Genomic DNA, 71,508 nt, shown 5'->3' on the forward strand with positions numbered 1-71,508 from the left:
TGCTAAATGTGAGTAATGCTATGTGTATCCAGCTTGTAGTAACAAAACCCACCAAACCAATACTCCAAAAACCCTGAAAACCTTCAGGCCCTAAAAACATTACACCAAAAAAAACCCCAAAAAGCCAAAACCAAACCAAATAAAAATAAAAATAAAAAAAAAACCAAAAAAAACAAAACCCAAACAAACAGACCAAAAAAAACCCAAACAACACAAACAAACAAAAAAAACCCACCAAAAAACCCCCACCCAAAAAAAACCAAAAAAAAACCAAAAAAACGAACCATCAACCAAACAACTAAAAAATCCAGAAACAACAACAAAGAACAAACAAAAAAACCAATCAACAGAACAAATAAAACAAAAGAACCAAACAAAACCACCCGCAAACCGTCATTATTGGGACCTTGTGCTAATTGCAGTGAATTAAGTACAAGTTGTTGCTGAGAGGGACACAGGCGTTTCGACACTCCTTGGAGAGGTGACAAATGCGGCAACCTGTTTCATTTCTGTGTTAATTGAGCAATCCCTCCTTTGCCATCATCGAGGCAATTCCTGTCTGCTCTTGCAACAGTGTGTGCTGCTTCTCCTTCCGTGCCTGCTGCTAGTGGTAGGGCTGGCACATGTCTGTCCCAAGGATCAGTGACGGAAACCAGGGGCTCTTACACCTCTGGTGCTCACTCTCGTAGGTGTTGAATGAACACCAACCAGAGTGCAATGACCCAGAATGAATGATCCAGTGCCTGTTTCTGGGTCTGTGCACAGCTCCATGCTTATATATCCCCTCTGTTGTCTGTCTAGGTTTTTCCATGGTCAGCCTGTATTTTGGCAGTTTCATTTGATTCTTGCAGTCTGAAACAAAAGGTTCATACATCAAAGGGGGATCCCACCCCCGGCTGAGGAGTTATGGCCATACATGGTATTTAGATTTATAAACCGACTAAAACTGTTGCTATTTTAAGAAGATGCTTCCAGAAGTCTGGCTCTGGTCCTCTGGAGCTAGATCTAAATAATAGTTTTTAAATGTTCCACAGTGGTGACTCTATCACCCTCCAGCAGATTATCTGTGTGGCAGAAACAAGGGCTCCAAACAAAGGCAATGGCATTGCACCATTTTATGTTAGTCCTAAACACTCAATAAAAATTAAAAAGCTAACATCTCTTAAATAACAAGAAAAAGGGATTTGGTTTGGCGAGAAAAATGGGCGTTATTAGCCTTGTAGTCTTTTGTGCTTTTGGAAGTCACATTTCAGCCTTTGCTCTGCAACCACAAATGCTATTGATATGTTTTTAAAAGAAAATTGAATTAGTTTTATTTTAAATAACAGCTCCAATAACTTGTAGCTCCCATAAAGCAGAAAGGACACCAGAGAAGTTAAAAATGCTCCCAAGTGCAATGTGCTTTTGATTTACATCTGGTTCTAAGTCTTAAACTTTCACTTTCCATTTTCCTTGCCCAAACCTTGTCAAATAATCTCTCTACAGCTCATTACTAAATAGCCAGTTAATTAGCATGTCTTGATTGTTTTCTGCCACTGCTCTGGTAGCAGCAAGGAGTTATTTCCTCGCTGACCTGCTTTTAGTGCTCCACTCAGGAAGCTGTGTCATGAAGATGTGTAAGTGTCACCACACTGACGCCACAGCTGTTCACAACGACATCCCCCAGTGAATCAAAAGGGAAAGGCAAATTTCAATACGTGTATCCTGGGGTGCAGCAGTGACTGATATGGAAAGTATTGAGAAGTGGCATAATGAGCAGTGTGAGTAGGAGTGCTGGGTGTAAGTAGGGCTTCACTAAAAAGAAGCCTTGTGCTGTCTGACAATTTTTTGAGTAAGCCTTAAATCGACAGAGGGAGAACAAAGACTGCACCTCCACTTTTTGCGCTGGCTTATGTGAACAGCAAATCAAACAAGCAGGAAGCATCAGGTTTCTATTTTTAAACCAAATGTTCCTTTTTGGTTTTGTGGAGAACGATGTGTGAGCAGTGAAGGGTGCACCTTTCTACAGTGTGTGTGATGATGGGGACTGGATGTGAGTCCCTGCTCCTGTTGGCTGGAAGCAAGGGAATGTGCACAGGTACTGCAGTGTGTATTGACGCTGTTGTACACCACAATGACACTGACTCTGACTTCAGAAGGCTGAAAATAATTCCTTTATTTTTGGGATATGTCTCCCTTATATACTTTTTTACACAGACCAATTTGATTGGTGACAAGAAGACAAACCTCTTCAATAACATTGGTCAGACCAGAGGGACATCAAGAAGAAGTCCCTCCTAGGGAAAAGAACATAAACATAGGTACAGTTACAAAAACACTTCTCTTGTTTACAGAAAATTCCCTGGGAAAAGAAATTCAGAAAACCAAAACATCTCAGGCACGAACCAGGGATAGACTATATAACCCCTCCATGCTTGGGGGAATGTGAAGGTGAAGTGTGAGCACTTGTTAACCACCCTGGTGTGGGTCTCAGCACAAGAGGTTATCAGAACCCACCTGGCAGGTCAGGCTCCTGGAGCAGTGCAAACAGCTCCTGTGGGAACGGTACCTGCAGGTTAACACCATGTGCCTACAACTGTGTGACAGCTCTGAGTCACTCCTTTCTCTCAACCACATAAGTAGGTGGAAGTGATGGACAGCTTTGCCACCAAGCCCTGCCATGTGTTCTCACACCAGCCCAACACTGATACTTGTGACGCTGTCTGGAAGGAGATGCAGGAGCCTGCTCCTTTTCTGTGCTAGGAATGCCAGAGCTGGCATCCTGCTGGCGGTGAGGATATGTGGGTGTGAGGGTAGCATTGCAACACCCTAAATATAGATGGGAAGTCCCCAGCTACACTGCTGTTGGACTGCGTTCCAGTCTCTGACAATGGTGCATGGTTTTCTGACTGCACTTTTGCAGTGTAGTGCTGGGTTTGCTTCTTTCTAAAGTTCCTTGTGCTGTGCTCTTCAAGCCCTGCATGTGCTAGCACCATTGTCATAATATAGAAACACATCCCTAATATAAAGCTGGGTGAGTAATTTCATATTGGGGTGCATGTCCTTGTCTCTGATGTTAAATAAGCTTGTCCTGGACTCCTGCAGTGATAATTCTGAAAGAACTTTTAATCACACTGGTTTATTTTACCCTTTGTGGATGGCTGCATTTTTTCCCCTTCCGTAGCTGCTGAATTCAGTAACTGGCACTACCAGCTGTGTGGGCTTATGAGAGTGTACAGGAGGGAGAGAGAAAATATGAAGCTCCTGTGTCCTCAGCAAAAGTCTTAAGAAGATTTACAGCTTTGCTTTAACTTGTTCCTAGATCCACATGTCAACTCATCCCTGTAACTCTTAGGGGGGCTCTGCACAGTGGCACAAATCTCTGCCCTTGTCTTCCTCAGCATACCTGAAGGGAGCAAAGACAAGATGATCCCTTTCTCTTTGTGCTGTGGCAGCACAGCACTGCTTGGAGATTTGTTGCAAGCAGGTCATCAGCTCTAGTAATCACTCAGCCTAATTCATTGGGGTGTTGTTGTTTGGTTTTTGGTTTTTCTATTTTTTGTTTGTTTGTTTTGTTTTGTTTTGTGTTTTTTAGGAGGGGTTTTTTGTGCCTTTTTTTTTTTTTTTTAATCTACCCAGTCATATCTTAAAGCTGTTCATACTTACGATCTCTGGATGATCCAGAGTGCAATTACAGAGTGTGCAAGGATGTGTTCCCTCTTGTTTGTTTTAGATCTGCCTCCCAGCAGATGCAGTTGAGTGCCAGACACTTCCCGTATTGTGTGAAGCAGGGAGGGTTTGTTTTGTTGATTTTTTTTTTAAACTCCTATGCACTATTTGGAAAATTATGAACAGGCACCTCTGTCACCGTTTTTTCTTGGCTTTAAATATTAAACCCTGTCAAAACTGGCTGTTGGGGAACAAAGTGTGAAATCCCTTTTGAAGACAGACCCTCTGCCAGCTCCCAGAGCAGCATGAAGATGAATGTGGGTCTGATTGCACAATCTGGGGCTTTCTGCTTATTGTCCTGTTCCCATGGGCTTTTCTGTGGGAAACAAGTCTCTGAAAGGGAAAGTTGTCCACTGTGGTAATGGGATTTCTCTTAAGTGCTGGCTGCTGAAGACAGCGGGACCATAGGGAAGATAAAATTGCTTTTGAAAGCTATTCTGATGTCGCCTGGGGATTTCGTATGTCTTTCTATTTTCCACCTCCTCACAGTAATGTATGGCAATAAAATAAGATCTAGTGTTAGGCAGTTGCTTTGGAGTTAGTTCAGGTTTGTCCAAGATTTAAAGTGATTCCTGAATGTTTGTGTTCCTGGAACCTTACTCCTCATGAAAGTTCATTTTAGCTTAATGTATTTCCCTGAATAAGCTAAACTAAGTAAAGAAACAACAGCTGGGTACCAGCACCTGAATATTTCTATCCTGGGCTGAGTATTCTGGCTTATTGTATTCCACATTAACTATTCCAGCAAGTTCTCAGATGAAAAAAAAATGTTTAATGGAACTGTGGAAAAAATTAAACCCTTTTTTTTCTCCAGTAAATCAAGACATCACTGTAACCTCATTGAATTGCTTCATATTTTCCCAGACTAAGGGACTGAGAGGATACTTTGGATAGAAAATTCTGTTATGCTGATGTTTATAAATGCCAGTCTTCATACCAACCATCTCTTTTTAGCAAAATCCTATACTCTGTTTCAGAGGCGTCGTTTTAGTTTGAGAAGCAAGAAAGATACAGCAATAACTTCTCTTTTTGTGCAACAAAAGTGTGCCAGCCTTGTAGGGCAGAGCCAAGTTAAAGCCAGGATGTATTTTCTTATTTTTTAGTATGTGTCCCCAAAATGAGGTTTCTCATCTCCATTTCCCACATGTCCACACAGATGAGCAGGCACCTGGGAAGCTGAAAGATCTTCATGTCACTCACCTTTTCCCCAGACTATAATTATGAAACACAGTCACCAATTTCAGGCACAACTTCTCAGAAATACCTTTCTGGAGGCAATCCCACAAGTCTGCAGAGCTGGAAAGCTGATGTTGGCCAGAAACAGCAGGTTGGGTAGAGAGAAAAGCTTTTTGATAATCTGGGGCTACTCCAGGACAGGAGGAAAGGTGCCTCTGCTGCTGCAGCTGCTCCATCACCACACCACACTAGCTGTGAAAATGTGTCAAGCTCTTCTCCAAGAGGTGAAGTTTTAAGTGACAACTTTGACTGCAGTTTGTACATATGCCTAATAAACTCAAAATTAATGGCCCAGAACCTAGTACAACAGTTGGGCTTAATGTTGCAGAAAAAACTCCCTCCCTTTTATGCCCAGGAAGCAGTGTAATGCTTCCTTTCCTAAAACAATGTTGGTTAGTCTTGAATATTAAAGGATTGTAAGCATAAGGGTATGGTACACATTTACATTGGCTTGGTTTCCTATACCCTTTGTTGAGCCTTTCCTAACATCCAGTATTGCATTGCTTCAATATTTTTTGTCTTTACAGCTTTAGTTTAAAAAAAATAAATAAATAACTCCCTCTTCAATGTGTTCAGCTGCATTCTTACAAAATCCCTATACAGATGCTCAGATGGAGCAATGAGAAAGGATGAAATTAATGCTTCTGTGTCTGATTACTTGATTTGCATTTCAGGTTTTTCTGAAAGGCTAAACATAAGAAGAATCTCTATTTATTCAAAAGAGTTGATATCTTATATATGTTTTATTTTAATATTAATGAACACTTGTATTTTAAACATGGTCTTTACAGATTGTAGCTCCTCTCCAAGCAGTAGCTGATAGGTAGATGTATATGGTCAGTCATTGAAGTGAATGTAATAATTTCCCCTGGCACCAGTCCTAGCTATTAATTAATAACTTGGATTTATTACATAACACCAGTCAGAAAGAAAAATACTTTTAACCGCCTCCAGAGTGCTCTGGTATCTTGTAATGTAACTCACTGTGCTTTATTTTGGGTCTAAATCAAGAGTTCTCCCTTGTTAACCTTTTGTGTCAGAGACCTTTAACAAGGGCATGTAGTGACAAGGGAAAATGGCTTTGAACTGAAAGAGAATAGGTTTAGATAAGATATTGCTGTGAGGGTGGTAAGGCCCTGGCACAGGATGCCCAGAGAAACTGTGGCTGCCCCTGGATCCCTGGAAGTGTCCAAGGCCGGGTTGGATGGGGCTTGGAGCAACCTGGGATAGTGGAAGGTGTCCCTGCCCTGGGCGGGGGCCGGGAACGAGGTGATCCTTAAGGCCCCAACCCAAACCATTCTATGATTTTATGACAAATGAAGGGAATTTTTGAACCTGAGACTTTCCAGCAGAGCTGTAGGTCTTGGAGCTCTTGATCCTCACCCTGGAAAAACGCAAGTGGGCATTACTGCAGCTGTGATGTGACTGAAGTGATGTTGGCTGAGTTTCCAACACCAGTTTCAGACAAAACTGGGCTTCTTGTGAAAGGTTAATGGAAAATGTAAATGCTGCCTGCATGAGGAATCTATTTTGGAAAACACCAGATGCTCCCCTAGGGAGGAAAGTGGCAGCTGCTGAGGTTAATGGAAAGAAGGTTGTGCTGCAGCTCAAGATGTGCCCATTAGCAACTGCCGTCATTTGGTGATACGGAAAAGTTACATTTCAAAGACATTTCAAACCAGAAACCTGGCTCCAAGGTCATCTCACAGTTATTTTCTGTCTGTCAGATCCTGCTCTTGGTGACCAAGGTCAGATTGGGTTCTTTCTTCATAAAAGGATGACAGAGGGAAAAAGATTTCTGATATTGATGACTTAATTTACTCCTGCCAAGGGGAAGATGTGGGTGAAAAGGATTCCCTGAGTTTTGTAATACTGCAGCTACAGAAGTCAATAGAAACAGTAAATAGAAATGGTAGCTGGGGAAGATTGCAAGAGTAGAAATCATTATCATCAGTCTTCAGGCTCTGGGAAAGGGAAACAACCTGCTACATCACCTTATCCCAGTCTTTTGGCATTCCTGAAACTGCATCAGGGATCAATCACAGCGCTGTCATGTTTTATCCCCATTCTCAAGTAATGCATCCCAGTCTCTTTGGGAAAGACTAAAGCAGGAAATAAAGGGTTAGTTAGGAACACATGTGTTGTAAATAAAATTTCCTTGAAACTTGAGCAAATTTAGGTGCAAGTTGAAGGTATTAAAGCAAGAGCAGTTAATGTCCTTGCTTTAATCAGAGCTGTTTGGCCGCAGTCAAAATGTAACCGGTAACTGCAGTCAATAATAACATCAGCTTCAGCTGCTGCTGCTGAACTGTGCCTGCTGCCAGTAAACCTCTCTTTGTATTACGGGTAGTGCCTGAGAGAGGCAGAATATTTATAAACTCCACAGGAAGAAAGATACAGCAACACAGTAAGTTAGAACTAACCCTCATCTCAAATATACCGGATCCTTGAGTAAATCAGTATGATACTAGCTAGTTTGGAAGGTATCACTGCTCAGTGAAAGCAGGAAAAAAGCTAGATATTTTAATCACTTAGAATGTTTTCCTGGTAGCAGATTTGTGGTCAGATATTTTCCTTATAAAAATCAATACACTGTAGGCAGTGTATCCTATTCCATAACAGCATGAGTTTTACTTGTTCTGGAAACTGTGCTTGTCATCAGAAAGCCACTAAATAAATGAAGATGTACTGCTGGAAGATATGAATTTGCATCAGTGCTTTTCCAGATCTGTTTGGAAGCCAGGTAGGCTGCTTTTGGAAAAGGATGGTGATGCTCTGAGCAGCTTTGTCCATTGACACTTTTGCCCATTTGCATTACACCAGTGACTCAGATCGGGTCCCTTTACAAATGTACTAAAATTATTTCCAGGCCATAATTGAACTTTGTACCTCCCAACCTGACTGTTAAGCATCAGTAGGTGCTCAGGTGATCTGTATCATGAAATTATTTATTGGTTGTTAAACCAGCCAACCCTTCTCTTTCTTAATGAATGACCCTAGCTGCCCCTTCCCTGTTTGGACATAAACACATTCACAGCTTTGCTGGTGATATCCTCCATTTCAGCTGCTCCCATGGTCTGTAAATATCTCCTAAGGTGCTACCCTGTTACCAGTCTGTCTGGGTTAGCAAGGAGGAAGGGACCATTTCCAGATGGATGGCGTTCCTTGTGAAGATGCATCACAGCAAGGTAGAGGTGGAGTCTAAGGGAAAAGTATGATTAAGGGGTGACGAGGGACTTGAACCTCAACATCAGTCAGCCACATCTTCCTGTATCTCAGTCCATGTCTCATCAGGGTGTCCCTCTCTTCCCTGTCACCCTTGTTTAGAGTCTGGGTGGCTGCAGGCCAAGTTGGATCAGTGATCTGATTCTGTGGAAAACAAATCCACTAAAAAAAGAAGTTTTCTGCCTGACCAGCTTGCTCATCCAGCTCCACAGCAGCTGCATAGCAGCTAAATCAGATGCAAGAGCAGTGGTGGACAGGCAGGGAGCAGGAGAATGTGACAGTGTGACTGTCCCACTTCTTGGGAAAGCAGCTGCTCTTGGTGCGTCAGACCACAGTGTAACACAAGGGACACATCATTCGTTTGTGTGAGCAGAATTCCCTGAATCCATGCAGCTAGCAACACCCAATGGAAAGCTCATTGAAGAATGCTGACGCTGTCCCAGCACAGGCATATCCTGTGCCCTGTCAACGTGGTGGGACTGAGGCGTATGTGACCAAGAAGCTGTCACCCAGCTGGTGATGTCACTCCAGGTCCTTTGATACACATGTTAGCAGCATGTTGAAATTTTAAAAAGCTGCCCCAATGTGGCTGATTTTGGTAAACTGCTATTAAAATGACCTTGTGTTTTCATTTGTGGTTATGTCAATTCTGCAAGTGACTTGTTCCCAGAAAAAGCAAAAACAGGCACAAGCTATGCTTTGTTGTCAGCAAAGCAGCAAGGTAGCTGCATTATTTCTACCCTTGGGGAGTGCAAGCTCCCCTTGATCTGAAGGGGAGAATATTTCCTATCTGCTGGCAATCTGCTGTCAGCTACACCCACACTTCCTTAGTGACAGTTCTTCCACACTCTGTTATCTGTGGCAGTGAGGCCCCATGCAAACCCTGCAGCTGATATGTTCTTTGCTTGTAAATAGTACTTTGTTCCCCTCATGTTTGTTTGTTTCTGGTGGCATCGATTCCTGGTCCTCCCATTGTCACCAGCAGCACCTGTCTGAGACCAGCTGTCCCCACTGGGCAGCTGCAGCGCAATGCTCCACCATCCTGAGCTTACTCAGAGGAGCTGCTGCTGTCTTTGGTCATTATTTCCGAATTTGTTGCCTTGTTAATGACTGCCATCATCGTTAGTCACTTACTGTTTCCTAGTGGAAAACATGTTCCACAGGAACCCCTCTCCGAGTCCGTGCTGCCTTGGACATGTAATTCTGCCTGTTCATGTGGGAAAAGGGGATGACTCCCGTCCTGAGCCTGACCCTGAAACCTTCACTCACTGGTAATTCAAGGGGGTGAAGCAAATGCTTGGCAGGTTGTTCCCCTCACTAGTGGCCAGCCATCCTCTGCAACGTCCTGTTTTGACCGCGTTGCCAGTCACGTGGCTGGCTTGGCAGGAATGTTCTGTCTTTCCTAGGGAAGCCACTTCCCGTGCCAGGGGTGCTTCTTTTCAATCCCAGTGCTCCTGTAATTAGGCTAGGCTACTGGGCTGGAGTCATACTCCTGTTCTAAAAGCGTACCAGGGGCTGCTGCAGGGGTGTTTCAGAGAGACTCACAGTCCTCTGGGGTTTCTAGATGCTATCTTTAGGAGCTGGTTATTACAACCTGGTTATGGGTATAATCCCTGCTTTGCCATTTCAGTTATACTGCATTGACTGAGATTTTCTGGATGCCCTAGATTGGTATAATTGACCCGCATAAATCTGAGGATCTGTATTTAATATTTCCTAATATATCATTCTAGCTCACATGTACATCCCTTAACTAACAATCAGTGATTTGGTTTTCCTATCTCTATCACAGAGTGAGGCTGTAGGGATGAACCAGGGATGTCCATCCTTTTGGTCAGAGGAGGCTGGAGAAGGACTCTGGTTATCCCAGGATGCAGCACTGGTGGTCAATGCTGAACTGGTTTTCTCTCTGCAGACTCTTAACTCTGCACAGGGCAAGAGTTCTGCACTGTGCTGGGGTTATTTGGCACAGATCCAACACTGTTCTCAAACCCATGATGAACACCGTAAAAACAGACTTTGCTCAAGTAGGCTTTATGTAATAATTAGTCTGGGTTAAATACAGCAGGCATGTTGCAGGACAGGTGCATTAGCCAGGATGTGGGCTGCAAATCATGTAGTTGCTGCTTGCGGCTCCTTTTGATACTAGACGTTGTCATTAGTTTGTTGCCCTGATAAATGTTTGGTTTTCTCACAGGAATGAAATTACTGAAAGAGATTAACTGTGGTGCCCAATAGAGGTGATAAAGAAACATATTTCTTCCTGTTCCAGCCATGAAAAGGGAAGGCAGGTGAAATCCCCTTTCAGGAGGTCCTCCCAAAATCAGCAACCTTGATTTAAAAAAAAAAAAAAAAAAAAAAAAAAAAAAAAAAAAAAAAAAAAAAAGAGAGAGAGATTTGGTAAAGTTCTTGCATGTGAGGTATAGGTACCTTCTCCAAAAGTTACAGGGCAGGAGCGGACCAAGAGACCTTTCAATGTGCAAAGGCTGCTTGTTCTAGAGCACAGTGGGGTTTATACCACTGTGATATTTTTGTTTTTATAAGGAAACATACAAAAGGAGAAATTGTTTACAAGTGTGTTTGTATTTCAGAACATCACACTTCAGAAAAATTGTGGGCTCCCATATTTCCTCAAGACAGCTACCCAACCCGTTCTTATAGCCTTCTGCACAGCACCTTGTGTTTCCCTTCAAAAAAAAAAATGAAGCCAGGAGTCTTTATCTGGGAGTAGTCTGTGTATTTGCAGTAGTGACCTACGCATTCACACAGGCATTAGCCTGTTGGAACATGTGTAATCTCCACAGCATCACAGAGCTGCAGCCAGTGGAATCGTGTAGCTGTGTCACTCTACCCTGACCTACGCAGAGCTCTGTGACTCTGCTCCTGAAGTCATGGCTGATTGCTCCCTCAGCTCCCAACTCTGACCCATTTACGCTGCACATTTATCTGGCCTTTTCATCTTGAAGGGCTGCTGCTGCTGAGCAAGCCGACCTCTCCTTTTGAAAACAGAAGGATCCTGCTCCTAAAGCCAGCAGCCTGTAGGGGGGACAAGGGACAAAAATGACATCTAGGTGTGCCGATGGCACTGAAGGCAGGTGAAGAGTGCTGTCCTGCCCAGCAGGCACTCCTCCCCGTGCGCCAACGCCTGAACCCAGCCCAACGCAGGTATCAGGGACAACAAACAGCAGGAACCAAACACAGGAGACAGCTCAGCTCTACCAACAACTGTGCTCAGGCTGCGCAGGTGCCAGGCAGGACAGCCACACTTGGCACAGAATCTCCCTGACTCAGTACAGACCCTGCTGAGAGCGGCGAGTCCTCCAAGATCTACACACGGCACAGCTGCGACGGCCCCGGGACCCTGGGGACAACTCTCCCCCAGTGTCCCTTCACCTCCCAGGCTCGGCCCCACCAGCTCTGGTTGGTCCCAGCGAGCCTGTTAATCCCATTGGCCTTTAAAAGCAATAGTCAAATCAAGAGGGCGCCAGCACAGTCCCTCTGCCTTGCTCCTGGTATTTCCATTTCCCTTGGACACCCCTAAAGGCAAAGGGGCACACCAGCTCATTAAACTGCCCACTCTGCTCCCGAATGTCTTTTCCATATTGAACAGCTGACTTCCCAAGCCCTGTAAGTATCATAATGGTACCATGTCCCCTGGAAGTCCAAAGGCAGGCTCCCATCCAAAAAGCCATTGAGCTGTTCTCTAGTCTAAATCTGTAACATAGAAATGCAGTTTATTCCATGAGATCCCCAGTGGGAAAACTGGCTGGGGAACATAAGTACTAATTTATGTCAATTAGATTGTCTTGAACGGAATATTTAATATTTTTAATGGAACATTTTTTCAATTGCTGCTCAAGGGTACTTTGTAGCTGTTGGAAACTCTGATCTAAATTATTATTTTAATGAAAGATTACTAAAGGACTCACATTTGAAACTCCTAACTAGGCTAACAGGAAAACAATCCCCTAAGTTGGCCAGCCCTCGTTTCCCAGTCAGGGCACTCAGGGTAATGCCAATTAGCACAGCCACAGAACTCAATAAGGCAAATTGTTGAGGGTGCTCACCACAAACCCACCATAAAGATGGGCTCATACAGACAGCGCAGGATCCTTCAGAAAAGGACATCTCCATATTTGTGTCAGGGCCCTGAAGGTGCTGATGGGTTTAACTGCCCTGACCAGTCCCTTCTGTACCCCCCACCTGCTGCCCACTGGAGGGGGCTCCATTTAAGCTCAGCCTTGGGATACCTCTGTTTGGCCCTGAATGTTGCTGTAGGTGCAGCCTCCCATACAGTTCTTGCTCCCAGATGGATCAACACCCTACCCTGCAGGTAGGTCTGTCGCCAGCCCTGTTTCTGGCCTGTCGCCAGCCCTGTTTCTGGCCTGTCTCTGGGGTGCACCTTGCGTTGATGTTGAAGCCTTGCTCCTCCTTGGCACATGTTGGCTGTACCACCTGAAGGAAGTTGAATTTGGGATGCTGTCCCAGCTTCTGACCAGTTTTTTCCTTGTTAAGTAAGTTAAATCTGGACCAAACAACGCCCCCCCCCCAAAAAAAAAAAAAAAAAACCAAAAAAAAACCAACCCCATGAAGATCCTAAAACTATTTCTAAAGGTCATGTTCCTTCTCTATTCAAGTTGCCAAATCACAGTCTCACCCAAGAAACCCTTCCACACACATACATGCATGCCTATACAGGCCTTTAAACCATCATTAGTGTCCCCTTTTCCAAAGGGAGAGCTGCAATTTCAAGTGAAGAAGCAGATTGATTTTTTATATAGTCTGGTCTTATCTTTCAGCCACAATACACAAATCCATGGAGCAAGATCCCTGCACTGCCATTTGTTTACTGCATGGCATGGCTTTCCCATTCTCCTGGAGTGGTGAATCATCCTTGCTGCCAAACTGGCCCTGCTCTCAGAGGCCCTCTCTAGTCTTTGCGCCACAGAGCATTTGATGAGGGTCAGCAGCCTTGGTGTTGTGCTTTAGAAGGTTAATTTACACATGGCCTCTTGGCAGCATGGAGGACTCTCCTTCAGCTTGCCTTGTGCTGTGGTGTCAGGGCAAGCCCTTCAAAACCCAAACTGTTGCTGGATGCAGTCAGTTGAAACTCCTGACCTAGTTTCTCAAAATCATGTGGTTGGCTTAAAAAATTAGATTTAGTGGGTTTTATTTTTTTTAATTATTGTGTAGTCTTTGCATCAAGTTCTTGTTTGAGGAATCGCTAGAGATACTCCAGTTGCAATTTTGAGTTTCTTTTCATTGTCATAAAGGTGAGAGGTGTATTTTTCTGTGGTACACAAGTAGGAAAATCGTTTGCCTCTAGCAGCTAAGGAAAACACCAACTATTGTGACACTGTGGTTTAAAAACAGTGATATGTGGATAGTTAGAAGTTGCTGTTATTCTGGGTTTGCTGGGGTGTTTCAGCAATTCCAGATCCTCAGACTTATGTGCAGTTATGAGGTGTGTTAGGACGGCATGGGCTGGCACTGATTTGCTTGGGATCAGTCTGGGCTCACTGTGGGGTGCCCAGATGGGCAGATGCCCACTTCTCACTCTTCAGCTTTCTGCAGCATGTCTGTTCCCTGTCAATGCTAGGTTTGTTTATGCATTTGTCCAGGTTCTGTGCTCCTTTGCAGCTATTCACTGAGATTCTTCTTATTTTTCCACCAGGGCAGCTCCAGCCCGTATCCCAAATAGTGAATGTGGGCAGGAGCAGTTTTATAACCTGATGGACACTAAGAAAGGGACAGTGCTCTGGCCAGCTGCTGAGCAGCACCCACACCTTGGCCTGCAGGTCCCAGTTCTGTCACCCTCCCTTTGCTGTTCCCATGCCAGTCCCATCCCTGGCATCATGGTGTATTTGGCTGTGGGCAGCCTGGTGGGACTGGGAGTGTGTGAATGTGGACTGGCTGTGGGGGACGGAGCAGTTTATTATTTGTTGCCATTGGATACTGATACTAGAGTACCAATTTTAACTGCAGCTATAAGGCTGCCAGAGGTACAGAACCTGCATCTCTTAAAACAATCGTTGGGGTTTTATTTCCACAGGAAATGTTCATAGCAATATCTCGGGTTGCAGCATTCTCAATGTACCTGTAGTACCTGGTTTTCTAGTGAAGCTTCCTCCTAGGAGTTGGGAAAACAGATTAAAAATGGAAAAGCAGCAATTGGAAGGAACGTTGTGTGTTGGATTTTAATAAAAACACGGTCCTTTCCTTTTTCCTCTTTCCTTCCCTCCCCTTTCCCCTTTCCCCTTTCCTTTCCTTCACCAGGTTGTTTTGCTGCACCCCTTGGTCTTGGAGCCAGGCCTCTATGTGCTGCAGACAGACTGTGCCAGGGACTCAGCATGGCTTGGTTGCTTTGCCAGCCCAGTGGCTCACTCTGCGGCAGCTGCAGAGCTGCCTGCATGGCCTTCTTAATGCTCAATACTCATGAGTCAGATTTTAAAAATACTTCAGGGCAGCCTTAGGTAGGGATGCCAGGCCTAACAGCTCCACTTAATTTCCTCTACATACTGTGCTACAAGTAGTTCAGGCACCTGCTGAAACTAGAAATGTTTCTTTCTTTAAAACCAGACACCAGCAGTGGTTAATTACCACATCTGAAATTGGCACAGTTGAATCTTCATGGAATTATTCCTGCCCCAGACCTGAACCTTTAATAGGCATAGTTCTGGCTATTTTTATTATTTTGTTATGTTACAAAAGCAATTATCAGCCCAAATCTGTTTTCCCTTGTTAGTAAAAAACCTCTGTTGCAGGAAATTATTGGGATGAGTTTTTCTTGTGCTTTGTTTATGTGGACTTAACTCGTAAGCAAACGTAGCTGTATGAGAGCCAGCTCTTATGGGCCCAGCCACTGATGGCAAGGCGGGGGCAGTACCAAATTAATTTCTGTGCACAGAGCCAGTATAATAGACATGTATCTGTGGGTATGTATGTATTCACTCCACTGTACATAGAATCCTCATGTAATCATAAACCACTTTGGGTTTGAAGAAGCCCTAAAGATGATTTGGTTCCAGCCCCCCTGCCATGGGCAGGGAACCTCCCACCAGACCAGGCTGCTCAAAGGCCTGTCCAACCTGGCCTTGAAGAGTTCCAGGGATGGGGCAGCCACAGCTTCTCTGGGCTACCTGGTCCAGTGCCTCTCCACCCTCACAGCAAAGCACTTCCTCCTAATACCTAATCTAATCTGACCTACTCTGTTTGAATCCATTCCCCTTTTTCCTGTCACTCCATGCTCTTGTGAAAAGTCACTCTCCATCTTTCCTGAGGCTCCTCTCCTGCAATACATATATACAGACCTGAAGGAGTTGCTTTTGAACAGCTTTTGTATGTGCAATCAAAGTAGAAAATACCGTAGTTAGAATTTTCTCAATGCTTGGAAAAGTGGAGTGTTATAGAAGTGACTGCTGTGGATATACATGAAATAAGTAATTGAAGTTGTGAACTGAGCATTGGAGTGAAAATAGCTGGAGCCAGGACCTAAGCAGACCTGAAATGCAGATGCCACAAAACTAACTAGAGAATGGTTTGGGAAAAAACCAGTACATGGAATAACAAGAACCAGTAACTGAGCAACTGTCACCTAGCTGGGAGCCAAATAGTTTATTGTGCTATTGCTTCTCCTGACTTTGCACAGGTTTTGTGATGTTAAAGTCCTCTTAAACTTTTCTGAAGCAGAGGTTCTGAAGCAGGAGCAAGTGCAGTACTATGGGTGCCTGTGCTCCCAATGGCATCCTGTGAGCTATAGCAGCACTGCTGCTCTGTTTGATCTGGCATCATGGGTAGCTGAATGTGTGCCTTTCATGTCTTAGAGACTGGCTTCAAAGACTCGTTGGGACAGAGGATGCAGTTGAACATGTCTCCCTGTTAAATTTTCAAGCTCAGAAGGTTTTTATTCTGTTGATAAAACCTAAAGAGAAAACTCACTTCATAGATTAAGGACTAACTGCTTTAAAACTAGCCCTATTAAGATCTCAACCAGGACCCACAGGGTCCCCATACTCTGGAGTCCAGTGCCAGACAGTATCTGTGTGTGCACTACAAATTAGGTGACAAAAGAAGCTCTGTATCAAAATAGTTTATTAAAAACAATAAAACTTCACTGAAGCTTCCTGTCTTCAAGACAGACTTATGACATTGCAGCATTCAACACAATCATAATCCACATATAAATATAATACTATACAGCTCGTGTTCACCTTGGCAAAGTTCTGCCCTCAGTCTGGCCCCACACAGCCCTGCTGACACAACCCAGCCCTGCATACTTTAGCTGCAGAACCTGTTCCTCTGGGAACAGAGTTATCCTATCCCTTCCTCCCCTCACAGTGCTGTTACTGTGAGGAGGTTGCACAGAAACCCAGCACACCTCTTGGCAGCTCCAGGCAGTAACAAAACCGGTGTGAGCACACTGAGCCTGACAACAGCAACACTGGGGGATGTTTAGGAAAAATAAATAGGCAACCAATTACTCAAGTTCCCAGCAGTGCCCAAGCGCAGAGAGCAGCTTCTGTCCACAAGAAGGAAGCTCTGTCTGGACCGGCTGCATCTGTCCTTGGCTGTGACAGAAGGGCTCCTGCACAGCCACCTCTTGCTGCAGCCCTGGCAAAGAAGGGCAGTGCCAGCAGTGCTGGCTGGCACGCTTCTGCCATCTCCCCTGAGCACCCTCCAGCAGCATCACCGGGGGCCATCAGCTCTGCATGAAGCCAGTATTTGTCCTTGCACCATGGCAAACAGAGTGCTCAGTGCCCCAGCCTTTTGGGTCAGGATGCTGCTCACGAGCTGTGGCTTGGCTTCCTCACCAGCCCAGAGGTTGCTTCTCCCTCCTCTCCATCACTCATGTGCCCTGGGTTGCTCTGCTGATAGGTGTCTTCTTGCACAGTTCCTGGTAGAATTCCGATTCCAAGAACCGCGGGTAGGAGTTATTCTCCATTAAGCTGTAAACCCTCTTTTGTGCAGCACTGAAACAGGTATGGGTGGCTTCCTGGATGTTCTGCGCGATCATGTTCTTGGTCTGGAAGTCTATGTTTATCTGAAATACAGAAAGAGGGACATTACTCCTGAGAACAGAATTCAAGTGTAATACACAGTAAGTACAACTTCTGAAGAGGCGAAAAGGGCAAGACCCCATTATGACAGGGTCAAATTACTGGAGAATTTTCTTTAAGAATATTCTTCTTTTGCACAAAACCAAAACTAATTCAGATATATCTTTTCTCAGTTAAATTGGAAATTCTCTGCAACACTGCTTGTGCCATTTTCCAGCGTGGTGAAAAGGCAGTTGTATTTGGACCCAGACATTAACAGTGAGGTTATGTACAATGCAGTTCAACATCTGTATCTTGAGTTCAAAGAAATAACAGCTGTAAGAACTCAGACTAGGGCATTTATATTTAAGCCGCTTTTCTTTACCTCTTTGGGAGCCTCCTTTTCAATGAAGTCATTGTAGATTTTCTTTGCTTTAGATGTCAGCTTTTGGGGTGATTTTGTTTTCTTGAAGTCCTCACAGGCCAACCAGAACTCAATGTTCTCTTCACAAAACTCAGACTTCAAAAAAGCTCGGAAAGCAGCAAGACCATCTAAGGAAAAAAAAAGTACTCACCATCAATTAACTATTTCAGGAATCTTGATTATACCTATTGGTCACATCAGTTTCTACCAGAATGTTTTGCTGTAGGTCTATTTTTTTCAGCGATACCATGGCAATAAAAATATTCCATAATTAATGTTTGCAAGCAAGTTAATGCTTTAACAGCTTGGCAGGTTTCACTTTGCGTTTGCCATTTCTTAGGGACACACAAAAAATGAAACCATTTCTATGGTTATGTTTCCTCCTGTGATGCTTGAGAATACATTAAAAAAAAAAACTATTTCTCTTTAGATAAGCTCTCCTCTGTTAACCTTTAGACTGCAGTAAATATGACTGCTACAGTTCTCTGGAATATTCTTTCAATGGAAAGAATGACTCAAGCTCAAAGAGCAAACAGTAGTATTATTTCTTAGTCTTTTCGCTTTGCAAATGAATGTTGCTTCTTGTAGAGCTACAGTAAAACCCCAAGATCACTGAACCTGTGTTTCAGAATCCTTCCCACATTACTAGAAAGCATTTGCTTTGGTTATGCAGTGAGCTCAGGGAATAAATGCCTTTTTCCCATTTGGCAAAGCCAAGCTGACAGGTATGATTTTAGCTACAGGGATTTCACCAAAAAAAAAATCTACTGAGGTATTCTGTTTTATTATTAGTTTACATTAAAAAACAAACAAACAGAAAAAACAACAACAAAAAACCAAACCAAAACACTTCCATGTATTTTGGCTATAAATTGTTAAAAGTATTTAACTGGCAAGATCAGAATCAAAGCTCTTTACTTGAGAGGTTCAGTGCTGACATGGACAGAAGGAAACTCTTAGAGACATATAAGCTTCTCCATCCCTTTGCTCCCAAATGTCACTTTTTGAAGAAAAACTTACACTTGTTAGCAAGAAGTTCATCAAAGGCTTCTGACCACAGCTGGGCTTCTTCTGGGGAAGGTCTGCAGAAAGAGGGAGAACATCAGACTACACTGCTCAAGCTTTACTGCTTTTGAAGAACACTCGGGTTATTTAAAGTCTCTTTCTCATAACTTACCTGAAGTAGTTGCAGTGCTTCCCTGTCTTCTTACATTTCCTTTTGTTAGAATTGGAAGAGTTCTGCAGGAAGTAGCTCAGTCTTGTTTTCCAGTCTTTAATGCTGGAAGAAAGAAGAAGGAGATTGCTCGTAAAAAATGACAGCTCGCAGAGCTTTAGACAGCAGCGCCTTCCCTGAGGCGGCTCCTGCAGCGGGAGTCACACGCAGCCCCTGAAGGCAAGGAAAACACTTCCCCTCCCTGCGGGCGGGGGGACTCACATCGTTCTCTTCATCCTGCCCTTGTCGGCCTCCTCCGGCTCGCTGCGGCGGCGGCCGCCCCGCTCCATGCGCCCGCCGTGCCGCACCGCCAGGATCACGGCGCTCTGCATCCCCAGCGACCCGCTGTGCTCCGCCCGCCCCGCGCCCGCTCTTATGGCCCCGCGGCGAGGTGGGGCCGGGCCGGGCCGGGCCGGGCCGGGCTGAGGGCGGCACCGAGCCAGCCACGCCTGCCTGTCATTCGCAGCGTAGCGAGCTTCGCCTTCGCCGCGCGTCGTGTCTGTTTTCCGCCTTTATTTCGTTTTTTTCTTATTCCCCCTCTTCTTGGAAATCTTTCGGCGTGTCACACCGCCAAAGGGCTGGCTGTCCTTTCCGTCAGTTTAAAAGCATACCCTGCTCTTCTGGAGCTGTTTGTTTTAAGGTTATTCAGATTTTTGAGTGTGGCCAGTACGTGAAAAAGGAAGGGCTGAGCCATATTTCTTCAAAAAATGAAGTAGCTGTAAGTTTGAGCGTAAAGTGCTTTTGATGTCGCCCTCCTGCTAACCCAGGCTGCGGATCCCCTTCCATCCCGTGTCTGCTCAGGGTTGCGCTCTGGGCAGCGTTGCCCCCTACCAGTGAATTGTGTAAATTACTCCCAGCACTGGAAAGGGAACTTGCAGCGCTTCACTCGAGCACTCGGCTTGTTGAAAAGGCCGTGTGGTCCTTCTCGGCAGAGTCCAGCTGGAGCGTATCATGTCCAGACAGTTTGGATTTAGGAACCATGTGAGTTTCTCTTCACCCTCTCTCTGCTTTTCTCCTCTTTTCTTCAGAAAAAGAGTCTTCCTCTCCACAGTACCTTGAGCCTGTCTTTCCTGCCACAAAAAGCAGTGTCCAGAGAGGCTGACTCCCAAAATGCCATCTGACTTCAACACAATCACATAGCATAAACGTCTGGTCCTTTTAGATAATCACTGTGTCCTTACAACCTCTGCTTGCTGAACAAGCTGCATGAAAGCATTTTGCTTTAGATGAGATGTCTGGGGAAAGGAATGCCATTTAATTTCTGACAGCATTTAAACAACTTTTCGGTGCTTCTGGTTGTACTTTGCGGTGTATATTGATCTGATAGAAAAATGAAGTTCAGTTCTATAAATTTTACCAAATCACTTTAAATATTTTTTGCAACAGGTAGCTCTTGGTCCTGTATATGGTACATACATAAAGGGAAATTATTGTGAGAGTGGTTACTATGGGAGAAAGTATGGAAAGAGTAAGGCTCTAAGTGCAGTAAATCATCAGTTCCAGAAACTCTGTGGGGTGAAGTTGCCAAAGCAAAGAGCAGCGCAGGCAGTGCCAGGATGATGGATGGATGTGTGCTGACTGCCTTCTAGTGCTTCCATCGTCACTGGTGGGGAGAGCCAGCGCCAGGCAAGCTGTGAGCGCGCTGGGGCTGCGGGACAGCCTGTGACACACGGGAACACTGCCCACACGTGCAGGCCTGGCACAGGCAGGCTTGGAATGACACAGGGCAACTCAGCCTTGGCCTTCCCCACACTGCAGCCTCTGCAAAGGATCAAATGATCTACAAAGGAGAACAGCATGTTCTCCCTGCCACCCGACTTGCAGATTTTCCCGGTTCGGATGCTGGTTTCGAGTTTCTTTCACCTGATTCTCAAAGCTGAATGGGGGAAAATGTGCCAGCTATTGGGAAGTGGGAAATTTCAGAGTCTAGCAAGCTACAGTAAGGATTGGTTAAGCAATTATATTTTGGAGCTTACCCATAGAACACCAGAGATCCTGCAGATGTTTAAAGCCTGACAAAATGTTTTCTTGTTGGTCCTAGAGGAGGATTGCAAGGGTAGAGCTGGGATATTCCCAGCGTCTGCCAAGTTGTAAAGTTGGCAGTAGTCAGCATATGGAAAGTTGCAGCATGAATCATGTATTTATCTGATACTTTCCATTTCAAACTTTTAATTTCTTCTTTCAGAAACCCATAAAATGGAAGTACTAGTTAAGGAAGGCAGTTATAACACGCATATCTTTCAAGGGTGAAAAAAACAGGTGAAAAATTACGCTGAATATAGAATTGTGAGATTAGATAACCTTATAAAAATTCTTATTGTAGTATTTGGTTTAAAAAATATTTAGATTAAAATTGAAGTTTGTTGGCTGCATTAGGTATATTTTGGTTTATATATTTATTGCACTTTTAAAACATGGATATTGCTGTTTTTTCCAGTAAAACAGACACTTTACAAAATACTTTCTTGCTTCACCATGGTGTGTTTTCTGGCTGGGACAGTTACCTTTGCAGGATGTCAGTTACACATCTGCATGATAAAACATGTTTTCCATTTATGTTCAAGGGCCAAGAAAAAGCATCTGACCTCCCACAATGTCACCGGTGTGCTGTGTGAGGACCCTGTCAGGGCTGGGATGGAAGGGAAGGGGGCTGGCCAAGTTATCCCCTTGAGAACTTCCCCAGATTCTGTGGGCATGAAGTGGCCCTTGGTGGCTGCACTGCCTGAAAGAGTGTTGGGGCTCACTGAGCAGTTTTAAAGGCACCAAACCCAAGCATTACTTCATTTTATCAATTTCTGTTATTTTAAAGGAAGATGGCAAAGTGACTCAGGTGGTTAGCTCGCCTTTCTGAAAGGGGATCTGTTTCACACCAGTGGTGTCATACCAACTGGACAAAGGAGATTTGGCATCTCAGCCTTTTCCCGTGCTGTGTCTTGCAACAGTGCATTGAAATTTCCAGGAGAACTAGGAATTAGGGTTGTTAAGAAAAGCCCTGGGTTGCAAGTGCAGCCCAAGTTCAGGTGTGTTAGCACAGCACAATGTGGGGTGCTGCTGGAAAATCAATGTCTCCAAGCTGTGGCTCCTTTCATTGGGAACGGGGCTGAGTGGCTCCAAGCAGTGCCCAGGGGAGCACTGCATATCTGCCTGTGGGTGTGCTGACCTCTGCCCTTTGGAAAGAGGGAAGGTCTTGGTAGCTGAGGACAAACGCAAACATAGTGCTCAAGTTTTCCTTTATGTCCTCCTTAAGGCTTCCATCTATTTCTGTCCCACTAATCTCATTGGCAAGGGGCAAGGCCGAGGGAAAGTGGTGGGAGGAGAGAGCCTGGAGCCCAAACTTTGCTATTGAAGTCGGTGACAGATTTGCCATCGCCTGCAGCAAAATCTGATGTCAGACATTTAATGGCACAAGCGCTGACTCTGGAGATCACACGTCATTTTTCAGAGCTTTTCTTGAGAATATTTTGTTCTTTTTCTGCTTTTATAATTCCTATGGGCACCAGGGATGGCTGGATGTACAGGGGACTGTAAGAGAGGCAATAAACATCCTGGGGAAAGATTAGGATTTTTCCATCTCGGTTACGTTCTATGTCGCAATAGCTATGCTGATCACTTGAAGTAGCGAGTTGTTCTCACTAAATGATACTTAAATTCGTGTCTGCACTTTGTGAAATGCCAACCCTTGTTTCTTTCTTTTACTTGGCTGATAGGACACAGGAAAAGTGATCCAGAGTTTATAGCTGAGTTTCATAAAGCCAGGAGGACAGAACTGCTTTTGCATAGTAATTCAGACTGTGAATGGGGATTGTTTGAGGGATGTCTTATTGAACACTCAGCTATGACTAGCTGAAAAATCATATTCAAAAGAAGGAACAAGATGTTGAGCCATGTCTTTTTGTTTTTTAATGCAAATTGCAAATGACACAGATGAACTTTCCTGTATTTTTTGTTGTTCTTGAATGTACAGCTGTACAATCCTGTGCTGTGCTGTGAGATGATTCATGTAAGCATCAGAACAGGAGATCAGCAAAGCACACCACACCGTGACCCTCTGTTCTTACCTCCCTTTCAGGCTGTGTCTTCTCTGAAGTGCAGGTACTGATCAGTACAGAGGAGCAGAGAGGTTCCCAGGTATAGTGCCAGCAAAGGCTTTGTTCTGTGCATTGCTGAATAACAGCAGCCAAGTCCAGGCTGTGTGGTAGGGCACTATTTTCTAAATGAATATTATGGTTATGAATAATAAAATTGCCAGTCTTTCTCTTTTTTTTTTAATAAGTGAAGAAGTTCACTCAAACCCTTGTCTAATACTGAGACTGCTGAAGTCATGTTATTGCATTGTCTGACTCTGGCCCTGCCGTCTGTGCCTGACAGGCTGTTGTACTTCCTCCAGTATTATTTTCCAGTCATAAAGCTCAAAACGTGCAAATCACCAAAAGCCATTTCAGGATCTAAATTTAGCACTACTATGGATTAACACTAACCTGGACCAATTATGTGCTCAGTCTTTCCTAAATAAAAATAAAATATATCTCATTATGAATGGATCTTGTTCCACTTAAACAGCAAAACCCTCTGAGTAATGTACAAACTAGACAGAGTTCTCTGAGAACTTATCAGTTTCATCCCTTAGCCACCTTGTTTTGCATAAACACTGACATTAGTTTATAAAAGTTCTAAAAATAGACCTGAAATTTGTCAGCTGGACCAGCTGGGACTGTGTATCTACATACAGGGTTGCTGTTGTGTGGATATGTATGTCTTTATTTTAGTGATGCTGTGAAAAGAATATGAATTTAGGCATTGAGCCTAAATTGTGATTCCCCGTCTGACCCTGGACATTTGGAAATGTTGGTTTTGAAGGAGACACTAGACAGCAGCAGGCAGGAATTGGCACAGCAGGTTCCCTGGGAAGCAGGGATGGGTGTCCTGCTCATGTCAGATCTGCTTTATCCCTTCTGCAAAAAAAGCTGAAAGGAGACCTGTTAATATAGTCTGCATTCTAAAGGACAGGACATTCTCAAATTCCTTATGCCTTTTGTCAAAACAGAAAGCAAACAGCTTAGCAAGAAGCAGGGTGTTTTTAACAATGAAGTTTTCTTAGCAGATGCAAGCTGTTACACCATCTCAGGTGAAGAGAGACGATCAATCTTGTTTGAGGTTAGCCACGTGATGTAGAACACTGACTCCATGTCCTGTTCCATTTGCAGCCTATTTTACACAACCCCCCCTCCCCCTGCCGCCCCAAAGAGTGTATTTGTTAACCTGGGTGTGCAGAGGGACATTAAACAATCAGATATGTTTGTTAAATCTGGATGTGGGGCACCATTTTTATCATATTATCTGCATGTAACACAGTACACAGCCCTTCTGATGGCTCTTTAATCCATGCTAATGAAAGTCTCTGCAAATACCTGAATGGTGTTAGTCAGACATTGATTCAGAAAGTCTCTGTGGCTTCGGGAATCACTTCCTTTTACAGCTAGAGATCAGAGTATAGGAGTACAACCATTTGTGCCCCACCTTAAAAGTTCAAATTAAAATAAGCATTGAAAATAAAAAGTAAAAACAAGTACTTTATTTGAAATGAGATTAAATTTCTTTCTTATTTTGCAACAGGCAAAAAAAGGTTTAAAAAGCCCACTTCTTGGGACACCCTGATCTTCATGCTGGGTAGAACTAGCAGAGGTTTAGTTACACTTTTTTAGTGGAAAACAAAAACATTAGCAAACTGTCAAATTTGTCAGGGGAAATTTTTCATTTCTTTCAAATTATTTCAGGGTGATATTTTCTTTTTATCACTTTCAGTGTTGCAGCTTAGGCTTTTTGGTGAAGAGTAGAAAGGTAATGAATGTCTTTGAGATGTGATAAAGGCTGCATGGTAATGGAGAGGAAGCATCATCTGAGCAAATCTGCTTATCAGTCAGGAGACATCTCGGGAAGGGTGACCTTACACCCTTTCTAGTCATCATACTGACAAAAACTGCTTCAAAATTTGTAGGTTAAACTCTCTTTAATTAGAAAAGGCTGGAATGAGGGTTCCCTGTACAAGGTTATTAATCCCACAGTGGTACCCTGGGCTACTTCCAGAGTGAAGACTGGGAGAGAAAGAAAGAACAGGGTGAAATTTGTTCTCGTCAAAATGTGGAAATTCCTTCCTGGCTGCTTGAAGAGTACACTGGGGAGGTCAGACCAGGGTGTCTTTGAGGCGGTCTGGGAGACAGACATAGCCAAGTACCTTGACAGATTAGTAATTCTCTTAATGACAAATGTTGCGAAATAATGTTCCAATCCTCCGAGTACTGTAGGCAGGTACATGGTTCCCCTAGAACACTTTTTTAATTAGTTCAGCATTCAGTAAGGCCTTCAGAGCAGAGCAAATCATAAGTGACTTTAGGTGAATCATTCCATGTGGAAAATACAGGTCCAAACCTTAAAAAATATATGGAGAGAATGATAACATCATTCTTGTGTCTGAATGAATGTTAGGTAAAATTCCCCAGAAATTAGTAAAACTCTCCTTGCTGATATTGCAGTGCTAGATGTTGTCAGAACACTTACTGTCACAAACAGCAAACAGCAGTGACAGGTAATTTTGCATCAAAGAAACATTTTCTGGGCTGCTCGCAGTGCTAGGAAGTGTCAGTGCAGGACTGTACATTACTACAGGTTCCACTCAGAATTTTGAGAGGCTGCAAATAACTCATTGACTATTCTGGAAAACTCCTTTTTAAAGGGACTGTAGTCAGTACCACACTGTGCTACAGCCTCCAGTTAGGATCTGTGATGATATCTCCACATTAGGCACTTGGTATTTCTTAAGGATGCTCTTCAAGGATCGCTTGATGCATCATTGAGAAATGAGAGCAAGAAACCTGAATTAACAAAAGAAACAACAAAAATTTACCATTTTTTCACTGGATATAACTACTAAAATGTACCAAATAGATAATTTAAAGGAAGAAAAGGAAATCTTGCCAGTTGTTAGAGGATGGGGCAGGTTAATTGGAGGTGACAGAGGGGAGAGTTGAACATGTCTGTTCAGCACTTCTCTTCTGGCAAGTTCATCTTTTCCAAGATGAACTACTGCAGAGGGGGCGGTGCTCCATGATGTTGGTTGTGATTTCACCTGCTCCTTCCAGGAAGCTTCTCTTAACTCCTTTTAAAATGAAACCAACTGTGTGGCAGTTTGTAAACAGACACTTCAAAACAGGATCCTTCAATACTTTTTCTGATGTGTGTTGCTCTGAGGGGTGACATGTGAGCTGCAGTTCAAGTTCTGGAACAGTGAACTTATTTCAGATTTAACTTTAAACTGGTGTTTAGTTGCTATGGATTTTATTATTTTTTAAATCAAGTTGTTTACCTAATGTCTTTGCTTTAAGTAAGTTTGTTTTTCTGGTAGTTTTCCAACAGAAACAGTTATTTGAAGACTGGGACAAAATTCCTGGCAAGTTTATAACTGAGGAAGAAAGCAGCGGACAAGAGGGCTCAATCAGCTCTCTGGGATATATGTGAACATATTAGGAATCATAGGATGCCTAGGTAAATTGCAAGGGGTAATGAAAAGAAGAACAAAAATTATCTGGAGGAAATTACCTTCTGCTGTGTCCTGTACGAATATCCACTGAATAACTAATGCCCACTGTATTGATTATGTTCTGCTTGCTTTGCCTACACGAGAAGTGAGGACAATTTTTTCTGTGTATTATGGAATTATTCCTGCTTTGCATGTGTATTTTCTTTTTTTTCTTTACTCCAATCCATGCACAGTAAGCAGCAAAGAGAGATTTGGAACTGGACACAGATTAAGCACAGGGAAAGCTGCTTGAAGCTAGAGGGTATTTTTTCATCTATGGTTTCTCTGCAAGTAAATGGAGAGTAAAGAAGGATGTGGTGAGATTCTCTGCTGTGCTTTCGGGTTTGCAGCAGGTGTTACATAACTGCCCTGTGTGCATCATACAGGCATGGTACTTGGAATAATATTTACTAAATCTTCTGTCTGCCAGTATTATTTAATTTGCTTCTATTAAAACAAATTGAAACAAGAGATTGTTACAACTCAAAATGAGCTACTTTTCTTTGCCAGTTGGCATTTACATTTATAATGCATTACTAGCCAGCTCATTTTCTTTTTTGGTTTTAAGTACAGCTGAGAAATCAACAGGTCTCTATTACACTACATCCCCATTTTTTTCTCTCCCTCATGGGAGGAAATCTAGTAAGGGCTGGGTTTTGTTTGTCTGTCTGCTTGCTTTTTAAATTTCTGAGTGAAGAATCAACATGTATTTATAATGTTATTGCAGCAAGTTCTTTCTAAACTGGGGAAAATGGATCAGGAAAGAATAGGTAGATGCAGACCTGCAGCATGTCTGCTGTAGTTTGGGCTAGCTGTCTTGTCAATGGAGCTGGGCTACCATGATGGCTGTAGTGGTGAAAAGCGGTATTTCTCAGCTGTGACACACATGGTGGTGTGGCTTTCCAGCAGCATCTGACCTGGCCAGCTGGCACCTCTGGCAAAATAGCTGTTATGGCTGGACCGCCTCTGAGCAGAGCTGCCCTCAGAAGCGGGCAGGTTGTTCCATGTTCTCCATGAACCTCCACTTTCCCTGGCATGACTGAAAATCTACATTGCAAATGTGTACTCAAGCACAGCTGCGGCCAGAGAGGGAAGAGGTTGTACAGAGGGGTGAGAAAGGAGCGTTTGCTGCCATGGGTCTGTGCTGCCCGCTGTTTACCTGCTCCTGCACCCGGCCCAGGAGCACCTTTTGTGTGGAACAGCCCAGTGCCAATGTCCCGCACAGCTGGACTGAGTCCCAGCAGCCCTGGCTCCACCCCTCTCTTGGTCACAGCTGGCTGTCACCCTGCAAGGGCTGTGTCACTGTCTGAGGGCAGAGCTGGGCAATGCCAGACCTGCAAGGCTGGGAGCTCCCTTGGGACGCTGTCCCCTTCCCAGACACGTGTGCACTCACTGCTTCTCTTCTGTAGAGAAATACGTCTGTGGCTCCTTTCTTCCCAGCAAGAGCTTTGAAGTGGTGCTGGCAGCTGGAAAGTGCCTTCTGAATAATGAGGCTGAATGTTTCCCTCTCTGTATTTTTATTTTTATTATTTTACTTTTCATGTTTTCTCTCCACTCTTGAGAACTGTGTGTTCTGTGCTGCTCTGATTGTAATTTTTTTTTTCAAACAGTGAAATAGCAATACTGGCCCAATGTATTAAGCTTTTAAAAGCAGCCATTTATTACCATTCACAATTGATCAAGTTTAAGGACACAATTATTTATAAATATTTACCTAAAGGGTAATGAGACAAGAAACCAAGAATGTTTTCCCCAATCCCCTATACTGACCTGATCATGTATTATCATTTAGCAGATTTACAGTGATTTCCCAGCTCTGTGAGCTCTCCATACAGAGGTAAGAAAGCTGCCAATGAGCAGCTCGAAGATTTCCTTTCAGCTTTTAAATATACTGGGGAAAATTGAAAGGTATGAAGCATTCTGAAAATTTCTGGGTGCCTGTATTGGTTATTCTAACCTGTGCTGTAGGTTTATCCTCACCTGCTTTGCTCTGCATAAGCTGCATGTAGCTGAAAGTGTGATCTGAGGACTGGATCAGTAAGATTAAATAGTAACTGAGGTTTAATTGCATTAACAAATTATATGCTGTTTAGCAAGAGTATAAAAAGTAGATAATGTAAATGCCAGCAGACATTCTTTTTGCAAAAATAATGAACTTTAAAAATGCTGTGCTTTACAGACTCTGAGTTAAAATAGCCTTGTCTAAAATGTAACCTCTTCTGGAGTACATAAAGGGGAGTTAGGTTTCTACTTTTTTTCAGAAATTGTTATCTGCAAAGCATTCTGTTATTTTTGCGGCAACAGAGGACTGTTAGATTTTGCAATCTCAGAAGTTTCTATATTGGCTTGTATTTTGCCCTGCTGTTTGTCACCCTCTTCCTAGAGGGTAGTTTTTGGCTTTGACTCAAACCACAGAATGCTGGGATGTATTTGAGGAACATGATGAAGTTTTAAACTCGCTATGAACAATGCAGACGAAACTGCATTGTACTAAATCATGCAGCTGCATTGACCTGCATCACGTTTTGGAGAAGTAGTGGTTGTTTTCTGTCTTTTGTCTCATGTCTTTGTCATTAAGTAGCAAGGGTTTACATGCTCAGGGACTTCTTTTCCTTAAGATACATGGAACCTTTGGATGTTTTCAGCCAGCAATGTAACTACCTTGAACTTCCTGCTTAATCCACTTGAGGGTTTTAAATAGGTATTTTTAAAGCAAATTTTTCACAAAGCAAACTCAAATGCATGTGAAATTATCCTCATCTACAGTCAGGTTCGATTTGAACTGGAATGTTCTCCGAGTGTGATAACAGCATTTTGTACTCTTTAGAATTTAGGGTAGTTTTAGGGAGAGAGAGATTGAGAGCTTTGATGATTCTTTTTCTGTAACCATTTTGAGGTGAAATCCTCTCTGGGTAGAGATATCCATTTGTATTGTTTACTTTGCCACAGTCAGCCTTTGCTCGGTCATTAACAGGCTGGGTTTTCATCAGCTCCTGGATAAACTGAGCTTCTTTTCTGCTAGCTTCTCTGTTACTCCCATGCCATTTTCAGGGCTGCACAAGGTGCTCTCCATTTTCTAGACATGCATTTTGTGAAACATTACTTTTGCTCCTGTTGCTTTTTTTCATTTTTCTTAACCAAATTTTAGTCAGTAGTTAAATGTGGATGTGCTCAAGAAATGTTGTGAGACAAAAGCATTACCAGGTAATTAGTGTTTGATACTTAATTGCTGCCCTTTTTGAAATGTCATGTTCAAAGCCACTAGAAAAATGTGGTGGTGGCAAATCTTCCATGTTTTTTGTTATTTCATAGTTCCTTAGCTCTTGCTGGGAGCAGGCTGGAATACTCATGGGCAATAGGTCTGTAAATGGGTACTAAAGGACGGTTGTTTTGGGCTTATCTAACATTATCAAAGAGACAGTGCAAAGAAGGGAAATCACAATGACCAAAGAGGTGAAACTACAATTAGGGGATCACCTGATACAAGCAGTAAGAGAGCAGTTAGAATAGAAGCAAACCTATTTTCAACCAGCAGGTAATAACCACCTGGAACTTGCTTCCATGGGAGGCTGTGGTGATGGACCAGTCACTGGGTTCAAGTAAATTCATGGACAACAGATCCAGAAAGAGATGCTAAAAAGGACGGGGATGCTCTAAAATCCCTATTGTAATAGCTGTGAATGCAGAACCACTGTGAGGGGAACAGAGCAAGAAAACAGTCGGATTTTTGTGCTGTCCCTATCTGCTTACTTCACCATCACTGAAGACTGATTGCGGGGCTAGGGAAGGCAGTGCTCTGCCCCACTGTGGCATTTCTTGTGCCCTTATAAGTTTTATTTATTTCTCAGACCACCACAATATTAGGGCTTAAAGTATTTACCTCTGAAAACTCTACAAGTAAGGACCTTGTATGTGTGCAAGATTTTGCTAGGCTCAGACCCTATACTTTATTTGGTTAAATAGGACCACGAACATTCACACAGCTAAATAAATAATCACGTCCAGTTAGTCCTGGCAGCTGAGCCAAAAGAGAGGCTTTAAGTGCCAAGGACTTAGAACATCTCTTTCTAATTTTACCCTGGCTCGAAGTATGTTTAGAAGATGAGGTATAGATAAAATCAGATAAGCAAAATTATTTAGTATCCTGTCACTTGTAAAATGTTTATCAGTTAAAAATAAAAGAGGTGAGAAAAATAAGTTAATCTTTTACAAAAAACAAAAACACATCTAATGGCTGGGTTATGAGCCTGTGTTTAATAAGCAGCAGGGGATGATTACAAACAGTCCACAGCAGCTGCTGACAGACATCCTGTTTTTGGCAGCTTGTGCACAGCTCACCAAGAGAAGCTACCTGCAGAGGTAGCAAATCTCCATGTGTTGTCTTAGCTGGAGCTAATTAGCCGGAAGATAGGTAGAAAAACATGAATGACTCAGCTGGGTACTGCAGCTGTTTGGAGGTGTTCCAGCTGATTGGTTTTCTGGTAGAAAAAGCTGGTTCTTTCAAAGGATAACATCTTGCTAGGATATGTAATCTCAATAAGAATGTCTTGTGTGCTCTGCCCAGACTATTCCCCAAATTTGTCAGCTCTCTGGCAGTCACCAGGCAGGTGGTACAGAGGTGAGCTCTTCCCATCTTCCTCTGCTGGATTTGCAGTGGCTCCTGGCTGGTCTTGTAGCCATATCTGTCCTTCCAGCCGTGTCAGATGACTCTGTAGGCTGTCCAAGTCTACCATTGCAGATGATATTTTTTCATGTGTTTGAAATATTTTGCAGGCTGCATAGAAAATCTTCCAGGCAGCTGCTTTAATATACAAAGAGCCTGGAGGCAACAGAAGCCCTTGGAGAAAATACAGCAGATGCTTTTTTTCTCCTCCAAGAAAAATGTCAGTAGGTTCTTGTTTATTGATTTGGACACCAAGAGGGATTTTCAGTGTTTTTCTGAAATATTGCCAACTGACATTGGATTTTTTCCTGCCCTTAGCAGTGCACTAATACCTAATGGCATATAAGCTTCACCCTTATTTTGTTTATGAAACAGGACTTGTGGCAGAGGAAGCTGAGGATGGTGCCTATGCAAAAAATCTATTAGTGGGTTTCATAGCTTATGGCATACATCAAATCTAATGGTTCATGCTACTTGTGGGGAGATGGGCAAAAAAGAGAAAAGAAAAAGCCTCAGCAGCCATCTGAGAAAAGCAAAAAGCACTGCCATGGCACCTCAGGGGGGAAGGAGGTGATGTTCTAAGGGCAAACAGGGACCTGCCAGGACGGCACCTTGAAACACCAGGCAGCTGTATTTCCCCTTTGCCAAGTCTGTTCATCTCTTTCAATACTTCATTTTTTATCAAACACTCCTTTTAAAAAAATCACAGGATTGTGTTTAAAGACACATCATAAGTTTGGATGATTTTGAGTGTTCTCTCAACCTAAAATGTCACTTTAGCTCAGTGTTTTCCTGCTTTTACAACCATGAGTACTGCTGGAATGAGAAGGCAGGAACAACCAACCATATGTTCCTCTTCACTGGGGAACAGTTCCTTATTTCAGTTATAATATTTGTAACTTTTTTGGCTCCGAGGTGCACAGGTTCCCCATCAGAGAGATTTATTTCGTGTTTGGTAATTTATATCTTTGTGGATGTTGTGGATGTCAAAACTTTGCAATGTATGAGGCAATGAAAAGGTTGAACTCAGCAAGTCATATTCCAGGGAAAAAATTGGAAGAAATTCCAGCCATGGACTTGCCCTTCCTGGAAGGCAAGGCAAGATTTTACCTCGAGGAGAAACAAAGAACTCACTTGTTTGTTTATCACAGAGTAAGAACTAATTTATCCTGAGGGTGGGAAGTTTGGATTCATTTTTGTCTTTTCCATATGAAAACTACTGTACTAATAAGGAAGAAGGGAAGGAAGAAGAAAAATGGGGCAATCACTTGACAATTAATTCTTGCAAAAGAGAAAAAATATGTTTACAGAACCGTGTTTATATTATGGGATGGAACAACCATTAGTGACTTTAAACATGAGCCATTTCAGCCTCTATAACTCCCAGATGTTCCTGCTGGAAGAGGCCAGCTGTCCCTCAGCCTTACTCACTGTGCACCCGAAAAAGGAATGTGGAGAGCTGGGCCTTCTACCTGACAGCTAAACACACCAAATGGTGATTTGTTTCTGCACGGGGTGGTCTTGCTGCTCTGGGTCTGACCCTCATGTCGCCTCTGAGTGTGATCCAGCTGACTACTCCAGTGCCAAACTGATGCTCTTGTCCCTTTCCCAGTCACTGGATCTGACCTGAGAAGAATAACGGGAGGAGGGTTAGGGTAAAGTTCCTGTCAGTGCATCTTTATGTCCTGCACTGCCTTTGCTGGATAACATTATACGCTAAGAAATGTGGAGATTACTCCTGTGCAAATTCCTTGCCTGGAGTTTGGGACACCTACCAATGATATTCTGAGGGGCAGACATTTAAAAGGAAAAAATAGGTATTTTGTTGTTCAAGGGGCTACTTCTTTTTGGGGATAATCGATGCAATAAGAATGAAGTCAGTTTTCAGAAGTGTGTGTTGTAACAATGAAAAACAGGATTGGGTTGAAAGATTGGAGGTGGTCCCATGGCACAATGTTTAGTCTGCATCTGGAATCATGACTATTCCCCTTGTTTTCCTCAGGACTCTGTAATTATTAAAAGAAAAAAAAGTCCAACACAGCAGCTAGATTAAGGAAAACATTTCAAAAATCTTCCCTGCCCTGTGAAACATTTCCTTTTAACCCTGAATTGATGGACACTGGAGAAGCCAGTTCTTATTTCTTTCCTTCACAAGCAGAAAACACCAGCTTTTCCATATTTCTGATCAGCAGGTTTCACCATGGATACAGATGACATCAAATACTCTTTTCTCTTTTCATTACATGCACCATTAAAATACACTTGGCACAGTTCAGAGAATTTGCAATATGGCCAGGTTTCAACTTTCAAATAAAAATACGCCTGTGTTTCTGATTTATTTGTCCTATTTATTGACTTTCTTCTTTTTTCTTTTTTCTTTTTTCTTTTTTCTTTTTTCTTTTTTCTTTTTTCTTTTTTCTTTTTTCTTTTTTCTTTTTTCTTTTTTCTTTTTTCTTTTTTCTTTTTTTCTTTTTTCTTTTTTCTTTTTTTTTTTTTTTTTTTCCAAGAAAACAAACTAGCTCTTGGGAATAAAGCAACACATGTTATAAGGGCTTCACACAACACATGTGAAGTGCTGTGGCAGGAATCCCAGTGCAGTGCAGCCTATACAGATGTTCCAAGAGCAGCTGTCAGCCTCAGCTGGGGCTGAGCAGAGGGCTCAGCATAGACAGGTGACAGCACTGCTTAGATGGATCCTGGCTGGCCAGCAAAGCTGCCAGCAAATTGCCAGAGCAGGTGGTGAGCTGCGTTTTATTGAGAGATGGAGCCGGGGACAGGGACTGTAAATATTATTGAAGGACTTGGCATGGCCCAAAGGCTTGACTAACAGGGTCCAGTAAGAAAGGGTTATTTTGGTGTGCGTGTTATATGGGCTGAGTTACTACAGCCAGCATTGCAGGTACATTTCAGAAAGCAAGGGTTTCAACAGCACATCCCATCTCTGGCACAGGGTTTGAACTTGTCATGGGTCCTTCTGTGGTCAGGCTGCAGTGGCAGTGGCTTAGTTTTAGTGCTGGTTTATTATAATGTTTATTATACACAGGGCACAGCAAGTTGTATCTGGGGTGCTTTGTGAAAAATAAAAGCAACCTGCTTGTGCAGTGAAGATTACAGTTCTGAAGTTCTCACATTCCTGCAGTCCCTGGGAAGGAACAGGAGAGGCACACCAGCTCCAAGAGGCCCGAACATCTTATATTTTTAGAAAGTACTTTGGGGAACATTAGTATTATTTTGATCTCATGCATTTCAAAATCAAGAGGAGATAAGGAGTCTCACTGCAAGAAGATGCGAAAATAAACCAATCGCATATTTTAAAAGTGGAAAAGAAACTTTCAGCATGATATTTTAAGGCTCTTAGGGCTGCTTGAATTAAATGTTTCTATCTCTTGCAGTGCAGTATCTAAAGAATCGATCACAGGTAGATTTAAAATAGCAGAGAAAGGAAAGCTGCCAGAGCTCTTTTTCCAGCAAAGTTTCTTCTTGCAAGTTTGCTGGGAATGAAGCAAGAAATAATAACAAGAGTGTTCTTTTACTTCCCTTTCTTCAAATATATTCTAAGAATTACCTGGAAAATATTCTTTCTCTAGCTAGGCAGTGAGGGTGCTCTTTCCTCTCAAGGCTCACTCTAACTATGTGAGAATTGCTACAACAGGAATAAGGTCAGCTCCTTGACTGAGTTTTTTTAAACTAGAAATTCATTGTTAAAAGAACAGCTTGACACCAAATTTGCTACCCAATATTATGTGAAAGTGCCGGCTTTGTGAGATGTCTGTGAAAGTTGCAAGAATATGATCAGTCCTCTGGAATTATTGTTTCCTAATTTTAATAAGGCAGCAAGTGCCTCAGAAGGTCTCAACAACTACTACTGATCTCAACAATCTACTGATTATGTATTTTAGCTTGGCTTTGGTGATATAAACATATGAGTTTTGGTTGGTTTGCTGTAAATGGATGTGATGGGGATGCTGAAAATTCAAAAATGCACTGTTAAGTGTCATTTTCTTCTCATTTTGTAGGATTGCTAACAGTCAAACCTATTTTGCTGTACAGCTTCACTGCTTAGAGTTATTACATGCTAGTGGCAAAGTTGCTTAAGGAGTCCAGGAGGGCCTTCTCCTTACAGGAGCCAACCTCAAGGACCGGATTTCCAGTTCTCAGGAATAAACATCTGTTGTCGCATTGCCAAAACATTTGTCTTCCATTTCCCAGATGATTGTGCAGTACTTGAAGGCGACATTCTGTGTCCTGAATCTCATCTCTTCTTGTAACCAGACAGAAGAGGCTTTTTAGAACCCTCTTCCAGTGAGATTTTTTTTGAATAACAGCCCTCTGATACTGGAGTTAAGTTGAAGACTAAAAGCATTGTTTAGTTTAGTTTATTTTTGAAGAGTTTTTTAAGATGGGAAGTTATTACACTTCTGTGCAAAATCACGGTGTTGATTGAAGGTGGTCCCACTTAACATCTGTATAGTTTATCTGTAAACAGGGAAAGCAAAGGAAGAATTATGAGGAGTCATTGGCTTGTCTTCTTCATGCAGGTCTAAGCTCAGTGCCAGAGACATCTTCTTTTCTGAATCCCGGGGAAGGCTTTTTGGACATGAAGAGCATCATGGTGACTGTTTGGAGAGAAGAAAATTCTTTCATATTGTTGGGGGTTAGGTTTGTTCCTTTTTACTCTTAAGAATTTTTTTTCCCCTAAGTTACCAAGGAGACTAAGTGTTAGGTACTTTAGGGTGCTTGACCAAAACAAAGAGGTGGCCAAAGCTCAGGAGGGGGAGATAAGACGAGTTTTGGGGCAAGTAAAGGACGGAGCTGGAGGCAGCTGCTCTGCTCTTTTCGGCATTCGGGGAGAGAGAACGGCTCGGTTGCTGCTTGCTGGGAGAGTTCACTGTCGCTGGAGGGGTCCAGTCCTGGTAGGTCTGACATCATCTGCTGGCCTGCCCTGGAATTCTGAGCTTCTCTGCCACCCTGCTGGAGCTGGGCCAGCCCTGCCCTGCTCTCACTGCTCCTTTTGCTACAGTGTGACCCTGCACTCACCCCCTTCCCTGCCGGGACACCCTGCCATCCCAGCTGCCAGCCCGGGACTTTTCCACTGTTCCAGCTCGGTGCTCTGAGGATCCTGCAGGGGCACCGAGACTAAACTGCCCTGGGTTTTTGTGAAGCAAAGCCCTCAAGGTTCTTGGTTCTGTTTTGTTATTAATGCTGTGGTTGTTGCTTTTGTTTGCTTTGTTATACATACTAATAATGAATTGATATTTCTATCCCCAAATCTTTGCCTGAAAGCCTCTAACTTAAAATTTATAATTGGAAAAAGGGGAGGGGGGGTGGTTTACGTTCTCCATTCAAAGAGAAACTCCAGCTTTCCCTGGCAGATACCTGTCTTTCCAAACCAAGACACATATAAGCTCAGAAAATTCAAACGTGCCAGGTAGGCAAGAGAAGATGACACACTTGGACTCCATTAAAAAAAACAAAAAGCCCAAAAACCCCACATCAGCAATAAGCCATATTTGAGGACCAGACTGAAGAGAATGGGTAAGAAGACCATCTGCTTTCTAATGCTTTTATTAAAATCAGCTCTAGGGGGAGGCTCGAGGGATGGGTGACACGGGGAAGAAGGTGTTCAGCTTTGCTGCAGGGCAGAGCCAGCCCTTCCATCCACGCTAGAGTCCCTGGCTCATTGTAAAGTGTAAGGTCTAAGGTAGTCCTGTAAAGAGGGTACTATTCAAGTTACAGTGACAAGACACAAAGCTTTAGCAGGTAGCCCAGTGCTTTTCTCTGCTCACAGATGTCATTTGGAGTCCAGTCTGGGCACTGGCTCGCTTGCTTTATGGGTTTTTAATTATTAATTCCACTTCCATGGGGTGCTAGGGCCCATGGGAGTTGTCCTCATTTTGCATGTTGGGTGGTGTCATCGGTTGCCATGCGGGGAGCAGCAGGGCAGGGGCGGATGCTGGACAGGGAAGAATACAGTTCTAAAGAAAGGGGGTCTGAGGTAAGTAGCATTTAACAGGGAAACCATTCAGGACAAGCGTTTGCAATTACAATAACAATGGGTATGGGGTAAACGGTATTTAACAAAGAAGACCTTACAATAGGTACGAGATAACGAGATAACCAGTATTTAACTGAGAGAAGGCACTTTACAATAACAATACTTAACTGAGTTTAGAAACTTGTATTTTATTTCTTACAAGACCATCAAGTAAAGAGACTTTTAAAAAACTTTTAAAAACCAAAAAACCCTACCAAAACCTACATGTAATAGATGTGCTGTATAAAATTCGTGTATTAAATTTGTGTGTGTAAAATTATACATTGGAATTGAAAAACTCCGGATTCCTGGAAATGGTCTGAGGGTGTCTCCAAACATTTCAAAGTCTTTTTTTAGCTTGAAGGTGCTACTTCGACATCTGCAGAAGAGATAACGTGGAAACGGCTCATTAATCATGGGCTGACCACATCTTCGCGGTCACTCAAAGGATCTGGTATCGATCTGGGTGGAGATTAACAGATGATTACATCAAGCCTTCCAACAGAAAATTCAGAGACTCTTCTCTTGGACTTTCATACATTTCCTCAGGAAGTTCTTTCAAACATCCCTCACGGGGTGCAGGACATTTCAATGATTGTATTATTTGCATGATGTCATGTTCTTTGGGCGAATCTGTGTTCTTTGTGACAGTCTTGCTTTTGCCTCAGGGCAGAAAAATGGTGTAAAACACTTACCCTGAGACCCCGAATTTGTGGGCAGTACTTCGGAGAAGCACCCTTTGCTGCTCCTGGTTTGTCCACCCAACATTCGATCAATGTTGTCCTGATTTATCGTGGCGTCTCGAAATTGATTTTCAAAATTGTCAAATAAATCTTTGGATTTTTTGAATTGGCTCTGATCATTTATAACACACACATAAAAGCACCCCGAAACTCCAAACCCCCAAAAACAACCAAGGAAAGGACAGGATGGTTTGAAGGCAGGAGTTGCTCTTCTGTTCTGGAGGAGGGTGGAAAGGGTGGGTGTAAGAGAAAGTTTTCTTCTGTCTTCATGACAGGAAACATCCACAATTTATCATTGTGTGGGGGGAGAACTGCTTGTACACATAGTGGCAAATAAAGCATATTTAAAGATGATAATAATAATAAGCAAAGTGGGTGTCCTGGGTTGTAGTATAGGATGTGCACAAAGTATTCTATCACCATCTTCATGAACTGTTGAATCCAGGTGGGGCAGTGTTTTTCCAGACCCCCTCCCTCTGGGCCATTATCTTCTCTTAATGGCCCATCAAATGCCTTGCCCATGACTCATAGATATCTCCCTCTGGGAGTTGTCTCTGTTTAATGGGCCATCAAAGTCCCCCTGCATGACTCATCATCCCGTTGTGAGATGCTCCGCCCAGGAGAAAGAACCAAGCATTCTCACCTGGATAGAATCTACAGTTTGAGACAGTACAGGGCGCCCTTACCCACTGGATTCCCAGAAGACCAGAGCTACCAGATCTTTCTACAAGACCACGGCTTCAAGAAGACTACCTCATCTAGACTGCTTCCATCACTCTGCTCAGGTAGTATTCTGACTCTGTCAGTGGTCTTTTGTATTATTGCATCTATTTTATTTTACTTTTTTTTTTCTTCCTATAACATTGTATCTCTGACTTAGAGCCTCTCATTTGTTTTGCTTTAAAACCACTACAGTGGGCTTTGTTATTTTGGCAAGAACGGCCTCTCAGGCATGACCCCACCATGCTGAGCAGGGCTGGTGGATGATTTAAAGCCATTTCAAAACTCCTACAGTCCAGAGACCCAGAAGCAGCAGCTCCCAAGCTGGAGGGGTGTCTCCTCTGCTGGAGTGTCTTCAGGAGGGTTCTCTTATCTGACAATATTTACTGTTATAAATGATAAGCTGAATCCATGAATTAAAAATAGTAATAACAAATGTATTATTAAAAACAAAAAAATCAAGAATTGGAGAAATAGAAAAACCCCGATAAAACCACAACCAAAGCTCAGTTCCAATCCCGGGAACTGGCGCTGGGTGAACTGAAGATCCTGCCCCCTGTGGCACAGAATCCCCCTTTGGTTCACAAATTCAGAGTGTGCAGGGCTTCATTTTTATACAGTTTTTGGGCTTGTGCAACCGATTACTTCATCAGTTCTTTGTGTAACACGGTCCTCGATTCATATTCGTCTGGTTTCTTTTCTGGATGTGAGTTCGGTGAATAGTTTTTCCGGGGAGACATAAGCTTATGTCTGGATTTGCTGGAACCAGGTATTGAGATGTATGTCCTTGATGAGATTGGGATGATGGATATGGGGTGCTGAGCGCTCAGCCGATGGTTGATGATGGCGGTGCTCAGCTCCATCACCCATGAGTGGTACTCTCCTTTCTTTTGGTGATGGGTGATTCTCTGCTTTTCGGCAGAGGAATGTCTTCCTGGAACCCTGCATTCCTTAGGCTTAAAATATTATACAGTAACACACAAACTAACTCTATATAGGTTTACAAAGTATTATAAAAAGAAAACACGAATTAATCCTACAATATCTATCACATTTATTAACATTTCCTTACTCCCTGTGGATTGAATATAGAGACCTCACAAATAATCATTGCTGTAGAGATACTGAGCCATGAAATGCAACCTGTTCACAGATATTGTTGATGGCTGTAAGGAACTAATTCCAGGAAAACCATCTTGTTAGAGCCCTCTGCTTGTTGTCAAATTGCAGTCCCATAATCCTGTAGCCAGAAAAGCAAAGTGCTTACTCTTTTTACCCTCAGAGAATGAGTCAGAGGACTTTCTCAACCCATAAAATATAACAACTTTTTCCTGTTTGTGATTTCCTGGCTTTATCTTGGTAATCATGGTGTAAACATTGGCCATTATTTCCAGGTAAACTTATATGATAAATGCTACATTGCATGAAATTAATATTTGAAATTATTAACAAAAATGTTTATTTAATCCTCAGTTCATAGGGATGAGACTAGGAATCTTACACAGAAGGATGCATTCAAGTCTAAGTGACTTCCACTAGCATATGTGACTAGCTTTACTAGCAAACTCATGACAAAAATGTGGAACTGCTGCAGTCCTGTCAGTCTTTAAAAATGGCCCTTAAAATGCAGCTGAAGAGCAGAGACCTCATTCTCTGGATGAATACAGCAGTTCCTGCCTTCAGCTGTCTGCAGGGACGAGAACTCAGCTGACAGCACCCAAGACCCTATCAAGAGGTGCAGCTGTCTTGGTTTGGGAAGACAGGTATCTGCCAGGGAAAGCTGGAGTTTCCCTTGGGATGGAGAATGCAAACCATCCCCCCACCCCCCCCCACACCCCCCTCCCCCTTTTTCCAATTATAAATTTGCAGTTAGAGGCTTTTAGGCAAAAGATTTGGGGATAGAAATAGCAGCTCTTTACTAGTATGTATAACAAAGCGAACAAAACCCAACAACTACAGCATTAATAAAAAAAAAACAGTACCAAGAACCTTGAGGGCTTTGCTTCACAAAAACCCAGGGCAGTTTAGTCTTAGTGCCCCTGCAGGACCCTCAGAGCACCGAGCTGGAACAGTGGAAAAGTCCCGGGCTGGTAGCTGGGATGGCAGGGTGTCCAGGCAGGGCAGGGGTGCAGGGTCACACTGTAGCAAAAGGAGCAGTGCTGAAGAAGCCAACAGCGGGGCAGGGCTGGCCCAGCTCCAGCAGGGTGGCAGAGAAGCTAAGAATTCCGGGCCAAGCAGATGATGGTAGATTTTCCCAGGACTGGACCCCTCCAGTGACAGTGAACTCTCCCAGCAAGCAGCAACCGAGCCGTTCTCTCTCCCCGAATGCCGAAAAGAGCAGAGCAGCTGCCTCCAGCTCCATCCTTTACTTGCTCCAAAACTCGTCTTATCTCCCCCTCCGAGCTTTGCCCACCTCTTTGTTTCAGTTAAGTACTCTTAAGTATCCAACACTTAGTCTCCTCGGTAACTTCCGGGAGGAAAAAATTCTTAAGAGTAAAAAGGAACAAACCTAACCCCCAACATGAGCATATCAGGTCAAGATAAACTAAAATTGCTGTGAGGTTTTAGCAGTTGTATTATTATCAGCTGAGTAATTCCTGCAATAGGAAAGGAAGGCTGAAAGAGTAAGTTAGGTAGCAGGACACAAACTAGTCCTTCTTCTAAAAGGGGAAAGATAAACTTTGGAGGTAATTTATTTTGAGAACATAACTGCAAGGCAGCAGAATGGTAGTAGTGAAATGTAAGGGGTAGAAAAAGGAAAAGAGACATTGAGAAGATCAGGAAGGATACTGGTTAAGACGTGGGCTGCAGAGTGCCATAGCTTCTTGTTTTCAAGTGTGTACATGTTTAGAGTGGAATAGGAAATGGGAGGCCAGTTCTGGACTAATAAATTTGGTAGACAGTTCCTTTGAGGATGAATTGGTTAGTTTTATAATGCTTGTCCTTACAGCCAGGGTTTGCTGCATAGTTTTGAGCTGTGCATATAAAAGGAGGGCTGTAGTGCATGGTGTGCTCTTGCAAAGAAATTTCCTTTTTCTCAACAGGAACATTTTCCCTTCTTTTTGTGAGTGAAAAGGGAACTTAAGGAATAGGGGCAGTATTTATGGATTTCACCAAATACTATAAATGCTACAAGTACTGAAGACTGGACTAAATGAAAGATAAGCAGGAGAAAGTATACAGAATTCTGTTTGTCCATCTCCATGAGCTTGGAGAGCTCAGACTGTAGGTGAGATAGTTCCTTTGCATAGGACACTCTTGAGCTGAGCAGAAATTGCAATAAATTTGAAAAAGCTGCAGTACAAACTGAATGTACTGAGCCACAAAATTTATGAAAATTAGTCTTATCTTGTGTTCTCTTCTAAGTCCAGACTGTTTCTTAGCCTGATGCCAGAATTTAGTCAACAAGGCATATTTTAGAGACTAATTGGATTTGAAAAGCATATATTTTCATGGGCATCAGATGTGCTTTTTGTTCCATCATCTTTCTTAAACTGATATTGAGGATGTTCTACTATTACTGGAAACTAATACACCAGTTTTAGACAAACTATATTATTATTTGACAAGACATACTGTAGCAGTCACGTGTGATGTGAAAATCACAGCAGTTCTTTAAAGTTGCTTTATTATCAGCCAGTATTGTCTCAGCCATGTGCACACTTGTCAGTTACCTGCTAAACTCCAGTTTTTTGGTAAGGGATTGCTCCCGCTGAAATGATTTCTTATGCTACCTTGAGGGTTTAGTTATCTGTTGTTAGCTTGGGGAGGTTTATGTTTCACTCTGCCTCCCTGAAAGTTTCCAGCTTCGTGTATGAGCATGCAAGGAAATGGCTGGAATTCAGGAAAGGCCAGAGTGACCAAATATCTAATTAAAACCTTGCGCAGTTGTGATTCCTGCCTCTAAACCAAACCCCATTGGAGCTAATCAAAATATGGGTCATACAACTATAAACACAGACAGGAATCTAACTTTTGGCAGCTGGTTTTTAGAGAAGTTTGGCACAATTTTCTTGAAGTGAAGGGTGTAAGCCATTGCTACTTGATGGATTCTCCAGACAGGAATTGTGATGGCTATCCTCTGAAGAAATTTATATAAAGAAAACAAGGACAGGCTCACATCATCACTTTTTAATCTCCTGCTCTGTATTCTCTCTGAACTAAGAAGGAGTTTGGCCAGGGCTTTCCACCAGTCCATCTTTACTGGAACTTTGTGCTGAATTAATTGGCAGGCTCTGTAATGCTTTTCTACTTTTGCTGTTAGTGATTACAAATCAGGAGAGAAGTCACTACAAATCATTGCAATTGCACCCTAAAGATTACAATTGTTCAGCTGCTTTGCAAGAAGAGCAGAGAGCTGTTCTCCTGGAGAGAGACTGCAAGCAGGAAGTTCTCCTTTAGTTAATGGTCCATACTGGTAGGGTTGGTTCAGGTTTCTCTAGTATTCCAAGTACGTTGTTTTTGTCAAGGGGTCTTGCAAACTGAAGTTTAACACCATGTTTTCTTTGCACGCCAAGGATATGTACTTGTAAACAAAATGCAGTTCTTCAAACTAGACAGAAATATATTTTGGAAAGCACCATAGACAGGAAATACCAGGAAAAATATGCCATAATTTTGTGTGGATGTACTGACATCCAAAATTAGCTGTATATGTAGTTTGAGTAAGGGGAGCCTAATTTGGAAAAAGTAGCAGTTCCTACCCCACAGCAGTTTATATACAGTGGTTTATGAATATGCAATAGGAGAGGTATTTAAAGGGTGTCTCTGAAATAGCAGGTGTGGTCTTGGCTGAATGCCAAGCACCCCGCCGTTGAGACTTTGCTGTATTATCTGTCTCCTACTGTCCTTTATTAAAATTTTCAGTTTTCCCAGGAGAGTGAACTTTGTTTTTCAGTTATTGTTGTTTGTTTGCCTTGTAAAGAACTGTTATTCCTACCCCTCATGGCCTTGCCAGAGAGCTCCTTAATTGAAAAATTATAATCATTCGGAGGGAGGGGGTTTACATTCTCCATTCCAAAGGAGGCTTCTGCTCTTCCCTAGCAGACACCTGTCTTTCAAACTAAGACAGTTTAGAAGAAAAAACAGAATCTGGTTTTTGTTTCCTACATTCTGGGTGGATGTCACGTGCCTCAGCCCTGAGGGAGGCTGTGCTTAAAACAAAGCTTTTGAACTCAGTTCAGCCCATTGGAGGTTCAGCGCAGCAAAGTGTAAGGAGCACTGAGGTGACGTTGGTGTGGGTATTTCTGTGCCTGGAAAAGTGGCACTGGTGGCAGGCAGAAACCACCTGGCTCTGCCAAGTGCTGAGCTAGTGGCAAAGGGCCTTACACAGACCCCTTGAGTTCAGTGGGTCTGGACCTGCTGCAGGGCCATGAGTCTATGTTTTTGCTTTACAACTTGTACTTCTTCTAGCATAGGCAAGAGCTTGTGTCTGCTTTGGTCATGAGCCAGTCAAGCTTGTTTCTGCTTGCAAGGTACTCTAAGGTACTTAAGGCTCAGTACAATCTGTAGGTTCAATAGAAGGCTAAGGTATTCCAACCAGAGCGTGCAAAAATATCTCTCACCGGTTCTGTTTCCTTTCTGCATTTTAATTATCTTTTAATAAAGCTTGACTTGTAATATTTCCCATAACCACTGAGAAATTAACTTGGTGGGTAGGGGTATGGATTTGAGATGCTACCAGAGAGACAGGAGGTACTCACTGCTCAGTAACTTATCAAAGATAGTTAATAAGTTAATTAATTAGTTAATTGAGCTCAGCAGGGTTAATAAAGCTGATGCTTTGAGTCTGACTAGCAGTATTTTCCAGCACTACACAGGCCTGTTTCAGACTTGTCTTTGTAATGTTTCTGGGGAAAGAGCTTTTAGCTAAGTTCTTCGTGTGCTGCCTTCTGCTATGTGCCCTGCACCCAGGAATGGCCAGCAGAAGACAGTGACACCAGATGTGAGCCCAGACCTGCTCTGGAAGCTCCCAGAAGTGTCTCTTTGCTCCTTGGCACTTCATGAGCTGCACTGGCTCCTTACCTGTGGAAGGCCTTATGTTCCTGAAGCTGTTTACCTGGACCCTGTCAAAAACAGAAAGAAAACAAAAGCAGGGAAAATGTTGGTTCTTCATTTTTATGATCTAATATGCTTTCAAAACCAATCCAGAATCTGGAAGAGTCTCACTTGAGAGCTGCAGCATTTTGATTGCATCATAGTCTATATGCAATGATGCCTAACGTAAAATGCAACACTTGCTTTAGACTGAAGTAGGGATGGGTTTGCTACAGAAACCACTAAATTCATCACAAGGCAATGGGAATTTTATGTCATTGTGTGATCTTTATTTCTGCAACTACTTTGCACAGTAGAGCATCTGCCTTTGGGAAGAATGCCGTTAATATTCTATTTTCTTATATGTGCAGCTCTGCTTTCCAGGATTGATTGTCTTCAAATTCGTGCATCACAACAGGTAAGTGAGATTTTCCACTGAGATAAGTCATATTTATACAAAAAGTGTGCCACCTGAAAATGTGAGCAAGCCATCTCATGTCTTCTTTTTTGTCTTCCTTTGTGTTTAGCATTTGCATTTTGTAGCCATAAAGGAGGAGAGGGGAGAAGGAAAAGAGAGCAGGTTACACCACATGTTTTCTTGCATAAAAATTAGGTTTTGAATTACTTTAAAAATCCTTTTACAGACTACATGGTTAAACATCGGGATATGCTATTTAGAAGTATGAGGTCTTTTAGTTGTGAAAAATCAACAATGAAAGTGTGCATTTTTTTCACTAAGTTTTTTCTTGAAGAAAATTAATGTTAGAGCACATTTCTGTACTTTAATCTGAAACATTATCTTGGAAAGATTTATAGAAAGGGCATGTAGAATAAATGTTTTTTGATACTGAAAAATGTATACAAAAGGAGGTTGGGTATTTGTTTTATGTCACAGAAAACTAGCTGGGCCTAATCAATTACCTCCTCTCGTTAACCTTCCTTGAGGTAATTTGGCACTTGCTTCATTAGTTAAGGTTTTGCATAATTTTATTTTTTTTAATTTTATTTTATTTTTTTGATATATTGCCACTACATTGCAGAAATATCTGTAAAGAAAAATAAATATCTGTAAAGAAAAACAGAGCAAAAAAGTTAGAGGATTAATGTTCCAGTCTTAAATCTGCAAGCAAATTTGAACAGTCTATTTTGTACTTCTGGCACTGACAGAAAAACAGTGTTGGTAAGCTGGAGCAAGTTTTGTGTTTGTGAGATTTTTTTGTGTGTTAAGTCTGGCAAGATTTCTGCGGCCTGCTGTCAGTACAGCTTTGCCTGTCAGGACCAGGTTACTGAGAAGCTGGATTTATCAATCTCTTGCTGGAGACCAGGCTTGGTGTTCCCATCCTGTCCTCTATGTGAGGATTTTTATGAGTATTCTCTCAGAAACTGCCTTTAATTTCTTTGTTTACAACATAAAACTAAAGTATCCTTAATCTGAGAGGAGTCTGGAAGGATTTAGATCGGATGGGGCTGTTAGTACTGTGTCCTGGGTCAAGGTGGCTAAAACCTATTTGTCTCTTAATTATGTCTTTCTGAATGGCATGACTCACCCTTTCAAATAAATCTTCCTTTTCTAAAATACCTTCAAATATATATTTTTTTCAGTCTTTCTTTTTCAGAAGCTAGAAAGAAAATATGGTTTAAAATGTAAGCAAAATCAATTGATTGTAGGGGAAAACCCCAACTTGTGTCTTATTTCAATTTTGCTGTCATTTTGGTGTCTTAAATCTGACAGACACTGTAGCTTGAGCAGAGTAGTCTAGGTCCTGTCTTTCCCATCTCCAGCTCCTCCTGGGGTATTTCTGGGTGAGAACGCAAGGTGGATGTCTCATTCAGGGAGCTTTCTCTGCCTTAGGCCCACGAGCTGCAGCTGAGCTGCTGGGCTCTTTCACAGGGGAAAATAGGCAAAACCTTACACAGCAGAGTTTTGCCTGAGAATACAGTGTTGGTGCAGATTAGGGTGTGATTTTTACATCATTACTCCTGCACTATTTTACATCTTATTGCAGAAGCTGACAGTGTCTGGTCCCTTTCCGTGGTAAGAGGTTTTTCTGTATGGCCAAGCTTGTTGGGTCTCATCAGGTAGCAAGTGCTCTTTCTCCTGCAGTCCAGGCTTCAAGGAGAGGCAAATAAAAAGCCAAACAGAAAACCTGAGAGGGATCACATGGATGGTGTTCTGAAGACACCACTAAATAAATGTTTGTGACAGAGAGAGTTCTCTAAATGTACACTGCTTTTCCAAGTACCTGGGGAGGAAGCATGCCTCATTGACTGGGGACATTCATGGCTCTATTGAAAGATGGAAGAATGAATAAGCAACACTTCATTTAAGCAAACAAAACAAGAAAAAAACAAACCCCACCTCCTGGGAACCAGAAGCAATGGTGTTTGCTTTGATCCTTTATTTGCACAGTGGGTAGACATTTTAATCTCTCTTATTCAAATTACAGTGGCAACTACATGTTGCCCATTTCACCTTTTTTTTGTTGGGTTTTCTGTTCCAAGTATTGTAATTCATGTAGGATTGCCTGGAAATGTGAAGTTTGCTCTTAATTTAACCAACTTTGCTCTCAGTTGCTTTTGGGTAGGGCTTTGGCCCATATCTGATAGAAGGGACAGAACAGCCCTGTGGTATGCTGTGCCTGATGACGAGATAGCTGGGGTAATCTTTATTTCTCATTTAAGCCTCTGGCTGAGTATTCCTATAGTTCAGCATCCCGGACTTTAAACTTGTGAAGATGGATTTATTTCAATTACACCTGTAATTTGATTGGTGCTTCTAAACGAGTGTGATGATTCCATGTAACAATAGTGCTCTTCTTTTCCCCACTTTGGGGGGACTCAGTGATAGAAAGGAGCTGAAGCTTAGCATGAGACTGTTCAACAGATCCACATGATAAGTAATGGAACAATTTACTACAGGCAAATATCACTTGGAGACATGTGGCAGTCAGAGATGTACCTGATAAACCTCAGCTTTCTTGCCTTTCCTTCCCTCCTTGGTCTCTCACCCTGCTAATAAGCAAGATCAGTAAGTTTGGTTTCCTGTGGTATTCCAATTCTCTGGCATCAACACATCCACATACAGAGGCAACATTTATATGGATGTCTTCATTATTTGCTTGCATTCTTATCAGAAATGAAAGTCTTTGCTCAGATGAGCCCTTCAGTTGCCCTGGCTACAGGCACTTTGTATATTAATGTTTTCTCCTTATCAGAAGCTTTGGTAGCTTCCTTTTGAAAGAAGAAAATGGCAATATGACTAGTCTTTTTGGTTTTGATAAAAATCAGTGGACTCTGAGCTGCTGCTGGTGAAGATTTCTTAGCTGTTGAGGTGAAATTTGTTTTCCAGAGTTGTAAGGAAAACACTTTTAAAACCTGTTGCCTGGGCACTGAGGTAGCTTGAATCCCCAAAGTCCTCCATTTGTTTTTCAGAGGTCTGTCTAAAATAACAGATTCCTGGCTGGCTCAGCTCCCTTCTGTTCAACTATGTGTAACCAAATTTAAGAGGGGCTTTTTCTTCCACACAGCAGCTGAGGGTGCTGATCTAACCATCCTTTCACCAAGGTTTTGTTGGGATGTGGAAGCTCCCTGTGGCATAACACAAAGCTGTGTATTGTGGGGCTTTAAGCCATCAACGTCTGGCTTTTTATGAGCACAGAATGGACTGGTAGCTTGTTATTTCATGTGGTTGGCTCCTGGAAACACAAGTGGGCATGCAAAACTGATAGATGGATGTCATTCACAGCTTGTATTCAGCCTCAATTAACACTGTTCCATTATTTTTAAACACTTTCTTAATGAAATTCGGCTATTAGTGGTTGTGCCTCATGAAATCACCTGGAGAGAGCTCGTGCCTACAGGAGAAATGTTTCTGCCACTGACAAGGGGACTACAGAGCTCATCATGGATGAAATGGGAGGTGTTTCCATCAGCCTTGGGGTTGGGAGAGGCTGAAGGAAATTGCTGGGGAGTTTTTGAGGGCCTTCCAGAGGAGAGCCCTGGAAATCATGCAGCTGAAACTAAGCACAGCCTCAGCCGCTGCCAGTGTCCGAGCAACATGTATTTTATATGATTTTGAAAAAGCTGTAATTTTGGGGGGGCTACAGAAAAACTCTGGTTGTAAATGCTAACTTGTTTGTCTGATGCTAATAATCCCTGGATCTGTCTTGGGTTACTGCCTGATAGACCACAGCTTTGGAGCCAGTGTATCATTATGAATTAATCGAGATGTCTGCTTTGTAATAGTCACGCTTTCTTTCTATGATTGATGTGCCAGCACTATGCACTTTTGATTTATTTGAGGATATATTACCTTCTAGTACTTTGATAACTTGTCAAGGGTTAGGTGACTGAATTTTCCAGCAGCATTAACACATGAAACTCTGAATTCCCTGGTCTTGTTCCTTTGAGCTATTACTCCGTGCCACCTACACACTGAGTCAGCTGATACACTGAAGCTATTTGGTAATATTCCTGGAACATGGTATAAAACAGTTTATTCTGAGGTGTTACAAACTAACAGTGACATATTTTTACTCAGCAGTCCTGCTCCTCTTACTCATTCCAGCTTATTCCGGCTGGCAGCAGAGGCCATACGCTTTTGCTCCTTTTTTTCCTGGGAAGTTTTTTCAAATATGTCACTTCTCCAACCTGTGGTACTCGCACATCTCTCAGAAGATGCTGTCAAGAGCCCCTGCACAGCTTCATGAGGAAAAACTGCACTCTTCATACATCTGCATGAGGAAAGGAAGCTTTGATGACTGTGGAGCAAAGGTTAGCCTTCTTGAAAATGGCACACAATAGAGGCGGGATGAAAAAAAAGATATTTACAAGACTGTGGCTGCATTAGAAGAAAAGTTAAACATTTTAGAAATGAAAAAGTTCACTATATTTACTGACAGAGATCCCAGCGATGTATGGAGACAACAATAAGGAATGCTTTCAGTTTTACAAAACTGGGATTTTATCCTTTCCTTGCTTCCTGTGAGTAACGGAAGAATGATTGACTATGCAAAAGACTATGGAGTGGGAATTCCTTGGATGAAAATTGTTTGGTGGCTACAACTTTTGCCAAATTAGACCCCTGAGTTTTATATACCCTCTAAAGGAATATTTAAATGTCTCTCTTTAAATCATAACTAGCATACTGTGGCAGTGAAAGGCATTATTTTAGGATCAGCTAGTTCTAAGCCTATGTACTTTTTGGAAGACATGTAACCTCTGGGTAGGAAAGGATTACTTCTGAAAATACCTCCAAGGCTGCTATCACGACAGAAATATGCTTCCAGGCTCCTTGCCAAGCCCTGGGGTTGCATCTGTCCTTTTAGAGTATGCTTCGTTAATGCTAGGGAGATGGTGTGCTCTTGTATGTGTTGTCTCTTCTAAGTGGAGTAAGAGAAGTGACCTTTCAAAGGATAATTAATTGCACTTTCCTTCCTATTTTGTTTGTTGGTTTCCTACTGAACCTAAGCTGTAAGTGCAGGGATCTACTGGCTCTGACAAACTGTACTTTCATCTCCTCAAGGCAGCAAATGACAAAGCTCTAATATCTATTGATAATAAATGAGGGGCTCAGTGGGAAGTTATTTTCCCAAAATACCTAGGTATGTTGCACTTGTGGAGAAGTTCTGAGTAGTGAACAAACCTATAATTGCAGAATTTCTGTACCCAGTATATAATCACGCAATAGTAAAATCTGAGGACTCATTGTCAGGTCACTTTGATGTGGGGTATTTTTTTCTTCCTTGTTTATTCTGGCAGCAATGGATGGGACTGGGGAAAGGCCAGGAATTCAGGTTCCATTCCAGGCACCATGCTTTCCCATATGATGATGGAGCAAGCTGGTTTGTGTAGTGGGTGATTGGAGCACTTAGGAGAGCAGCCAGTCAGTGCTGTGAGTGCTCAGAGGAGCTAGGAATTCAGTTTTGGTGCCACTGTTTGCAGTAGCAATGGCCAGGTAAGAAAGGGCTGGGATAGCCATTTCAGAAACACAGTGGAACTTCATGAGGGAGAAAATGGGCACAACTGCCATGCAAGGAGTAACTGGAAGAAACAAAAATCCACAGACTATTCAGCTGTCAAGTGATCCAAATGAAAATGACAAAGATCATGGAAAGAAGGCTCTAAACATTTAGGGAACTTGCCTGGGACTTTTGAAAATTTTGCTTCAAAAGTTCCTCCTTTCAGATATGGGCTCTAAATTATCTTAACATGCTCATCAGTTTGAGGTGTTATCTCTTTTTGATCCTGCCATTTTCTGTGTGATTTTTCAATTTTTTCAGAGAGTCAAGGAAATAATTCAATACTTCATGGAGGAGCAGAATTTCAGTGTGTATTTATAGAAAATTTCTAATATGCCAAGTAGACACAACACTACTCTGACTCTTACTTGAGCTTCCTTCATGTCTGAACTTAAAAGTTTTTCCGTTTTGCACATATCTATCAGTATTAATACTTTCATTTATGAGTCATAGCTGGCAAGTTTCCAGCATATAGGAGTGTCTGAAGAAACCTTATGCAGAGCCACATTTCCTACAGCAGTGGGAAGGTAGAGATAAGCTGCACTTCTGGTAACAGCAACTTTTCAAGAAATTACTGAAACAGAACACAAGTGACACATCTTCCTTCGTCTTTATTGGTGTTAGAACTGAATGAGGTGCTTGATTGGCTGCTGAGCATTCTGCAATGTGTACCCATTAGGGCTTTGGCAATGTCAGCTGTGAGCTATTTCACCTTCCTCTTGCTGAACAAACTCACTGCAATCTTCTCAAAGGGAAGATAAACACAAGTTGCATTCCAAACAGGTTGGTCTGGCTGCCTTATATGGATTAAACTGTGACAAAACCAAGGACAAGCAGAGCTTTTGGCAGTATTACAATCTGAGTAGGAATGAGAAAAAAAAATGAATTGGCTTATAAGAGTTTTAAGAATCCATTATCAATTACTGGAAAGAGTTCCTATAAGGAAGTTATGGAGGTTTAACAACTTTTAGGTTTCAATGAGAATCAATGGGCAAGTCTAAGCGTTAGACTCAGATGATTGCTTGGAGAGTACCTCCAAACTTTTTTTGCTTGGTTCATTAACTGAGTCCTGCACAATCCTCCGACTTCAATTAAAAACAGGGATATCAAACATGCCTATAATATTTGAAGACTTCTGCCATGCAGAATATTATGTAGTTTATACAAAATGCAGATCACTCCCTGTGCTTTTCTTGCTTAACAAAAATATTTGTGTAGTCACTGTATAATACATGTGTATAAATATTAAGCATATTAAAAATCAATCTTACTAAAAATGCCTATCTGCTCTTCTTCATGCTTTGAGGACTGACAGTTAATTGTCTATTATTTAAGCAACAGTTGCACTATCTTAGCATGCTGAGGCCTTCTTATGTGCTACATACTTGTAATAACAAATAAAGCTGCACTGATCTTCAAAGCTGGATGGCAGGCACAAATGATTTCTCTTGAAATTGAAACACTGTATAAAGTATCAGATTTTTCTCCAGGTCGGTAAAAGTCACTTAATAAATAAGGCAAAATATGTGACTACTTATGTTGAGAATCTAGAGGGGCGTGCACAGGAACAAACCAGTGTAAATCAGCTTGAATTAGCTGAACTATTCAGGACTTTTTCTGAAGACAGATGCTTTTAATGGTGGGGAGTAGAAAAACCAAACCAGAAAACAAAAACCTTCCCCTGGGTTCTTGAGAATGTACTGGTGGATGAAGAAGTTGATGCAGTAAGAATTTGAAAGGTAGTGTGTGGGCTTGCTGCTTTTCTTTTTGGTTTTGTTTTGGTTTTTTTTCCTTGTCCACACACTACCTATTATACATTCCCATTCTGGACACAGTTCTGGGAATGCTTTGACATCATCTTCATTAGATGGAATTGTTTTCTTGCTTTATTATGTTAATCACAGGAGTAGGGAAAATGGGTTACAGGAGCAGGTTTTGCAGGTGTGGTGTGGTTGTAAAGATAAAACTATATTTGAAGTAAAAACTCTCCCATTTAAGAGGCTGGATTTGAGAAGTGAATTAGGGAGTTGTAATTAAACAAGGAATGTTGCATATTTTTTTATGTGTTCATCAACAAGGAATGAGAGGGGAAACTAGAAAATGGAGTTGAAACAAGTACAGAAGCAAATAATGGTCTAAAAAACAAATAACTGTTTATCTAAGCTAGCTACATCTTTTTATACACAAAAAAAGGCTGTGATTTTTGTCAATGATCTTGATGAAATTACAAATTTTAGGAGTCCAGTGTCGCTAGACAGACATGAAAGAACCACACTCACCTGGTCAGATTGTGAGAACAAAAAAGAAGGAACTTTATTCGGGATGTTGACTTACATAGTTTTTGGTGTTTGTTCAGGGATTGGAGGATGAGTGTGAACACCTCTCCAACCCCACCGGTCAAACTAGAAGTCCATCAATTTGTCCTTCCCCCAGGAAGGAATGCACAGTTTTGAAAATATCACTTTTTTGTGAAAACTCCAGTACAAAAATGTAAAACATCAGAAGGCTGAAAAAATCAGGGCGACAGTCCAGTTGGTATTTTTGTGTGTGTGAGATTAGCCATGTGTTCCCTGGGAACTGCTGCGATAGCTGCAGTCCTGCTTTAAGCAGTTTTGGGTAATTACTTTCTGGGGGCTGATGAGGCCTTCCAAGTGCCTTTCAGGGTGTTCAAACAGATCTCTGACAGTAGTGTTCCTTCAAAAGCATGAATTAGAAAGGGAGGGAAGCACAAAACCCACATGTCTGTGACAGAAATCATGAGCTGTGTCCAGCTGTTGGCTTCCTCTTCTCTCTGGGCAGTTTGGGCTGAACAGCAGTGACTGCAATTGCTTCTTACTGGACTTAATATTAAAGCAGCTGAGAGACATAGCTGGTACTTTTTGCATGTTGCAATCAATGCAGATTTGCAGAAGCTGGAAAGGAGAAGTGTGAAAGGGTTTAACTTGCCTGTTTCCTGATCTTTTCTCTAAATGTCATTCTCTTTGTGCAACTACCTTTGAAATCTCACTTCTGTATCACAGGGAAATTCTTTTGCTCCCCCATTCCATGTCCCGGTGCAACTTCTTATTCATCCGCTTTCCTGATTGGTATGTATCGGTACCAGTGCAGGACTGATACAAGAATAAAATAGATGTGTGAAGTGTAAAATTGCTACAATATAAAAAATATAAATCATATTTTAAAAATTACTTTCATATAAAGTTATCAACTTTGTCATTTTCTTTTAAAGCACCACTTTGTTTGGGCTTTTGTTCTTTTTTGGTTGATGTTATAGGTATAGTCATATCCCTCTTGTGAGGCTGCACTTATTTCTCACATATCTGATAATCTGTCTGATTATTTCTTATTAATTCTGCACTGGACAGGGTGGTTGCATCTGCCATCTCATTTGTCATGCTGCAGTGAAGCAGAGTACGCTTTGTGCTTTTAGCTTCAGTAAGCTTTACTTCTTATTAGTTGATACAGACCTTAATAATTAGCTGGCGAAAATTCTTCTCAAATCTTGCACTTCACATTAGAAATGTTAATGGCAAGCAGCAGCTGAATTTAAATGACAAACCTAATGAAGCAATTGTTTCCTAATAGGGTTCTTTAGACAAGGGGCAGTAACAATTTCATTTTCCTGAATGTGTTTGAGGGCCATATGTAGTAATGCACCCCACACCCGAGCAGGTGTTTCCAAATAAGGAAAAGGGGTTCCAGTTTCACTCCTGACTTCTAAAAAGAAGCCCTGGAACTTTCTGTTCTTCCCTTATTGTAACTGACTCAATGCCAGCAGAGGAGCGCCGATTAGGCTTTGAGAGTATTTCTCATGGCTTGTAGCAAGCCAATTTGTCCCACCTGAACCATCAAGTACTTAAAAAACTACAGAACTGCTCAGTCACTTTTTTGGACTGCCTTAGCAGTGTTCTCTACACTGTGGTCGACTTAAATTTCTTTTATTTGATAATGTTTATTATTTTTGTCATTATTAAAACCTTTCCTTTTACAAAGCATGTCCAGAGAAGTAGTCTTGCTATTATTAAAAGTAATTTTCTCTGAAGTTCTGGACACCCTCAGATGTGTTGAACACTTGCAGAGCTAAATACATCTGGCCCTTCAAGAAATTCGATAACTATGTTTTTGTTATCACCTAAGACAAGGCTCTACTCCACCTCTCCAGACAGGTCTGTTTTGTACTTCCACCACAGAACTATTTGGCCAAAGAAAAGAAAGAGAAATGGTGCTCTAAACAGACTAAAAATAGCAACAGTGGAACACAGACCAAAAGCAATTTTAATTTATTGAAAACCAATGGAATGCTGAGTTTCTATAATGGTATTTCCCACTGGATTCAAATTGTCCCCTTTACAGCATTGGTCATAAATACTTTTTTCATTGCTTCAGTAATATTATTCCACATCTGGACTAAATGTGATCAGTCTTGGCTATTATTGGTGCAATGTGTGCTGGTGCATCTGCAGGAATGGACTGTGCACAAGCTGGGAGGGAAAAGCCAACTTCTGATATCCTCCACATATGGTAGTTTTTAAATTGTTTGTGAGGGCTTGAGAAAGTTTTGTGTTAGGCTAAATGGGAAGCCAGGTCTATTTATAGTTTTATTTCTCTGCTTTCTTAGCTCTTGTTATTTCTGGTCTTGCAGGAGTGGTGTCCTAATTAAAACATTCTGCCTTCTGAAGCCTGTTGAACAGATGTCAATTATGTATTTAAATGAAAAAAAAAAAAGGTCAAATAAAATGGAATGAGAAAAGTCTGTTGGAAACTTTATTTTTCTGCTTTATGTTTGGATGTTTGGTGCAGTTAGCTTCTCTAATTGAGTCTGTATAATTAAATTATTAAGAGTAACTCTTTTGTGAGGTTTTAAGCTGTACACATCAAAAATAATGCTCTAGTATAGAAATACAGAATTATGCACTCTTCCTGAAATAGAAACTGTAATTTAAGATGGCTTGATGTGGTAATGTGGATATTCTGTCTTTAGATGGAAATCTTAGAAGAATCTGTCTTAATAAGAGCTGAGGTTTGCGTCCTAATTTTTAACCCTGTTTCTCTGAACATTAACAATTATCATTAAAGTCACAGCAGTAACCCTCAACTTTTCCTGTAGCTGATGGATTCACTAAGTATAACACTTGGTTGCCCTTTCTCTAGGGTGCGGTGTTTGTCTGGTTGGTTGTAGCAGTTAAAGGAGCCTCAGTCTGCTGTGGTGGCTTTTCCATTTCCATTGCCTTGTGAGTGCTTGCAACGGCTCATCCAGGTGTCCTGCAGCTCCTCGGATATCTGGAGGGGCTGGGAGTGTGCTGCCAAAAGGTGTGGCCCTGGCCAAAAAGGAAGGTGGAGGGGAGGTCAGGCTAGGTTGAGCTGGCCCTCCCCCCAGCTTCTGCTGTTTGTTTTATTTGGGGCAATGTTCACCTAGAAAACCTTAAATGCTCCCCTGTCTCATTGTTTCTTACCTCTTTTGACTCCTGCACCTGTTTTTATTTGAAGCAGCATGTGCTAATACCCCAGGGCTTCCCATGAGGTCTACCAACATTAACATAATGTAAATACGTAACAGTGAAGTCCTCTTTGTCCAGAAATCCTTTCAAGTCACATCGCTGGAAAGGCCTGACAGCCTCAGAGTAATGAGTGTTTTAATCAAAGCAGCTTCTCAGCAATGGTTATAAACTTGTGCTTGTGGGGTCAGGTAGCTCTTAGCACTGGAAATGATCTTTCTTCTGCTTATGTGAAGTGCAGGTGGAGTAGATTAACACCTTTCTACAAGTGTGGGTGTATCCACCTGGCTGGCTTCGCTTGTAGACCACTGGATGCTGAGTAGAAAAGCTCTTTTTATAGCCAAAATGGCTGGCAGACCCAGTGCAGATACAAAAATTGGAAGAATTCTTTCAAAATCTCTGAAAGAACTACTTTCTGGATCATTTAGACAATGAGCTTCGTGCATCACTGCACAATAATCAGTAAATTCAGGCTAAAATGCCAAAGGCAAAATTATTAGCATAATCTGTTAAACATTTACCTGTTAAAAAAGATAAAATCTTTGCTAGATTTCATCTTCACTGTTTGAACTCCTAAAAAACCTCCCTGAAGATTTTTGCAGTGCTGTACTTTGCAGGTTTATTAGAGAAGCAGGGCTAGACAGAGCATTATTATCTTGGTAACTGTTTTTCGCAACTTACTGCTTCTATAATTGACACTAGATGTAGACTCCTCCCACTTTTCCATACTCAGCAATGTAAAACTACCTGGTTTAAATGTCGGTGAACTGACCATCCAGTGTGCTGTGATTGCAAAGACAATACGGGTTTACTATCCTCTGAGCAATTTTATCCTGCTTTAGTACAAATTGTGCTGCAGGGAAGTAATTGCCATGCTGAAGTATTAGCAACAAAAGTTTCATCAGAGTTGCCCCATTGTAATTTGGTTGGAGGAGTTGTGGAACTGAGGGCTTTGCTGTACACTGTTTTAGGGGTGCTTTGGGACATGTTACCCAGCCTGATTATGAGGAGAATGTGGGGATGCTGCAAGGATTTGTAGGGGTAGAGTGGAGAAAGGTCTTTAAAGTAGCATCAGGTTAATCCTGAGAGAGTACGAACTCATCTGGAATCAATGTCATGTGCACATTATAAATCTTGAGTTATTTAAAACAAACATCAAACCCTTTAAAATCCTGAAATATGTGACTGTTAAATACACTTTAAAAAATAATTCAGTTTTGAATATAAAAAACACAGAAGGCAGATAGAAAGGGAAAGATTTTGCAGAGATACCGATATAAATATATAAAGAAAATATGGTCTAGGAAACAAGAGCATGGCTCCCACCAGCAGAAACTGTTCCAAAGATACAGCTAAAAAGATAAGTAGTGAGAGTGTGAAGAAAGTAATGAGGAATAAACAAGTAATGTCTGCACTGGTATCTGAACTGAAATGAGATTCCACGTATTAATTATAAAATTCTTTTTCATTATTGAAAAGATCATTTCAGCAACAGAAACAATTATGAGTAAAGAAGACATGAGCAATGTTTCACAGGCTAGGTATTTCCTCCTTTTGAAGTGTTTTCATTAAATGTAGATTTTTAAAAATTATTACATTAAAAACTAAGTATGTATTCATTGGTAAAGTAATTTATAGAAAATGTGAATGGTTACTGCTGTTGAGAATTAATGTAATCTGCAATGGTCCTGAAAGACTCATTAATAACTGACTGGGTCATGTACTGTGAATGATAAATCTTTAAGAACGGCAAATGTCTGAAAACTGCTTTTACAGATTTTGGGAATTCTTCCCTTGAAATTTATGCAGGTAAAGTTACAGCCCTGTTCCCTTTTTCTTTTCAAAGGCAAAGCAGATCATGGCAGGAAGGAAATAAATCCATGAAATAATTGAATATATAACAATTTCTTCAGGGGGGGAAGAAAAATCTTGTTCTTATTTACTCACCTGTTTGTTTCTGAGGTGATTACTGGAATCAACACTTGCACGTGAGGAGTGTGGGAGAAAGAACTATTTGCCTTGGCTGGTGCTGTGTGTAGTGGCAGCCCTCGTGATGGATGTTCTAGGCGAGTTTTGACGTAGCAGCCTGAGACTTGAGAGACAGGCAAGGCAGGACACAAGACAGGGGTAGCAAAGTCATTCTGTGAGGAGCTGAAGGCCACGTTCCTTCAGGAGCTGGCAGACGCGGTGGCAGTTTGCATTTCACAAGCACCAGGAATGCCAGCAATCAGAAATGCAATCTCCCTCTGTGGTTTGTTGTTGTACCTCTGCTTGGCACCAGCCTGGCAGAGCAGGTTCTCATCACCACAGCAGAGCTGCTACTCTTGGCAGCTGGGCAAGAAGGCAATGCTCACATCCAGTCTTTGATACAAGTTTTAGGGTTTGGCTTCTGAGTCATTTCCTGCTGAGAAGTTCAGGCTGTGGATCTGTGGAGTCCTGCAACTTACAGGGTTTGTGGAAGAGGAACTGCAGCCTTGTTCCTGACCTCATGTAAAGGCTCAGGATTTTCCCCTTATCCTCAGGTCTGTGCACCTAATGCAGAAATCCAGAGAGAGTACATGGCATTGGAAAACTGTGGTTGGGAAGGAGGGCTGTAACTCGTCGCTGGAGGTTTGCCGTGGTTGAAACCCCCTATTTCTGTGATCTGCTCAGTGTGGACCTACCCTATTTCCCAATTTTGTGAGGTGCATTGTTGTAATTCTCTAGGGAAATGGTTTCTTCCTTCTGACCCCCTGGAGTTTCCTTACCACATAGAATGACCCTTCCTTCCTTCTCTGACCTAACTGGCTGAGTGCCAGCCATCCTCGCGGAGTGGGAGACTAGATAAGACCCCTGTACTTCCTGCTCTTTCCCTCCTGGAATTTCAAAGAATAAATGCCTGGGACAAAGGTCCTGAGGAAAGGGCCTCTTCTGATATATTTTATCTCATCTTTGGTAAAAATTCACTCTAAAGCCTCCTAATAACTGAGTTTGCTCAAGCCCACGGAGGTAGGCAGGGGGTAATTTTTACAGCACACGTCCTTGCAGTGAGGAGTGACTCTTAGCCCCTGGATAGTTGCATCCCATTTTGAGTTGAGCAAAATCTGAGGTGCAGGACTCTTGAGATAATTGTCATGGCAGTTCTGGAGAGAAAAAGAAGTTTGTAGATAAATCATTTATTGAAAGGCTGGTTTAAGATGCCAGTGGTGGGTAAAGGCTGGCAAAGGTGAAACCTTCAGCTGATAGATTTAAGAAGCAGGCTTGATTCTGTTTTGTAAGCACAGGCTTCTGGACCTACAGAGATGCTCTAGGATCCCCAGTGTCATTCAGTTGCTAGCAGGGAATGGACGGGATGTCCAGCAACCTGTGGCAGAAGTCCTGGTCCTAGAGAAACCCCACACATCCCAGGGGGCACTACACGTTGTTAAGGGTTTGTGCTGCTTGGGCAAGGCAGAATGTGTGTGCTCACAAAGCTGAGCAGTTGCAGGACACTTCACAACATCCCATTCCATGTGACAGCTCTCAGAAAGATGTTCATGTAGCGGCCCGACCTGCCGCTGCCTCGGGACCACGTCGGCCGAGGGTGTGTTGGTGTGAAAAGAAGGACGGGTTGATGGAGTAGTCCAAAAAACAAAAGGTTTTAATAACTAAAATAACAAATGAGAGAAACCGAACACAGTATAGGACAAGTCAAAATCCTCAAAATGGTGTTGCCAGGGTACATACACAAGGTAGGTTGAGGGACGGAGGTGAGGGTGAGGGTCCAATAGGGAGTGGGGATCAGAAATATGCAAAATACTGTAGAGGAAATCTGATCAATGGGAAAAACAAGAACCATTAACTTTTTAGAACTATAGTCTTATGGGGGAACTCAATTAGCATCTCTTCTCCTGTGAGCCTGAGCAGTGGGAACCTTGCTCGCCCTAAGGTAAATATGGGTCTGGCCAGCTACAGGCCAGTGTCCCATGGCCTAAGATTAATATCTCTGGTCAGCTTGTCTCCCATACGTACAGACACATGAAAGTCAACAGAAAGGCACTGCCTAGGATCCAGAATATGGCACGATTGTGCTCTTAATAATTTGTATTCCTGAAGAACCCATCGCACAATTTGGCTGCAGTGGCTGAGACTTCGTTTCAGGTGTAATGAGAATTCACAGTTCTTAGAATCTGTGTACATATGATGTATAATATCTCAAAGAGTGCTGGACTACATGATATGCTTCCTCAATACATAGTTTTCTCCTCTTATGTATTTTTTTCTTTCTTTCTACATTGTTTCACCCATTTCTTTTTTCCTTTTTGAGGGTTCCAGGTTATCAGCACATTCAGCAAAGTGCTCTTTTTGGAGGACTTCTTCCATTGCTCTTTGTTTAGTGAACATTAGGTCAAACATCAGTTTCTGAAGGGCCCTGTGATTGCAACAGTACTGTATATTTGGTAATACTTGGAAATGCTGCAGTCATTTCCCTTTCCTGTGAAGCTGTAAGCTCCCAAACATCCTCATGTGGCCTGTGATTGGTGATAAACATCTCTGCTCACAATTTGTTTAGATCACTTGTCTACTGTACCAAGTTCTGTATAATTGCTCATTGCTGAACTTAGAGTGAGACTGCCTAACATCCATTTCTTGGGACTTGGAGGAAAGAATAACTGGGGTTAGTATGGAAGTACAAAAATAATGAGGAGAACTTGAGAGAAAAGCCTACTAGCAACTTATTCTCTGAAGTCTTTGGAATGCACAGTGGAGAGACATTTTATGTTCTCATTTACTACCCATCTGTGCAAAAAAAATTAGGCTAGGTTATTTTTAAAGTTTTATTTTGGGTGACTCTAATTATAAACAGATTTTTACTTTGTTTTACAGACCTGATCTACAGTCTGCGGTTTTTTATTCTACACTTTCCATCCACACACAAAGAATTGAAGTAAAATTCATGGAAATAGCAGTATAAAGATAGAGTATAAATTTCACAGCTGTTATTAAGTAGGCCAACATAGCTCATATTTACAAAGGAAAAGAGAACTAATTGTCAGCTCTTTTAGAAACAAAACCCAAAGAAAGCCTTAGACCATCTGTCCAGTGTTGTCAAGGGGTTTGCACATCCTCATTGAAGACTAGAAGCTGGGTAGCTGTAAGAGCAAGTTCTTTTTGCATCGTTAAATCAGTCCCATGAAGCCAAAGTTATCAGAGTCCGTAGCAGTACGCAGCCGGCTTCTAACATAAAGTTTATAAGTCCCAAGCAGAAGCAGCACCCACAGCAGCAGCAGAGGCCTCAGTAGTCTGTGTCCCATGAGCGTCTTTATCAGTAGCAGTCACAGCAGTAGCAACAACAGTGGCATCGGTGTTTTCATGAGTCCTGAGCATGTGTGTTCTCAGAGTAGAGCATTTTTATTCTATTTTTAGTCAATTAGGTACTTACACAAATTTTCTTTCAGTCGTGTTGGACCTATCCTAAGCCAAAATTGATGTGTGAAGGCAAATGCAAATTCTTACACAAATTCTACATGTATAGGTCTATCTAGCAAGGCTACATTATTTTTGTTACAACTAGAATTTAATTAACTTTGCAAAAGGCAATGTTACTTGAACTTTAAACTAGGCTTCAGGGCTTCTCTAACTAGCTAATACAGGCACTTAAAATCCTCTATTTATTTAAAACTAAATTTGCATTTCTACTTCATGTCTGTGTGGATTTATGTATTTTAGTTTCTCTGAAGGTTCTAATTCAACTCTCACATTTCTGGGCATTCCTGGGCCTGTACGGATTTGGTCCAGGGAGATTCATACTCCAACACAGTATGGGTTGTTTTTTTTGGTTTTTTTAAGGGAGTCTCCATAGGTCAACAGTTTCCACAGTTGAATACAGTTAATTGCTATAGTGGTTTTATTAATCTGCATTTTAATCTTGTCAAATTTGTTTGAATAATCACCTCTTTGATTTTTTTTTTCATTCTTCCAATATAAATGAGGGAAGAAGGAGAATTCTGTCAATTTAGCTATTTTCAAGTTTTTTATCTTTTTTAATAGTAGCTTTGAATGATTAACATGAGCTAATGCCTTTTAGGTTTGTCTGCCAGTGGAAAAGTGTACCTTGCTTGTTCAAGTGCTGCTAATTAAAATGATAGAAGCAGTGATTTCTCACTGCTGCTGCCATTAGTTACTGTTTATAAATCATATGATCTGATGAAATACTGTGTTATTGCCCTTCATCTGGTAACCCAAAAGAAAAATCAAGCAAGAGAAAGATCTCTAGCAGTTAACAACAGACCTCTTTTGGGAAAAGGACCCCCCCTTTTTTTTTTTTTTTTTTTTTTTCCAACTGGGTAGTGTAGGATAGACGTGAGGGAGAGGAAATCAGGCCCCAAACCCCAACATTTTATTTATTTCTAGAAGGAAACATAAAATTAATAAGCCCACCAAGAATAAGGGTTGGTAGACTCATGATCTGTAAAATACCCACTAAACATTTCATGCCCTAAAAATGTGTTTGTGAGTCCCTCCCTGATTTCCCTCAGTATTCTCTGTGGGTGGGCTTTTTCCTCCTTCTGGATAATCTCCTTTCTGCAGGGAGGAAGAGTCTTTCTATCAGTCCAGTACCTGAGCAACACTCTGAATGGCCCCTTTGGAAGGCTTTGCATGCTGAGCCTGTTTGGGTATACAGAGTTATTGTTGGTCACTAGAAGGCTCTTCCACTTAGACATGGGTATCAAGGTCTTCTCAATTTCTAATTCAAACAGAAATGGAAAGACTTTCCTTCATGTGATTCTTGGTTTATTTATTGTGTGTATTTTGGTTTTTTTGTTTGACTTCTGCTCAGGCTGGCTTTTGTCACCAATCTGCTTCCCTGCAGGAATTGCTTTTTTAAGAGATTCTATATATTTTCTTTGCTGTGGCATCTTGTAGGCCTAATCAAACTGAAGTCCAATGCTCTGTATACCCACACGGAGCTAACATCAGTAAAAGCTGTGTTATCCCTAGCTGGATTTCCTGGCGAGGCCTTTCTCGATGAGTGGTTTTATGAGGTGTACAATCACATACTTGTATGACAATCCCTTTATATGAGGTCACTACAAGAGGAAAGGATTACCTGCTCTTGTAGCACTCCTTTTTCTTATAACACTGAATTCTCTAAAAACTTTCTGTTCTGGTGGAGGTTATGCTCAGACTTGCTTTGTATTCTGCTATGGACATATGCATGAATCCTAGCTTGAGAATTCAGTAAAAAAAATAATGGATGAAACAAATTGTTGAGGCCTTAGATAACTGACAAGTTAAACATGTTCACTTAAATCACGTATTGACATTGCCATGTTGTCATTAGGGCCCACACAGAGTTACAGTTTACTGATGTAACTTCCCACAAAGCCAGACGTCACATTGTACATTTGTTATTTGTTGATCAGCGCACGTATCTGACATCAGTAAATCTTCGTGTCTCTGCAGGAGTAGCCTGTGCTGTGCACCACAATAATAGTGCTTCTTAGATTCCAGTTTTGATGAGGTTTGAGAAGATCAGATTAGTTATTGATGTAAACCAGAGTACTGTAATAATTGATTAACAAATCAACAAGTTGCCTTTGACAGTTTATGAATGACAGAGACCTGTCAGTGCTGCAGGGGGATGTTCAAGGGTCAGGCTTTCTTGTATCCAGTTCTCAGGGAGTCTGAAAGGAAAGTAATGTGTTTTTGTGTCCATACCCAGAAAAATAAGCCAAAATACCAATGCATTTTATCACTGAAGAAAAACCCAGAAGACACTGGTAATATTTTAGTATACTGTAGCTCAAGTGCCTTCATATCACATGTTTTATATGATAGTCAGCATAAACATGACCCTACACCAATGAATACACATGAGTACTGTACTCCATAGTTTAAACAAACAGCTGTATTTCAGATTTATCTTTTTACTTTGAAAGACAATAAGACTAGAACAACAGCAAATGCAGCAATGCAGGTGTTTTGTTCTCCTGTAATGCGTGGTCAAATAAACATTCACTTCCCAGCAGCAAAATGCTTTTTTGAAATCCTTTAATTTTCCCTAATTTTAGGGTTTTGTTGTGGGGAGAGGAAAACAAAACAAGAACTCTTCCTTGGGGAGCAGGGAGATAGTGCTTTGTGAATTCTAACATTGACAGAACAGTTAAACAGGTTAATAATAGTATTCCTCTGCTGCCTGATTTCTCCTGTGTTCTTTAAATCTTAAACACTTGTGTTCCAGAAAAAACTTTTTTACATTTTCAACCATTCTCTCCAATTTCCCCTTGAATTATTGCCATTAGTTTGAAGACTATGTTTGAGCTTTTGCTATAACTGTGATTAAAGAAATCGTGGGTAGGAATCTCTTTCCATTTACCTATAGATTATTCTCTGTACTTCATCAAAGCAGGAATGTGTTAGCTCTTGAATATTCCTTATAATTCCTTTCCTTGCAAGACTGTCAAAGTTTATCTGACACTAAAACGAAAAAGTCAGTTCAGTTCTGACCACTGTGATTAGTGGAGGTCAAGGGCAGTGGTAACGTCTCTGTTGTTGGGCCTATATGCAGAATATGGGCCCAAGGCTCCAAATGTGAGGGAGTTTAGCAGAATGAGTTTTGTTTGCTCACTACTTCTAGGAGCAATAGGAGAACAGGGACAATTCAGGCAGGAGTTGTCCTGTGGACATGGTTTGGATGGAGCAGCTGCAGTGGAAGGAGTAGCTGAAAGTTGCTGGTATCCAACCCTCATTTCCTCTGCTAAGAATTGTTCTTAGAACTACAGTTAGATTCCAGAAAAAGTGTGAATTCTGAAGAGTCCAAGTGCCTGGATGTGCATAGTATCAGTGGAAAAAAATACACAAAAAGTGTTATGGCCTGAGATAAAATTAAGCCTATACATCAACCTTGTCTAGGAAAATTTTTCCTGCTGGAATTCATGGTTTGTAGCAGATAAACTGAAGCTCTTCAGATGTGTAACAGCAGAAAGGTCTGGTGGTCAGCAAAAACACCAGATAAAAGGAACCATTTGATAATTCATCAGCTCATGATGATTTCCACTGGTTGTTTTCAGTTTGATCTTGTCTGTTGGTGTGGAGAGGAGACCTCTAAAGATTTGGTTGGTGCTGAGGTCTTTCATGGGTTGAGATCTTCCTCTTCCAGAGGAGTCATTTGAATGGCCCCTTTTTACATGCTGCTGTAATTTGAATATAAACTGTGTTTCATATCCTCATGAGCATCTAGTTTTTTAGGGTGGTATATAGTTCTTGTGTTAATAATTAACATCAAGAAAATGTGAAATTAGGGTGTCCTGAAGCTCCAGAAAAAAACCCAAAGAAAAAACCCAAAAAAACCCCACCAACTTATTTATAACTGTCCTGATTTAAGCCCTTACATTTGATTAATGAATTTGTGGTTGTCAATACTGACATTTTTCTTTTGGAAGTGCAAACATCTTGCTAAGTTCCCTATAGCTGTACATACTAAAAAAAAAAAAAAAAAAAAAAAAAAAAGGACAAGAATGCATTGTTGTGCCAACTGACATTTAAAACTAACCGAGGGAACTTTAAAATTTGCTCAAGATTTGGATTAGAGGGAGTGGTTAAGTTATTTGAAGCAGCAACTGCTCTCAGCCAACATTTGGAAATCCAGCTGGTTTGGATTTGGCTTCTCCTCTAGTGCCAACAGGGAGGGTGCATTGTGAGACTCTATAATAATTTTATTGGTACACATAAACCAGAAAATGAAGTAGCATGATTCTTTAATTATGTCAGCCTTCCAGAAGCAATGGCATTAAAAGCCAGCATTGGCTTAGTTTTGCAAGGAGAGTAATAAGCAGGAATGTTTAAAGGTCATAGAACATGTCTGGCTGAGCAGGAATGACTTTTTTCTATAGCCATTTGTCAGGGAAAAAAAAAAATCAGATACTTTACATACAAAATTGCTGTTTTCCTTAACCAAAAAAAAAAAAAAAGGTAACGTGTCTTGGAATCTTTTCACCCATTTTAAAAAGGGGACAGCACCAGTGAGCAAAGTTACGAAAATGTAACTTTGCTCAGTTACGTTTACTCCTGCAAAGACCAGACTGAGGTAGACAGATAGATATAGATATATGTAGCAACGGCATAATCCAAAATATAGCAAAGTGATATCAATGGCCTCTGGATCTGATATTAAAAGAAAAAAAGAACATAACAGATCCAAGAACTTGGTTCCTAACTGAGTTGTGTATTTTGCTTGTGTTCTTGGTGAATGTAGTTGAAAGATTTGCCTATAGATGAGATGCAGATTCAAAAATTAAAATTCAAAAAATTTAAAAGAAAAAGTTTGGGGGGAGGATGAATAGGAAGTTTTTACTCCCTTTGGTACAAGAGGAGCTAGGCATTTGTTGTTGATCTGCTGTTTGACACTTCAGGCATTTCTATAAAATAAAGAGCTTGCGATCTCATAGTCACCTCGTTGGGAGGTGGATGTAACTTGTAAAGAGCTTCCTGGCCATGGAAATCCTTTTCCTCTGCAATGTTATCTTCTTATAAGCTTTGCCGGCAAGCCAGAATTCTATGTTTTCATCACTGTGTTCTGTCTTCAAGTAGGTCTTGTGGATCATAGGCCCATCTGGAAATATTTCAGAAGACAAATTTATATTACCTGTCTATATGCATTACCTTTAGAGTGGTTTGCAGGCAATAGGGACATTTATAAAGTAGTCTAATTCTTGATTGTACTTTGTAAATATTATTAGATTATGTCAAAATGGGGAATTAATTTCAGTATCTCACCCCTACACTTCAACCTTCCATTTTCCTGGGCATGCAGGGCCCCCTAGTGAATCTAATCCCAGAGTAGATTTACTAAAAAAATCTAATCCAAAGGTAGGCAAACACTTTGCTCACCTTTCCTAAAGAGCTGCAAATCCACTGGGTTTAGAGTCTCTAGCTTTTTATGTGAGTACACTTTTCCATTTTTGGGTGTCACAAAGATTTTAAATTAATTAAAATTCAATGAGTAGTGTTTTAAGTGCAGTGAAGGAGGCATTTTAAAAAGGGCATCATTCTGTCTACTGCTGGAAGCCAGAAGTGTTTTATTTAAAGCAAACTTTCTTGCTGGTGCAGCATTCTCACCTTTCATAATTCTGATGTTGAGCACAGCCTGTCATCTGGCAGGGGTGGTGATCACATGTGTGCCTGCTGCTTCTGCTGTAATTTTGTCTCTTTGAACATTTTTGTGTTGAGGAGTTTCTCCCTGTGCTGTAACGTACTAGGTTGTTTCCAGTTTAAGATTTTAATGGCAAAATCTTTAGAGTAACAAATGCTGTTAATCTTCTTGCTCTTTGTAATTTTTCTGCTGTTTGAAAATAATGCCAGTCCTCAGGAGTAATTTTTAGAGGTTTGTGCTGTGGTGTGACTTTTTCATCACTTTTTTAAAAAAATCTAATTCAGCAGTGATGTTCTGGACTGCTGCCCATACGAGAAATTTGGGAGAGCTCTGAGCCCTGTAGGAGGCAGAGGGGGATGGAGTGGGAAAGTTCAGAATTGCTGCTGAATCTGCTGTTCTTCCCATCCCTAAGTATTGGAGCTGCCTTCCATGGCATTCCCCTGGATAGATATTCCATTATGTGGTGTCTTTGGTGTACAAAGGATTTCCCAAGTGAACTTTGTCACTTTTCTGCTAATACAAGGTGCTATTCAATGCTCTGAGTGGGGATGTGTCAGATAAACCATGCCCTCATCATATGTTTGTAAAGGAATTTTGTGTGATTGCAGAAATGTCAAGTTTGAGAAAGGATTTGCAGCAAGCTATGTTTATTTCCAGTGTGCTGCATGCTAGGCATGTCACAAAGTTGTTTTTCATTAATTGTGTATAAGGCACCATATATTATGCAACATGAGTTATTGATTTTGCTTTGTGGGAACTTTTTTCAGTGACCCATCTGGGACACAAACACACAGTTACTTATATTTGCTTGTTACCAGATTTTCCAAGGACTGGGACCACTGTAGCACTTCCTCTAAAGACACTCTTTAGAAAAAAGGAGGTCATTATAGCAGGATTAGCTGTGGCTCAAAGTATAAAAAAAATTAGTTACCTTGTTGAAAAACTGTTCTCTAATTTAAATATGATCTGTATGAAACTTACATTTTAAAAGGCTTTCCTGTGTCTCCCTGTGCTTACTATGCTGAGACAAATATTTTTCTTGCTGTAACAAATGCTGTTCCATTTCACGTGCTCCATGTAATTCCTCTAGAAACTGCATTCACTTATTTAAACTGTGCTTGGGAGAAACACAAGAAAAGTACTGCCTTTCTAGACAGCAACTTCTTTGGAGACAAGAATCATCATAAAATCTGGAATATATTGATGTTTCTATTTAGTAGCAAGGTCTTTGGGGCACAAGATCTTATTGTAATATTTAAAGACCTTTAACTTTTAAATTGACTTATCATCTGAGAGCTGAATACAAGCTCCAAGCATAAGGTAAATAATGAAAGATTAATGCAATCTTAGCTGGAAGAGACTTCCATCTCCCACCAGCCGTTTACAATGCAGCATGACACATTACTAATCTACGCAGCCCTTGGAAGTGACTAAAATCAGATTTTACTTCCATGTTTGCTATTCTTAAGCAATAAGTTCATAAACTTGTAGGAGTCTCCTGCCTGATTCTGGGAAAGAGCATGGAAGTAGTGAGGTGAGAAACCAAACAGTTTAAGGAAAAATAAATGTTTGAGGGCAGTAGCTCCATTTAAGTGTGTGTAGCTCCATTTACACCAAATGATTTTCAAGCACTGCAGTTATAGGACAGCAATGCTGGTAACTTGGAAAAAATGCTGATGCTTATGTTAGTAAAAGAAAGGACAGGGGATGTATTCCAGTGGGTGCTTTGCATTATGTGTCAGCCAAATTTGGAGTAAGATCCCCTCTCCTTGAGTATTTGCTTTTCATGGCAGCTATAATTTTGTCAACAGCTACTTAGTATCACTGGGCTTTTAAACTTTTAAATTAAAATCAAAATTGGCTTTAATACAAGTGCTGCATGATGCTTTATGGATTTCTCTTGTAGAACAGCCATTACCTGCTCTGTAGCTTTTTTAATTGGTAATGATTTATAATTTCTTTATAGCTTGATGTAATTCCCTCTTTCTCTGAAAAAGTACATGGTGTGACTAGGTGATTATTTTCTCAGGCTTTGCTGCTCAGTCTGACATGGTCAGTAAATACAGAGTAAGAGAAATGCTGTTGAACCACCGTTGAACTGTGGTGTCAGTAACTCTCTACTAACTCTTGCCACTAAAAGTTTTTTTTCCTTCTTGTGAGCTATTAGCCTTCTCTCTGTAAGAACTCATAAAGCATGTGGTTATGGAGAATGAGAATCTCTAGTTCTTTGATTTTTTTTCTCCTTGCAAGGTACTTCTGAGTCATATTTGCTGTTCCTGACGCAGATAATTTTTCACCTCTGTCAGCAATAGCACTTGTATAGAACAAGTGAGAATCTCATCGGTCTCACTGAACATCATCAGGAGAGCCATCTTACTTCCATTTCTGATTATTTGTCTTTAGCATTAATCTCTGAAGCAGATAGAACCCTGCCTCATTGGGCAGCTGACACAGAGGAAAACCTTTTTTACCTTTTTACTTTCCTTTAAAAATCAGAAAAATATGAGGGAATAGGTTATTATGATCGGTAATAATGCCCCTTTAAGAGCTGTTGTGCTGATAGTAAATGTCTTGCTGCACTGATTTGCAACCTGATTGGATTTGCTGACGTACATATATTACACTGAAAAAAAAATCCTCCAAAAATAACTAAGGCTTTATGGCAGTTACTCAAAAATTTAAATTGTAGTGTCCTGTGGGAGCTATTTTTCACTTATCATATAGCCTCCACTCTGAGTGGCTCCCTTCCACCATGGTGCAGAAATCCTCATCCAGTAGTTGGAAACACTGTCTGGATTTCTGCCCCTGACTTCACCAAAATGGCAGTTTTCGGGGTCATCAGGTGCTCCTCAGAATTGCCGTGGGGAATGTGTCTCGATACATCAGTACTGTGTCTAATCTGATAACAGCTGAAGGTATTTTGGATGGAAGCACTCCCCCCACCCCAATGGGACACGTCCCACAAATTCCTGGTAGTTCTTGGCCCCCGCAGAGCCTGCTGGCACCTGAGGACTTGCAGGAGCCACTTGGCCACGTCTCTTACACGCCACATGAATATTCAGCATTTGCCAGCAGCCCGAATTCTTTTAAAAGATGGACCCCAAATATCCAGCTTTCTAAATCCTCCCAGGCCCAAATCTGGAGTTAATCCAGGGGTGAGTTTGGGCCTATGCCTGTGTAACATGGAAGGAGTTCCCAGTGGAATGTGTCAGCGTACATCCGTGTGCTGTTGAGGAGGGGGCTGCAGGTAGGTGCTTGGCTGGGGCAGCTGTGAAGATGTTGCCCTCTTTTGCACAATCTTAAGCTTATGATGAAAACCTCCACTGTGAATTTTGAGGGGTTTGTTTCTCCTACTCAGCTGCATGGACTGCAGAGCATAAGATTCTTATCCTTACTTACTTAGAATTGATCCCATTTTCTTCTGCTCTGCATATCTTGCAAAGCCAACAAGTATTTGGACTCATTCTCCTAAACATGGAAAATATGTGGGTTTTGAATCTGCTGTGCTGAGCTCTGGCTTTCTTAAATCAAAACTTATAATTTATACATATAGCAGTGCAATCAGTTGTAACAATATTCTTATTTTGTACATCTGATCTTTGAGACATTTCTGAAGCATTTGACAAAAAAATATTTTGTAACATATGAGAACTTAAAAAAAACCCAAAAACAAATTACCAAGCAGTTCCAGTGGGAGTCTCTCAATGAAGAATGGAAATGTTAATAATTTTTCTTCTTTGCTTCTCCAATTATGAAAGGAGATTGAAGGTTGAATGAAAACAGAATGAAACTAGACACCTTTTTTTTTTTTTTCCTGAACGCTCAGGGCTATTGTAATAAGTTAGTTGAGACTCTATTATTTTCATGTGGTAAAAGGTAATTCTTTATTATCACAACTTACTTTATACCGAGGTTTTTACAGACCTCGTGTGCAACTTTAATTGGTTAATAGCTTTCTTGCCAATTACTGTATTAGTTAGTAAAAGGTATTCTACTTGTCCATTAAATCTCTCTATTTCTGGATTGTTTACATATTTTCTTTACTAATTCTCATGGAAAAAATCCCTTGTTATTAGAGGTGTATTTGTTTTCCAACCAACGTATAAGTTATTATACTAATGAGTTTTCATACCAAAATTGTTTTCACATAGGAACTTATAAATTACTTAGAAGAAGTAGCATGCTAACTTAAGCAATTTAGCAGAGCAGGTCTGATTTTATAAGGCCTTTATTTTATAATTCATTTTCCTGTCACAACACAGGGTGACCA

General features: G+C 41.5%; 2 protein-coding genes and 1 long non-coding RNA gene across 3 annotated transcripts; all 3 read right to left on the minus strand.

Moving 5' to 3' along the window:
- Positions 1 to 16,243: 16,243 nt before the first annotated feature.
- RGS2 (regulator of G protein signaling 2) lies at positions 16,244 to 19,199 on the minus strand. The gene is made up of 5 exons (XM_066191966.1): positions 19,064 to 19,199; positions 18,806 to 18,907; positions 18,649 to 18,710; positions 17,590 to 17,756; positions 16,244 to 17,209 (listed from the first exon to the last, which is right to left on the minus strand). The coding sequence occupies exons 1-5, from the start codon at positions 19,171 to 19,173 to the stop codon at positions 17,015 to 17,017; spliced, it is 636 nt and encodes a 211-aa protein (XP_066048063.1). The 5' UTR covers positions 19,174 to 19,199; the 3' UTR covers positions 16,244 to 17,014.
- A 16,155-nt stretch (positions 19,200 to 35,354) lies between these two features.
- On the minus strand, positions 35,355 to 58,445 carry LOC136294887 (uncharacterized). The gene is made up of 3 exons (XR_010722512.1): positions 58,073 to 58,445; positions 44,599 to 44,639; positions 35,355 to 35,553 (listed from the first exon to the last, which is right to left on the minus strand). It is a non-coding gene; the product is annotated as an uncharacterized lncRNA (long non-coding RNA).
- Positions 58,446 to 64,339: 5,894 nt separating this feature from the next.
- Positions 64,340 to 70,702, minus strand: RGS13 (regulator of G protein signaling 13). Its single transcript, XM_066193059.1, is given in 5 exon segments — positions 64,340 to 64,558; positions 66,292 to 66,298; positions 66,539 to 66,698; positions 68,029 to 68,102; positions 70,638 to 70,702. Coding segments are annotated over 5 exon segments (525 nt in total).
- Between the last annotated feature and the right edge of the window lie 806 nt (positions 70,703 to 71,508).

The sequence above is a fragment of the Chamaea fasciata genome, unplaced genomic scaffold, assembly GCF_029207755.1.
Source record: "Chamaea fasciata isolate MVZ Bird 193981 ecotype frontalis unplaced genomic scaffold, bChaFas1.0.hap1 SCAF_10, whole genome shotgun sequence".
NCBI lineage: Eukaryota > Metazoa > Chordata > Aves > Passeriformes > Sylviidae > Chamaea > Chamaea fasciata.

Bases quoted from the DNA above. Each gene is read 5' to 3' on its own strand.
- RGS2 (XM_066191966.1), bottom strand. From the start codon at position 19,173: ATGCAGAGCGCCGTGATCCTGGCGGTGCGGCACGGCGGGCGCATGGAG. The intron at 18,908-19,063 runs GTGAGTCCCCCC...TCTTTCTTCCAG, and splicing joins GGCAGGATGAAGAGAACGAT to CATTAAAGACTGGAAAACAA. The intron at 17,757-18,648 runs GTAAGTTTTTCT...TTTTTTCCTTAG, and splicing joins TGAACTTCTTGCTAACAAGT to ATGGTCTTGCTGCTTTCCGA.